Below are 72,089 nucleotides of genomic sequence, written 5' to 3' on the forward strand. Positions count from 1 at the left end.
ACATCTCACCTGGCTGAACACATTTTTATACCCTAAGCATTTATGCTAACGAGGGTATATACACTTGCATACGGGCAAAATGTGCTTTATCAAAGTAATGGTTTTAGACCCCAAGTATGTTTGGGCGAAATCCGTTTCAGAAAATTTGGAGTTGATTTAGCCATGTCCGTCCGTCTGTCTGGCTGGAGCGCACGATAATTCTCGAACGAATCAGCCGATTCGGTCCAAAATTTGGGTTTCGTAATATTTTGCCCAAATTTAGTTCAAGCTCGAAGATGGGTTATATCGGTCGACTATTTCCAGTACCTCCCCCACAAAAGTTCGATGTTTGGAAAATTTGTGTGCACTATAAATCTTGAAGTTAGTAACCGAATTGGTCCATACCTGGCACATCGTGAAATCTGTCAGACTTAGATGTGGTTCCAATATGGACTCAATTGGTCCACTCCTTCGGGTACCTCCCACACAAAATTTCGGAAAGGTTCGGTTTAGGACCTGCTCTCGAATCGCTTTGATTTTTGTTGTAGCAACTTGTATTTACTATCTCCCATACGCCGGTACAAGTTTCATCAGGGGCATGTCTATCTATACTTCCTCAGAAAATAGCCTGAAAGTGCAAAAAAGCCCTATGACATCGTGTGTAGTGATTGGAGCGCAAGATAACTCTCGAACGGACTTGCAGATTCGGTCCAATATTTGACCTTCGTAACATTTTGTCCAAACTAAGATTAAGTTCGAAGATAAGCCATATCGGTCCACCACTCCTTAGATACCTCACCCACAAAAGTTCAAAAATGTTCGAAAAAAAATTGTGCGAACGATAACTCTTGAAGGGAGGGACCAATTTGGTACTTATTTTACACATCCTAATATATCTACCAGGTATAGATCAGGTTCTAATATGGACTATATCTGCCCACTACCTCCCACACAAAATTTCGGATAAGTTCACTTTAAGACCTGCTCTCGAATCACTTTGATTTTTGTTGAAACAAATTTCATTCGCTGCCTCCATTACGACTTTAAAAGTTTCTAAGGAGCAAGTCCATACTTCTTCAGCAAACAGGCCGAAAGGTGAATACCCCTATGGCACCATATGTAGTGGCTGGAGAGCACGATAACTCACGAAGTAATCAACCGATTTGGTCCAAATGTTGTCCAAACTTAGTTTCAGTTCGAAGATGGGCAATACCCACTCACAACTTCCGGTACTCCCCCCAATATTTGAAATATGTCACTAAAATGATATGCACGTTATCTCTTAAACCAATTTGGTCCAAACTTTGGATCTCCTTATATTTTGTCCAAATTTATATTAACTTCTCCTTAGGGTACCTCCCTGACAACATTTGTGTTTAAGTGCAGTACAGGGTCTGTTCGAAGATCCTTTGGAAATGCATACCGATCCTGTTCGTTGTGGTCCTGTTTACAGTGATATTATGTTTTCAGTGGACATGTCCATGTTTCCTTGCATACTGGTCTAAAGGTTATACTTTGACCCACTGAAATTACAGTCAGAGCGATATCTATCGAAAAGATATGACTCCCAAAATAAGATCCACTTCCATAATGGACTATGTCGGTCCATTCCCTCAAGTACCTCCTCCGCAACACTTTTTAAATTTAATCATAATCCACATTTTTTGTCGGAAAGTTAAAATGTCCAAAGAGGGCCACAAAAATCTGAAAAGACCCTAAATTCATTCGATCTGTCCGTAGATGAAAGTTTCAATTCACATAGGCTGAGGTTATATCTCTGTCGGCAAAGCCGACTGATACTTTTTTACTTGTTTAGATTAGATAATTTAGGCATTTGTGGTATCCATGGTCAAAAAATGTTTCCACCTAAAATTTGTGAAAGCAAACTGATTATTTCAATTTGTTTAAGACTATTTTAAGGTGAAGTATATAAAAAGATCGGCCTGGCCGAACTTAATGTTTTTTACTTGTTACTTTTTCTCTTGGGGTTTGGGTATGATCACCTTATATAAAAGATGCTTCTTTAAAACTGACGTTTACATCCAAACGAATAAATTAAGTCACTGTTTGATATAAACAAAACCATATACCACTAGATGTCGCTGTTCATAACATGGGTTTTAAAGCATAAGTTAAGGCGGTTTTGTTAAACGACATTTTTCGTTTTCCACGAATGAAGACTTCCACGTACGTTGCAAAGTCTACCGTGACGCAATGAATATATTTTTTCTAAATCTTTATTTATTACATTAAAAGTTCGTTTAGAGGGAGAAGTACACTGTCATCAATACTTTTTGTAATCCTTTTCAAACTTACTTCCTTCCTAAAAGTTCAAAATATAAAAAAAACTCTTCTCGTAAATGATATAAATTAATCTTACAAGACATGCTACAATCTCCCAAAAAAACAAAACTTTTAATGTTTTTTCCACAGGGAAATAAATGATCCTTGACATGAATCACCATTTCTCCAGCTAACATAAGTCAATTGCTTCAACTTTATAACAAACATCAGTCAAGATTTCCCATTTTCAATAAACAAACAACAACATTAAGGCATTAATCCTTTTATTAAAAAAAACTTTTCTCTTAGGAAATTGTATTTACATGATTCGACATGGGACGCTCAACATCTGATTGTCAGTCATTCTTCAAAGTCAATTCATGCCAACTGACGATCAAATTCCTTGATGACATATTCAAACTTTTTAATGGTATATTCCACATCCTTATCCGTAATCTGATGATACAGCACAATGCGTGCATATGCCCAGTCACGGGCACTGACCTTCAATACAATGCCGCTGGCACCATCCTCTTCAGCTGTGATTACACCATCCGCCAACTCTTGAGCTGTTACTGTACCCAGACGTTTGGCAAACTCATCGGCAGTTACTTTGGGATTAACCATATGAATCAACAGAATATTTGAGTGCACATTGGCTAGGTCAACGGAAATGTTGGGGCTGTGTAGATTGTGTAGAGCTAGACAGACGGCAGCAATGGCAGTAAACGGAAATAAAATAGAAAGAAAAGATACAAAAAGAATAAAAAAACAGGCATCCAAATGAATGAACTACAATGAAAAGGGTATAAAACACACACAAACACACACATTGTAACAACAAATCTTTTGAAACAAAAAGAATTTCTGGGGAAACAAAAGAATGTACAAAAAATCGTCGACATAACGAATTGCAATTCAAGTACAAAAAGACATCATTTACTGCAGTTTATTTGCAAAGAGATGGTGGGGTTGACAATTTGGGAAATTAATATCGTAATGTTTTGAGAAGGCTTAAAAAAGTCATCTTAGAATTTGCAAGAACCAATTTTGACTCAAAATACAGGATTTGCTCGTTGCTCAACTAAAAGACTACACACAGTTTAACAGTTATCGTTAACTCAAAACGGGTTAAAAACCCTTCATTTTGAAAAATAATTTCAAAACTTCCTCCATACCCACCTCGTTTAATAGACCCACCAAAAATATTCCTTTTTGTAAACATTCAAGATATTTGCTTCCTTTCATTTTGTTTCAGCTTTAAACGAATAACGAAGAAACCATAGAGAAGGAACAATAACAAAATGGTGAATAATGTTTAGAGTAAGTGTGTTATGGTACAAAGTGCCACTTTAGGCAGTTTATGAAACAGAGAGAAAGAGACGAGAATCCACACAAACACACATCCAATATAAAAGAAATCCTGTGTGACGATGTTACAAACCATGCAGATAAACGGATGAATGCATAAACCTTTGTAAAGACAGTTGGGACAAACGGACAGATGAAGTTATGGGGTTGCTGAGACAAATGAAGCTGCTCAACAACAGGCTCCAAGGTGTGATAGGATAAAACGTATATTTATGTATACGGTAGCGTGTGTGTGTGTTCGTTTGAGTGTGTGTGTGTGTGTACATGAAGAAGACTTGTCTTTTTATAAATTACCTTCTGCTATACGTTTTGTTCTTTGATGATCCTCATTCAAGCGTGGTACAATTGTCTCAAGAGCCACTAAGCCGGCAGCAGCTAGTACACCACATTGTCGCATGCCACCACCCAAAACTTTACGCAGACGACGAGCTCTGTAAGGAATGATACAAATGTACAAAATGAATATGAACAAATAAATAAAGGTACTTTATGAGGCATTTCAAAAGATATATGAAAAAATAATTGTTATTGTATAAGATGGAAATGTATTCTACAAAGTCTTATGCAAACACATTTCTTGTAAATGACCAAATTGCCTTCATTAAAAACAAAAAAAGGACCCTAGCCTACAGAATACCGGCTTTGCCGACAGAGATATACACTCAGATTGTGTGAATTGAAACCTTTTTATACCCTCAGCATTTATGCTAACGAGGGTATGTATATACACTTTCATACGGGCAAAATGTGCCTCATCGAAATAATGGTTTTAGACCCCCAGTATCTTTGGACGAAATCAGTTTCAGACAATTTGGAGTCAATTCAGCAATGTCCGTCCGTTTGTCTGGCTGACTGGTGCGCACGATAACTCTCGAACGGATGAACCGATTTGGTCCAAAATCGTAATGTTTTGTCCAAAGTTGAAGATCGAAGATGGGATATATCGGTCCACTCCTTCAGGTACCTCCCCACAAAAGTTCGAGAATGTTCGTAAAAATTGTGCGAACGAAAACTCTTAAAGGAAATAACCCATTTGGTCCTCCATACTTTACATATCGTGAAATTTCTACCAGACATAGATGAGGTTCCAATATGGACTATATCTGTCTACTCCTTTCGGTACCTCCCGCACAAAATTTCGCAAAGTTCAGTTTAGAACCTGCTCTCGAATTGCTTTGATTTTTGTTGTAACAACTTGTATTTGCTGCGCCCATTACGGCAATACAAGTTTTATCAGGGGCAAGTCCATACTTCATGAGAAAAAACCCGAAGTTTTAATAAACCCCCATGGCACCAAGTTAGTGGTTGGAGCACACGATAACTCTCGAACGGATCTGCAGTTTGGGTCCAAAATTTGGCCGTGGTAACATTTTGTCCGAACTAAGTTCAAGTTCAAAGATGCGCCACATCGGTTCCCTCCTTTATGTGCCTCCCCCACAAAAGTTCAAAACTTTTCAATAAAATGGTACACACGATAACTCTCAAAGGTAGTAACCAATTTGGTTCATACGTTGCACATCGTTATATTTCGAGACAAAGATCAGGTTCGAAAATCGGCTAGATATGTCATCTCTTTCGGGTACCTTTCACACAAAATTTCGGAACAATGCATTTTAAGGCCTATTATCGAATCGCTTTGATCTTTGATGTAACAACTTTTATTCGGTGCCATTACGACGGTACAAGTTTTTTCAGGAGCATGTCAATACTTCCCAAGAAAATAGGCCGAAAGCTCTAAAAAGGTCGATATTATGTTTTTCGTGGGCAAGTCCATGCTTTCAGACCAACTGAAATAACTGGTGGGCACAATATCTATCAAAAGGAATGACTCCCAGTATAAGATCTACTTCCAAAATGGACTGTGTCGGTCCATTCCTTCAAGTACATCCTCCGCAACTTTTTAGAGCTTCAAACCAAATATATTTTTTGTCCGCAAATTCGAAAAAGGGCCATAAAATCCGCAATCCGTTGATATTGTCAATAGATGGACGTTTCAATTCACACAAACTGAGGGTATATATCTGTCGGCAAAGCCGACAAATACTTTTTTACTTGTTTCCATAACATTGTATGTGTTTAGGGGTTTTCAAAATTTTAAACGTATGAATTTGCCGACCAATATATTGATTTGGATTAAAGCTCAAAAGTGTTATTTTGAGAGCCATTCCTTTCAATAGATATTGCGCCCACCAGTTATTTCAGTTTCTTAACGTATAGTTTTGAGCTTTTGGACCATTATACCAGGAGGCATGGACTTGCCCACGAAATATATAATATTGCTGTAAACAGGATGACAAGAAGTACCTTTGGTAAACAATTCCAAAGAATCCTAGAATAGACCTTAAACTGTACTTGAATAAAAATGTTGAACTTTTGTTAGGGAGGTACCCTAACAAGTGGACAGATATGGCTCATTTTGAACTTAAACTAGGTATTTTATTATTATACATATTACGAAATCCAAATTTAGACCACATCGGTTTCTTCGTTTATGAGACATCTCGTGTACCATATTAGAGAATATTTATTATAAAAATTAGTTGATTAGGTTCCGGAAGGAATGGATTTATAAAAAACCATCTTCGAACTTTGTCTATGGTTTGCAGAAATATTGCGGTATGCAAAGTGTGGAACAACCCAGTATCCAGTTCGGAAGATGTCGTGCGCACTACATACGGTGGCCATAAGGACTTTTAAAACATTCGTGCCACTTTCTCAGGAAGTATGGACGTGGCCCATAAAAACTTGAAGTCAGGGTGAGCGAAAACGTGTAGTTGCAACAAAATCAAAGCGATTCGAGAGCAGGTCCTAAAATGCACTTCTCCGAAATTTTGTGTGGGAGTTACCCGAAGAAGTGGACCGATATATATTACATATTCGAATTAATCTATGCCTGGTAGAAATATGACGATGTGCAAAGTATGGAGCAACTCGGTTATTTTCTGTGGTGAAGGTACCCGAAGGAATGGACTGATTCTTCAAACTTAAACTAAATTTGGACAAAATATTAGGTGGGCCAAATCGCTTGATCCGTTCGAGAGATATCGTGCGCTCCAGAGAGGCAGGCGGACGAAGGGACATGGCTAAATCGACTCGACTTCTCATAGATGAGGCAAAAAATCTTATTATAGCAGACAACAAAATCTTCTGATAGCAGAACAAAGGTACTTCTCAGAAAAGATCACAGGGTCTTTTTATAGAAGACCACAGTTACTAATTTTTCCACAGCATATTCTTACGCAAGACCACAACATATTCTTACAACAACAACATATTCTTGCGGAAGACCACAATGTCGTTTTATAGGAGACAACAAGGTTTTTTAGAATGCAACAAAGTCCTTTTTATACCCTCTGCCTTTAGGCTTGATACGACCAAAAATATGCCTCACCGAAATAACGGTTTTAGACCCCAAGTATGTTTGGACGAAATTCTTTTCAGACAATTGGAGTCGATTTAGCCATGTCCGTCCGTCTAAAACGGATCAACTGATTCAAACCAAATTTTGGGTATAGTCATATTTTGTCCAAACTTAGTTTAAGTTCGAAAATGGGCCATATCAGTCCACTCCTTCGGGTACCTTCCCAACAATAGTTCAAAATTTAGCTGTAAAATGGTGTGAACGATAACTCTCGAAGGGAGCAATTTGCACTTTGCACATCGTATTATTCCTTCTATATATAGATCAGGTTCGAATATGGTATATTGGCCACTCCTTCGGGTACCTCCCACACAAAATTGGGTTAAAGTGAAGTTTAAGAGCTCCTCTCGAACCGTTTTGAAATTAGTTTCAGTAAGTTGTCCTTGCGGCTCCCCTTACTACGGCACAATTTTTTTCTCAAGTCCATACTTCCAGAGAAATTGGGAGTTTCTGATTGGTGTAGACTTTGCACATCATATTATTTCATCCAGTCATGTATCAGGTTGGAGTATGGACTATATCGGTCCACTTCATAGGGTACCTCCAACACAAAATTGGGATAAAGTGAAGTTTAAGAGCTCCTTTCGGATCGTCTTGAATTTTTTCAGTAGCTTGTCCTTGCGATTCCCTTTATGACGGTACAATTTGTTCTTATGCGCAAGTCTATACTTCCTGAGATATTGGCCTTAATGTTCCAAGAAACCCTGACGGCACCAACCAAAATGGCAAATCCGCAAGTAATTCTCGCAGGAAGTTTATGATTGGTGCAGACTTTGCACATCATATTATTTCGTCCAGTCATGTGTCAGGTTAGAAAATGGGTTATATCGGTCCACTCCTTTGGGTACCTCCCACACAAAATTCGAAAAAAGTGAAGTTTAAGATTCTTTTTTTCAGTAGGTTGTTGTAGCGGCCTCATTTTCAATGGTAAAACTTTTTCCGGAGTATGTCAATACTTCCTGAGATAATGGTCCAAGCACCAAAACCCTCCCGGCACATACTAAAGTGGCTATTGTGCAAGATTACTCTAAAACTTTTTCAAAAATTTCTTTCAAACTTAGTTTAACGTAATTTAATATTTCGAGTCCTTTATGAAGAAGTTTGGTTACTAAAAATTTGTGATATATGTCAATGATTTGGTATAGCCCCACATTACGGTATATACAGATTTTAAAGTAAACTCTTGAAAAAAATCGATATATAGTGGTTGAGGGTATATCTCATCAGCACAGCTGACTGATACTTTCTTACTTGTTTATAAGACCAAAAGGTCATCTTAAAGAGGAACTCGACGAATTCTGGTTCTTATTATAGAAGACGAAAGCTTATATTTCTTCCACAGGACTTCTTCCTGAAGATATCAATTTATTCTTATAGAAGTAAACCAGATCTTCTTATAGAAGACCACAAAGTTTTCTTATCAAGGATCACAAGAAGGCAACAATAGAAGAAGCGTTCTCATAGAAGACCACAAAGATTTCTTACAGAAGCCCACAGATGCTTCTTATAGAGAAGGTATTTTTAGAAGCCTTTCTTATGGAACACCATAAGGTTTTCTTATACAAGACCATAAAGTCTTCTTATACAAGAGCATAAGCTCTTCTTAGAGAAGACCATAAGGTTATCTTAGAGAAGACCACAGTGTCTTCTCATAGAAGACCATAAAGCCGATCTTACAAAAAACCGCATGCTCTTCTTATAGGATACCACAAGGCCTTCAAGTACATGATCTTCACATAGAAACACAAAGTCTTCTTATGGAAGACCACAAGGTTTTTTTCTTACAGAAGACTACAAGAAATTCTACTTGTTGCAGAACACAAGGTCTTCTTCTTATAAATGGCCACAATAACTCCTCCTTATAGAAGAAAACAAGGTTTTTTATAGAAGACCACAAGAACTTCTGCTTAGAGAAGAGCACAAGGTATTCTCCTTATTACAGAAGACCACAAGGTATTCCTCTTGTTGAATAACACAAAGTCTTCTTGTCGAAGCCCACGTGGTCTTCTTTTTACTGAAGACAACAAGAACTTCATTTTACAGAAGACCGCAAGGTGTTCTTAAAATGGACCACAAGGTCTTCTTAGAGAAGATAATAAGGTATTCTTAGAGAAGGCCACAAGATCACCTTAGGAAAGACCACAAGGTCGCCTTAAAGAAGATCATAAGATCGCCTTAAGGAAGAACACAAGGTCGCCGTAAGAAGACCACAAGGTATTCATGAAGAAGACCACAATGTCTTCATGGAGAAGACTACAAGTTCTTATTATGAAAGACCACATGGTCTTCTTACACTGTGCAACACCAAAATTATTAACCATATTCCGACACTGCAGCGTGATAAAAAACCAAAAAAGAGAGGACACGTGTCTCGCCGTTTTTTCCGTATCTCATCAACTTTCGCGGTTATATGCCTCTAAATGTTTGAGGCTTTGATGTAAAAAGGTCATTTAGTCAGGACTATATCTTCCAAACCGTTAGGAAATTTGAACTTATCTCAGAGGCAAAGTTATAGCTCTTGTGTTAAAGAACAAAAACTGTGAACACATATAATACATCAAACTTCATCTGCAAGGTCAAAATCGCCATAGTAAAATTTCTTTTAAATTTTTTTTCTCAAGTTTTGTAAATGACCCTTTTTACAACAAAGCCTCAAACCTTTGGAGGCCTATAACCGCGAAAGTTGATGAGATACGAAAAAACGGCGACACACGTGTCTTCTCGTTTTTTGTGTTCTATCACACTGTGGTGTCAGAATGTGGTTAATAAAACATGACTCAAAAAAATGCACACAGTGTTATAGGAAACAATATGTTATTTTATAGAAAAGCACAAGGTCTTCTTATAGAAGCTAAAAATGTTGTCTTAAAGGTCTCCTTATAGAATATTAATATAGAAGTCCCAAAGTCTTCTTATAAGAGTCCACTAAGTTTTTTTTTAGTAGAAGACCACCAGGTCCTTTGACATTTTCTTCTTATAGAAGACCACAAGGTCTTCTTATTGAAGGTCACTAAATTTTCTAATAGAAGATCACTACGTCTTCTTATAAAAGAGAATTAAGTCTTCCTATAGAAGACCACTAGATCTTCTTATAAGACAGCTAAAACTCTTTTTAAGAAGCTAGAAATGTTGCCTAATAGAAGACCATAAGGTCTTCTTATAGAGTACTACTAAGTCTCCTATAAGGTAGCCATAAGGTCTTCTTACAGAAAACCGCAAGGTCTTCTTAGAGAAGACCACAAGGTCTACTTAGAGAAGACCACAAGGTCTACTTATAGAAGACCACAATGTGTTCTTATAGAAGAGCTCAAGGTTTTATTATAGAAGACAACCAAATTTTCTTACAGAAGACTACCGACAAAGATCGATAAAATTATAATGTTTATAATTTCGGTAATTAACGAAATTTGTCGGTAAGTAAACAACCAAAATAAAGTTGTCGCTAAGCAACAGTGTTGTCAAATGTTATTGATACTTTTCATTCATAATTTTGCGTTTTAATGTTACCGATATTTTTCGGTAACTCAAAAAATGAGTTAGAGAATCGCACTACAAGTCTTCTTATAGAAGACCGTCAGGACTACTTCTATAACATTACCAGGTTTTCCTTATAGAAGACCAGCAGTTCTTCTTAGAAGACTACCAAGTCTTCGTATAGAAGAGCACCAGGTTTTCTCATATAAGATCACTAGATCTTCTTATAGAATACTACCAGGTCTTCCTGTAGAAGACCAACAGATCTTCGTATAGAAGAGCACCAGGTCTTCTCATAGAAGATCACCAGATCTTCTTATAGTATATCACAAGGTCTTTTTCAGAAGACCACCAGATCTTTCTATAGATGACAACAGGTCATCTTATAGGAGACCACCAATGCTTCTTATAGAACACCGCCAGGTTTCCGTTAACTAAAATAATTGCCTTCCTAAAAAAATTTCACTTGAATGCCTCATATCTCACAAGCACGAAACAAAAATCTCTTCTCCTATGTATGTAGTTATGTTCTCCGCATGCATGACCAGAGTTCCCTTAGGGGAAACTAAATAAAACGTTTGAAAGGAGTTAACAAATAATCATTAGTCACATGACAAAACGACACCTTTAGGATTACTACATTTAATCGTTACCCTTAAAGTAATTGTTCTACTTTTTGATATGGCTTCTTGGCTGCTACTTACAGTCAGCCAACAACTCCCCGTAGCCAACCCGAAAACTTATAGTCAATATGTACATGCATATTAGGGTTATGACTTTTTTACAACCTTGTATCCCTGTATGATATTTTGATGTGTTGTTACCTAAGTTTACATAAAATCTTAATTATAAAGTAATTCGATAAAAAAAGCTTCCGCACAAAAAGCTTTTAAAGTTTTTATTTTTCAAAACTTTTGACAATTTTTTGAAGTCACTGTAAGCAGATATTTAACTGAAAACAAGGTATAGGGGCACACGACATAACCAAAATGACATAACCGTTTATTTCTCACTAATTTTATCATCGTATTATAACATATATATCATGTTATATTATATATAACTTTATTTCATATATCATAAAAACTAAAAGTGGTTCGTGCGGAACCTTTTTTAATATTTAAATGGAAAAAAAGTTATTTTAGTCATTAATAGGCAAAAGGCCATTCATTCGTGAACAGGAAATCATTTTTTGAGAAAATCATTTTTTAATTTCGTTGAATTTTTTCAAAAAAAAAAAATCAAAGTGGTTTGTGCGGAACCTTTTTTTTATAAAAAAACGGAATAAATGCTATTTTAGGCATTACATTTCCGCTACAGGAAATCATTTTTGAGAAAAAACGTCAAAAAGTCATAACCCTAATATACATGTATATATACAGTATCGGCCAAAACTAAAGCACCCCCTCAGTAAATTTTTTTGAAATGATAATTTGTTTATGAAAACTAAATTATAAATTTATTTTATATTTTTATACCCTATACCACAATGTGGAAAAGGGTATAATAAGTTTGTTTTCCCAAAAATTCATGTAACGCCGCGAAATATTCGTCGTAGACCCCTCATGTGGTATACCAAACTTCATATCTCGACGAGATAAAGCGATTTAGCGATGTGTGTCCGTCCGTCCGTCCATCTGTCCGTCCATTAAAAATTGTAATCAAGCTAGAGGCCGCAATTATGGACCGATTGTCACGAAATTTAGTATGGAGGTCGGGTTTGGACCAGAATAGAACTGATTAGTTTTTGGCGATGATCGTGAAATGTTAAAGGGATGAAATGGACCAAAAACAAAATTTTTGCTCGATTTTGTAGCCGCTCTGTAGGTCGCAATAATAGTCCGATCGGCGCGAAATTTTAAACGTAGTTTTGGTTTGAGATGAAGAAGTAGCGTGCAAGTCAACGGTATGATCGGATAATATTTAGCGGGTTAAATTGATCAAAACTTTTGTGTGAAAATTGGTAAAATTTCTAATGCACATCTTATAACAGCTAGCCCGGAAAGCTAGTGCACAGGGATAGTGGTATAGGGTATCACATGGTCGGCCCCGTCCGACTATAGTCTGTTCTTACTTGTTCTTTTTATTTATTTATATCTTTATAATTGAAAAATACAAAAATAAGGAGATCAGAATTTAATAAACAAAAGTTAAAATTCAAAAAATATTTTAGGTCGCAAATATAAGTGGACAAAACTAAAGCACCCCCCATTTGAGGTACGGCAAAAACTATTGAAATTAATATTTCGTTGCTTATCCTCTATTCTGGATGACACAATCACATCTTTTAGGCATAAAGTATACTAAATTATTAATTATTGCAGGCGAAATAATCGGTTTTCGGAAAATTTAGCTTAAAACCTCAAAATACTGAAAATCGGAAGTTACCGTTATATGTGGGCTACACCCAAACGTGAACCCAGGTCCACGATTTTTGGTGGATATGTTTTGTGAACACTAAGAACCCTAAGTACCAAATTACAGCTAATTTAGTAGAAAAATGTGGCTTAAATATCCGAAATACCGAAGATCGGAAGGTACCGCTATAAGGGGGCTATACCAAAACATTAGCCGATATTGTTCATATTCATCCAAAAATGATGCTACAGCATCCACTAGTCAAATACAATACCCTAACGTTTAAAAATTAGCAAAAGAACGAATTGCAGAAGAACGATAGACGCCGGCTTATTCAGTCGACGACCAGCAAAAAAACCCTTCATATCGACTAAAAATAAAGGAGCCAGACTGGCATTCGCCAAGACCCATTTGAACTGTTTTCCGATGAATCTATGTTTAATTTAAAGTATTCAGATGGTTGGACTAAATGGGCAACCGTTAAATCCTAAATATTGCAAATACGCTGTAAAACATGGAGGCGGAAGGTTTTTTGCTGGTCGTCGACTGAATAAGCCGGCGTCTACCGTTCTTTTGCAATTCGTTCTTTTGCTAATTTTTAAACCTAAGGGATTTAGTATTTGACCAGAGAATGCTGTAGCATCATCTTTGGATGAATATGAACAATATCGGCTAATGTTTTGGTATAGCCCCATATAGCGGTACCTTCCGATCTTCGGTATTTCGGATATTTAAGCCACATTTTCCTACTAAATTAGCTGTAATTTGGTACTTAGCGTTCTTAGTGGTCACAAAACATATCCACCAAAAATCGTGGACCTGGGTTTACGTTTGGGTGTAGCCCCCATATAGCGGTAACTTCCGATTTTCAGTATTTTGAGGATTTAAGCTAAATTTTCCGAAAACCGATTATTTCGCCTGCAATAATTAATAATTTAGTATCCTTTATGCCTAAAAGATGTGATTGTATCATCCAGAATAGAGGATAAGCAACGAAATATTAATTTCAATAGTTTTTGCTGTACCTCAAATGGGGGGGGTGCTTTAGTTTTGTCCGCTTATATTTGCGACCTAAAATGTTTTTTGAATTTTAACTTTTGTTTATTAAATTCTGATCTCCTTATTTTTGTATTTTTCAATTATAAAGATATAAATAAATAAAAAGAAAAATAAAAAATAAATTTATAATATAGTTTCCATAAAAAAATTATCATTTCAAAAAAATTTACTGAGGGGGTGCTTTAGTTTTGGCCGATACTGTATGTGTGTATGCGCAAAACAATACGTACTCATTAATGAATGTTTTATTGCCAAGCAATACCGAACCAACGGGTGCCGACAATCCTTTGCTCAGACAAAAGCACACCGAATCGAAATCTTTGGTTATACGCGACACGGGCGCTTTCAAATATGTAGCTGCATTGAAAACACGAGCACCATCCATGTGGAGAGCAATGCGTTTGCCATTTGTCTTTACGGGATCCTTACATATTGCAGCAAGTTCATCTAACCATTCAAGAGGAAGAGCCTTACCACCGCACATATTATGGGTATTTTCCACAATCACCAATGTTGTAACGGGTTCGTGACAATCATCGTAAAGTCGTAACTTATGTTGCATTTCTTTGAGACAAAAGGTGCCATCGGTTTTGTTTTTTACAGTGGCTAATTGTACACCAGCAATTTGTGCAGCTCCCGCTAAAGAAGTTCCATATTTTTAATGGAGAAGTGATAATTAATGTCTCGAAAGGTTAGTAGCAGGTATTTCATTATTTTCTCTCTTTTGCTTACCTTGTTCGTAAAGGAATGTGTGAGAAATGTCACCAACAATTGCTTCAGTACCGCGTCGATGGCAATGAACCATAACTGGAATAGGTGGTAAGAATGTTGTAATATAAAAAACGATTAGCTGTAATGTGTTAGGAAATAATTTATTGTAAGGTTAGAGTTCATTAGCCAGGCTAGACAAGGGAGGTGGAGGAAATGATATAATTTGTGGAAAATGATATAATTTTTTTGAAGAGGCGTAATTAGTAGCTATTAGAGATGAAATGAGAGAGCAAATCTCAGACACAAGGCATTTTTAAAGGTTTCTTATGTGGTAATTAAAGAGAAGAAAGATTGTCTAAAACTTTGAAAAAAACTTTATGCAAATATGTCATCATTTGGCTCCTGAAAATAAGTATCGGAGTTTTTAAGAAGGGTTAAGAGTAGGATTCACTATTTAATATATTTTAAATATTGTCTCAGCATTATTAAGAATTATAGGTAGACAGCGGAATTTTATGCAACCCCTATTTTTGATCCGATTCATGTCAAAATTTGGGACTGGGCATATTTTTGGCTTCTTATTATGACGGCATATGACATATGAAAAATTATGCAAAATTCAAAAATATTGCATATGCAAAAAATAATATGTGCATATGCAAAATTTATGCATTTTACATATTTTCTTATGTAACAAATATTTAAATAATATTTTGTTTAAAATTCTCTTCAGACAAGTGAATAAAATAGAAAAATGTATAACCACAGGCACAACCTTCAAAATACCGAAAATTGGGAGGTATCGTTCTATGGGGGCTATAGGAAGGCCTGAACCTAAACCGACAAATTTTAGGTGGAAGTCTTTTACCCCCTTTACAGCCTTCAAATTTTAGGTGAAAAATTTTATACACGCAAGGAAGACTTAATACCAAATTTCAGCCATTTCTGAGGAATATTGAGGCCACAACCTTCAAAATACCGAAAATAGGGAGGAACCGTTCTATGGGGGCTATATGAAGACGTGGATCTATGTGGACAAATTTCAGATGGAATGTTTTGTACCTCCAACGAAGACAAAATACCAAATTTCAGTCATTTCGGTGGGATATTGAGGCCACAACCTTAAAAATACCAAAAATCGGGAGGTACCGTTGTATGAGGGCTATATGAAGACGTCGACCTATGTGGACAAATTTCAGGTGGAAAGCTTTTTATCCTCAACGAAGACTAAATGCCAAATTTCAGTCATTTCGATCTTATATTGAGGCCACAACCTTCAAAATGCCGAAAATCGGGAGGTACCGTTCTATGGGGGCTATATGAAGACGTGGACCTATACCGACAGATTTCATGTGGAAAGTTTTATACCTCCGACGAAGACAAGAAAACCAAATGTTAGTCATTTCGGTGATATATTGAGGCCACAACCTTAAAAATACCAAAAATCGGGAGGTACCGTTCTATGGGGGCTATATGAAGACGTGGACCTATACCGACAAATTTCAGATGAAAAGTTTTATACACTCAACTAAGACTAAATGCCAAATTTCAGTCATTTCGGTGGGATATTGAAGCTACAACCTTAAAAATACCGAAAATCGGGAGGTACCGTTCTATGGAGGCTATATGAAGACGTGAACCTATACCGAGAAATTTTAGGAGAAAAGTTGTATACACGCAACGAAAACTGAATGCCAAATTTCAGTCATTTCGGTGGTATATTGAGGCCACAGCCTTCAAAATACCGAAAATCGGGAGGTACCGTTCTATGGGGGCTATATGAAGACGTTGACCTATACCGACAAATTTCAGGTGGAAAGTTTTATACCTCCGACGAAGACAAGAAAACCAAATGTTAGGCATTTCGGTGATATATTGAGGCCACAACCTTAAAAATACCAAAAATCGGGAGGTACCGTTCTATGGGGGCTATATGAAGACGTGGACCTATACCGACAAATTTCCGATGAAAAATTGTATACCCTCAACTAAGACTAAATGCCAAATTTCAGTCATTTCGGTGAGATATTGAGGCTACAACCTTAAAAATACCGAAAATCGGGAGGTACCGTTCTATGGAGGCTATATGAAGACGTGGACCTATACCGACAGATTTCATGTGGAAAGTTTTATACCTCCGACGAAGACAAGAAAACCAAATGTTAGTCATTTCGGTGATATATTGAGGCCACAACCTTAAAAATACCAAAAATCGGGGGGTACCGTTCTATGGGGGATATATGAAGACGTGGACCTATACCGACAAATTTCAGATGAAAAGTTTTATACCCTCAACTAAGACTAAATGCCAAATTTCAGTCATTTCGGTGGGATATTGAGGCTACAACCTTAAAAATACCAAAAATCGGGAGGTACCGTTCTATGGGGGCTATATGAAGACGTAGACCTATACCGACAAATTTCAGGTGGAAAGTTTTATACCCTCAACGAAGACTAAATGCCAAATTTCAGTCATGTCGGTGGTATATTGAGGCCACAACCTTCAAAATACCGAAAGTCGGGAGGTACCGTCCTCTGGGGGCTATATGAAGACGTAGACCTATACCGACAAATTTCAGGTGGAAAGTTTTATACCCTCAAAGAAGACTTAATGCCAAATTTCAGTCATTTCGGTGGTATATTGAGGTAACAACCTTCAAAATACCGAAAATCCGGAGGTACTGTTCTATGGGGGCTATATGAAGACGTGGACCTATACCGACAAATTTCAGGTGGAAAGTTGTATACCTCCAACGAAGACAAAAACATTCAAATTTCAGTCATTTCGGTGGTATATTGAGGCCACAACCTTAAAAATACCGAAAATCGGGAGGTACCGTTCTATGGGGGCTATATGAAGACGTGGACCTATACCGACAAATTTCAGGTGAAAAGTTGTATACCCTCAAGGAAGACTAAATGCCAAATTTCAGTCATTTCCGTGGTATATTGAGGTAACAACCTTCAAAATACCGAAAATCGGGAGGTACCGTTCTATGGGGGCTATATGAAGACGTGGACCTATACCGACAAATTTCAGGTGGAAAGTTGTATACCCTCAACGAAGACTAAATGCTAAATTTCAGTCATTTCGGTGGTATATTGAGGCAACAACCTTCCAAATACCGAAAGTCGGGAGGTACCGTTCTATGAGGGCTATATGAAGATGTGGACCTATACCAACAAATTTCAGGTGGAAAGTTTTATACCTCCAACGAAAACAAGAAAACCAAGTTTCAGTCATTTCGGTGGGATATTGAGGCCACAAGCTTAAAAATACCGAAAATCGGGAGGTACCGTTCTATGGGGACTATATGTAGACGTGGGCATAAACCGAGAAATTTCAGGTGAAAAGTTGTATACCCTCAACGAAGACTAAATGCCAAATTTCAGTCATTTTGGTGGTATATTGAGGCCACAACCTTCAAAATACCGAAAATCGGGAGGTACCGTTCTATGGGGGCTATATGAAAACGTGGACCTATACCGACAAATTTCAAATGGAAAGTTTTATACCTCCAACGAAGATAAGAAAACCAAATTTCAGTCATTTCGGTGGGATATTGAGGGCACAAGTCCTTGCATATGGTTTTGCATATGCTCATTTTATGCAAATATGTCAAAATATGGACGATATGCAAAATAAAAAAATCTGGGCCTAATTCGTTGTTTTTTTTTTTGTGATAAAACGACTTTCTGTCTAATCAGATTTTCGCTACGACCGTCCTAACCATAGCTTCGTTCCAGAACTAAAAAGTTTTTACACATTTAACACATTTTGCAACTTTTTCCCGTACACCAAAATGTTGCAAAATATTAACTTCTCTCTCTTTAGAAACTTTTTACACGACAAATTTGTGCGAGCAAAAATGTGCAACATGTTTGCCGGCTTCTGATTGGCTGACACGCCGACTTCGACATTTGTTTCAGTTTTTATAACGTTTCTGTCATTTTTCCGTTCCCGTACATTTTGGAAAAATATGTGTGTTGGACTCATTTTCGACAGATTGCTCTTTTGACACTTTTATCATTAAATAGGTACTGAAACGAAACTCAAATATGCATTTGCATAGGATTCCACTGTCTAATTATAGGGCTAGGTCATCTCACAGTTTGTGATGATGAAATGATACATTAGCTTTAAACACCATTTATTCCAAAAAATATTTTTCGAAATTATTATGTTTTGAACAAAATCAACGACCAATATTACTTGCCAATAATATACTTATACTTACTTGCCAATAAGTTGGCCATGGTACCACTGGGTACAAACAAGGCAGCTTCCTTTTCAAATAGTTTAGCACATTTCTGTTCCAATTCCAAAACTGTCGGATCTTCACCATAAACATCATCACCCACAACAGCTTCCAGCATTGCCTGACGCATTAGTTTAGTGGGCAAACTCACGGTATCCGAACGAATATCGACAACATAATTGGCAGGCGTCGTTGACTTTGATGGTGACATTTTCAATGGAATTCGAATCGCAGTTGGTTACTAAATTGAAAAATGGCCATAGAAATTAAATGAAAAGAAAATACAAATTAATTAACATAAATAATGCAAATGAAAATCAGTAAGCACCAATACCATTTGTAACTGTGTGGGTTGTTCTCAGCTGTGCGGAGAACTAATTAAAAATATGTACGTATATTTGCATTTACCATATACATAACATATAACTGTCTTTTAAAGTGAATTTATTCAATTAGTTTCTAAAAAAATATTTTTTCCTTTAGGAAGCGGTATTTGCGGTATTTGTTTAAATTTGAAACTTGAGAACTACTAACAATACTTAAATAGGCTAGAAAGATGCACGAGCACAAAATATCGTCTACCTCACTTTATTGGGTGTGTGTAGACATACGAATTTTTTATTTTTATAATTACACTGTACAAAATTTTTAAGGTAATCTTGTGCAAACAATTTGTGCTGTGGATTTTTTTGAAAGTACAGACCCAAACGACAAGATCGCTAGCAAAAGCAATTCTGGGCTATATCTCTGAAACCTATATGAATCTTCATCTGACACCTGAAGCAAATTTGTAGATAAGGGCTAGAATAAAATATTTGAAGAAATAATAAACTCGAAAAACTACATTTATTGTCTCGAATTTTATAAAATATCGAAAATTTCCATAATTTGTATACATTTCGTACCATATCTGCAAAAGCGTTAATTTTTTGTTAATGTTTTCTTTTGGAAAAATATTCGCTGGAATTTAAAAAACAACTCTTCAGAACATGTCATTGTTGCAAAATGCCTTTATCACGTAGTTTTCAGTATATTTTTCAACAACCATTTAATAAATATGTCAATAATGTGGTGAAATCCGAAATGCGATTATAAACTGTTGGCGTGAACTGTGTTTGAAATACGTGTTGTAAGAAATATGATGCAAAATACCAAGTATCGATGAAACAATATGAAGTAAGCATTTTAGAGTTTCAGAATGTTCTGAAGAATTGCTGCGAACTTTATTTGGAATATTTTTACAAACGGTTACTTGGTTTAACTTCCAATACTTTGGCTAATACTGACAAAAAATTCAGCAATTATGCAAAATTTTCTATATTTTATCGATTTTGATGCCCTAGATGGAGTTTTTCTTATGTAGTCTGTTAAGTGATCTGATAGATAAGTTCTACTAGATTAGGGCTACAATATTTCAAAGACAGCAAGGCCAAATTCCTAATAGTTTCTGAGATAAATGTCCGATAAATGCAAAAAAACAGTAGTTTTAGCCCGGTTTAGATGAGGCATAAAATAATTTTTTAGCCATAGTAAGAACGCCATTGTTTTTGGTGAAAATCGGTTTAGATTTTGATATATCTCCCACATATATTTTCGGCCGATTTGGCGTATTTCCTGCATCAAACACGCTATATACGTCCGATTTTGATGAAATTTGGAACGGGTCACTGAATTCGCTCTTAAAATAAATGTACGAAATTATATCGAAATCGGTCCAGATTTATATATATTTTAGGCCGATTTAACATATTTAACATTCGCTGTACCAAACACGCTATATATGTCCGATTTCGATGAAATTTGGTCTGAATTCGGTTTGGAAATAAATATGCCAAACTATATCGACATCGCACAGTGTGAAATATGAGCACTTTAGCGGAACTTTACTAATAACTTTTAAAGTAAAGGGTGTAGATTCCTAAAATTTTGCAAAAATGTTTCTTATATTAGTGGATATTGTGGGGCTCAAATTGGGCCACATAGGCCCGCGGTTTCCCGTAGCGTTCATGTAACGGCGGCCGTCCTTTTTACGTTTTACATTCATTTTTCAATCGATTTTGCTGCAAATTGGTATATTGAGTTTTCAGCGGATAGAAATCTTATGTACAAAGTATTTTCAATATAGGTTCGCTTTTTGGTATAGACCCCATTGAACGTTACCGGTCGATGGGACATATTTTAAATGTTAGAGACACATTTTCCAACGTATTTGGTTGTATTTTGGCGTTTTATGTTCTTCGTATATAGAAAACCTCTGTGCGAAATATTAACATCGTAGGTACGCGTTTTTGACGGGTTCCCTCATATTAGATATTTTAAATGTTGAAGACAAAAATTGCAACAGATTTTGATGCAAGTGTAAATTTTAAGATGTCACATAAAAGCTGTCAACATAGGTCCACTTCTGGGTGAAGCCCCACAACCCTACACATCCATTAAGCAGTAAAATGTCTATAACTGTTTGTTTTCATTTGTATCTATAATGTTTATCGGTCTATTTAGCAGGTCTGTGCCATTAATTTAATGCCTCGCAGATCAAGTTCAGGTTGGAACTGCATTACTATTTTTAACGTATATTGGGATTTGCACCACAGCATTCAAAAATGTTGCACTATATATAAATCACCAACATTTACAGGTCAAAACTATTAAAAATTGCGAGAGGATTCTTAATTTAACAGAAATCATCATTTGTTAATTAATGAGTCCATTTCTTCAAAACACAGTCAACAACGGCGTTCATCGCCGCGTTTACCTTCCATTTTCGAAAATGCAATTAAATGAAGTTTCCGAAGTCATTTTAAAAAACTTGAATTTCTCCGAAGACCGCACGTTACCGCAGCTGTTTTATGGCTTTGCGAACAGAGGAGACCCCAATATTTCAGATCATATATATCTTAAAACGTGAATATACGGGAATCACTTTTGAAATATCCACGGAAAATAAAAAAAATATTTTGAGAACTTCAAAAAAGCACTTCTTTCCGATTAAAATTGCACGAAAACAATAAGAGTTTTTGAATTTTTTTAAAAGTAAAATATTATAATAGTTTTGTAAAATATTAAGAAAAATAAATCATGGCATACTGACCTACCATTTGTCCGCGCCACTCTATTTTTTTAATGAATCCAAATTATATTTTTTTAGAAAAAAAATTATGAAACGAAATTGCAACTTTAATTGCATTTTTAAGTCGTTTCGCGGAGTAAATTGCCAAATTGAGTATGGGTCATTTGCAGTGGAGTACTTAGCTAACGAATTCAATTAAAATTTAATTAATATTATGTACCCTGTAGGAAATGTCAATAGCGAATCTATACTGACTTACTACTGACATTGTCAACAGCACTACTGACAAACTGTAGACAACTAATGTAATTTCCTATAGACATTTTGTATGAACGTGTCATTCGAAAGTCAGTACTGACAATGGAACTAGTATGTCAATAGTAAGTCAGTAGTTCCTGAGGAACCATGTGTTGACATTGGAGGTAGTGAGTCAGTATAGACATTGGAGGTAGTAAGTCAGTATAGACATTGGAGGTAGTAAGTCAGTATAGACATTGGAGGTAGTGAGTCAGTATAGACATTGGAGGTAGTATTTTTATCTTTTTAAATGGCTAAGCCAAAGATTCCACATAAGTAAAAATTAGTAAATAAATATTAAAAAAAAAAACGTTTTCGTTTTATTTTCTTGGCCAAGTCGCACCAATGACTTGTCTGCTTAAAATAGTTCTTCTTCTGTTGCACTTAACGTTTTATCAGGCGATTCGCTGAATGTTGATATAACATCTAGGAATTGGAAAGAATAAACATGTATAAATAAACATAAATAAATAATATGTCCTTAAATTTGCTTGCCTATTACAGCTGTATAACATTGGCAAAATCTCACAATCGATTTTTGCCAAATAATTCTTCAACATTGTAATTCATTATTATCTTTAGTTGCATTCAGCATTTCCAGCGAGACGGGACAATATATATATCAGGCTCCACAATCTTCCCTAAAGGTTCCACATAATGTCTAATTGTCGAAAATTCACCACAAATGTTGTTAGTCGCCTCAGAATTCGTACTTTGCTATAGAATTGTGTATTTTTCACATGTCTTTTATATTTTCTTTTGCTCATACTTGTTATTAAAATTATATGCTTCAAGTTTTCACGATATTTTATTGATTTTTACAAAAACACTTTTTTCACCAACCGCAAAAATTATTTTACGCCAAACAATTAAGAAAATTAAAAAAAGATGCTTCGTTGGGCTATCATCTGTCAATATACACAATGCTTCTTCTTATTAAGGTAAAGGTATCAATAGTTGACAACCTGGTGACAAAGTCAATGGTGACTTTGTCACCATATTAGTAGACAAAGTGGCGACATGTCAACACATGACCCCACACTTCCTACAGGGTACTTTCAAAATTCCTTAAAGTTCCAATAAACTTCCCATATTTCGCACTGTGCATCGGTTTAGATTTGGATATAGCTGTCATATATATGTTCGGCCGATTTCAGGTATTTGCTGCACCAAACACGTGGGACGTGTGACTGAATTCGGTCAAAAATAAATGTGGCAAATTATGTTGAAATCGGTTCAGATTTGGACATAACACCCATATATATTTTCGGCCCATTTTACGTATTTACTGCACCAATCACGCTATATATGTCCGATTTCGACGAAATATGGTACGTGTGACTGAATTGCGTCTAGAAATAAATGTGGAAAATTATATCGAAATCGGTTCAGATTTGGATATAGCTACCATATACAGTTTTTTCCTTTATTTATTCCGTTTGGGAACATAGGGTATCTACAAGTTCATTCCATTTTACTTTATCGTGACAAATATTTTTAATTTCACGTATTTACTGCACCAAACACGCTATATATGTCCGATTTCGATTAAATTTGGAATGTGTGGCGGAATTTGGTCCAGTAACAAATGTACCATATTATATCAAAATTATTTGTCATTAAAGTAAAAACTCCAAACTATTAAAATTGTCATAAAAAATGAAAAAATACATTACCGACTTTTGCGATATCTCCGTTGTTTGACTACCTACGCCAACCTACTTGGCAATGTAAAGAAAATCTTATCTCCTTCTATAGACTGGCTTTCCTTTTGAAAAACGCCTACTAGAAGCGGTGTTATTCGAATATGAATAAAACGTTAAATGTTCTCAATATAAATTTTTTGCTCATTCCGACCCCATCTAAGGAACCCCCATTAACCCTAATATTTCTTGGCGATCCGATCAAAATTGCGACCTGTAGCGTGACTTAAAAAAAAAATGGATAAATGGGATGAATTACCGACTATTGCAATATCTCCGTTATTTGGCCACCTACGCCAAACTACTTTGCATTATTGTAAAGATGGAATTTTTCTACTTTCATAGTCAGGCTTTGCTTTTGGAAAGTCCCAACCAAAGCTATAATATTCGTCATAATTAAAATCGCAAAAATGAAAATTTGGGATTTATTTGATACTATTGTGATATCTTCGTAGTTTGATCACATACGACAAATTACTTTACATCGTTAGAAAGGTGATATTTTCTACTTTCATTGTCAGTTTTTGCCTTTGGTATACCCCTTATAGACGCTGAGATATGTATTTGTTTTGGAATAAAACGTTGATTTTTTCTCCAAATAAGTTTCTTGCCCATTCTGACCCCAAAATCAATAGGCTTCTATCTCTCCGAGAACACATACAATTTGGTGACGATCCGATCAAAATTGTGTAGCATGATTACAAGGTTTAGATGGACAGACGGACGGGGAGGGAAGGACGCTAGATCTCAGCTCAGCTTGTCGAGACATTCATTTTGGTATATATAAGTATGGGTCTACGACCATTATTTCGAAGCGTTGCAAATTTTTTGGCCGAAACCAACTTACTCGAGTGCAAAAGAATATACCTCAAGTTTTGTGGGCGCTAGATTGACGGACATGGTAGATCGACTCAGAATTTTATCTGTAGTGCGATTCTCTAACACATTTTTGGAATTACCGACAAAAATAGGTAAAATTAAAATGCTCATAATTTCGGTAATTAACGATATTATTCGGTAGTAAGAAAGTAGTCGCAAAGTTCTACCGATAGCAACAGTGTTGACAAATTTTATTTGAACATTTCATTCATAATTTTGCGTTTTAATCTTGCCGATTTTTGTCGGTAACTCAAAAATAAGTTAGAGAATCGCACTACTGACCAAGAAAGAATATAATAATAATTGTTCCACAAACATCCCAGAGGGGACAAGGGAGACTTCTCTCATATCAATGAGTGCACCCCGATTCATATTAGCTCAATGATATGGGGCCTACTGTTTATCGCCGAGTCCGAACGGCGCACAGTGTTGCCGCTTCCATACAAAAGTGGACAAAAATAGAAGGAGTTGACCTAGGATGATGAATTTTTGCACAAGTACTTATAAGGGCATAGGAATGAAAAATTTAAACTTTGGTCCATATCGGTTCAGATTTGGATATAGCCCACATATGTATATATCTTTCCCCGATTTTGCTATAACTCGGTCAATTTTGATCGAACAGCCTTCAAATTTAGTATGTAATATTTTCCCTGAGTAGCTCTACCAATTTTCACAAACATAGGTTCAGATTTGGATGTAGCCCCCATATATATCTTTCCCCCATTTTGCTATAACTTGGTCAATTTTAATCGAAAAGCCTTCAAATTTTATATGTGATATTTTCTTAGGCCCCTGAGTAGTTTCACCGATTGTCATAAATATCGGTTCAGTTTTGGATATAGCTCCCATATATATCTTTCCCCGATTTTGTTATAAATCGCTCAATTTTTTAATGAATAGCCTTCAAATTTAACATTGGATCTTTCCTGAGACCACTGTTCAGTTTTACCGATTTTGATCTGATTTCGCAAAAACCGGTACAGATATGGATATAGCCTCCATATATCTTTCACCGATTTTGCTATCAATCGGAAAATAGCATGCAAATTTGCCTTGGGATGTTTTCTTAAGACCTTTTTCAGTTTCACCGATTGATTTTGACAAAAATCGGTTTAGATTTGGATAAAGCTATCATATAAATTTTCGCCCGATTTTATGTATTCGATGCACTAAACACGCAATGTATGTATGTGAGATATTGATTAAATTAGGAAAGTATGACGTAATTATCCGTAATTGTGTGACATCGGGCGAAATTATATATCGAAGCCATATTCAAACCTGAACCGATATGGACCAAAGTTGATATTTTTCATTCCTGTGCCCTCATAAGTACTTGTGCAAAAATTCATCAATCTAGGTCAACGGTAAAACTGAACAGGGGCCTGAGGAACATCCCATGTTAAATTTGAAGGCTATTCATCAAGAATTGAGCGATTTATAGCAAAATCGGGGGAAGATATATATGGGGGCTATATCCAAATCTGAACCGATTTTTACGAAAATCGGTGAAACTATTTAAGGCCTAAGAAAATATCACGCATAAAATTTGAAGGCTATTCGATTAAAATTGACCGAGTTATAGCGAAATTGGGGAGAGATATATATGGGAGCTATATCCAAATCTGAACCGATTCTTGTGAAAATCGGTGTAGCCTTAAGAAAATAAAACGTACTAAATTTGAAGACTGTCCGATCAAAATAGAACAAGTTGTAGCAAAATCGGGAAGCGATATATATGGGGGTATATAAAATCTGAACCGATATATCTCAGAAGGTTGCAGGGATGGGCAGAATGTTTTTACACATTTCGCTTCGGAAGAGACGTCCAATTAAAGGAAATCAAGAGCCAAGGTGGCAATAGGTGGCAATCAAAAGATATGCTCTACCAAATATTAAGAATTTATATTATTCTTATCAAATTTAAATTTTTAATTCTTGATAACGGTACTTTGCCCATGTGCAGTTGATGTCAACTTTTTGTACTAAAATTTTATATTTATAGCCCACCCATCAAAGCCTCATCCAAAACTTTAAATATTATCATCAAACTTTTCAGAAAATGTTATTTTAAATGTCGTGTAATTTTCATATGATTATCGCTTTAGATTACCTGGGAACTATTTTTCATATTTAAAGAGCTATAACATCATTATTTGCGCACATATCGACAAAATTCTTTCAGATTCGGCAGCACTGTGCGGCGTATCTTCGACACCACTTGTAGAGAAGTTTTACAAGGCTGAACTACTCAGGAAATGTCGCTAACATTACTGAGGGGTATTTTGCCACCGTTGATGGTTGATGTTGCCTGACCTGGGAATCGAACCCACGACCTTTAGCGTGCAAGGCGGGTGTGCATACCGTTGCACCACGGTGGCACCAAGAATATATATACTTTACTTTTATTAAATGATCATTTCATTGCGTTACAAATGGAAAAACACACTTAATATTCCCTCCATACCATGGCACAATTACCCAGGTATCGCACCAGCTGTTTGAATATGAAAAGTCAAATCCCTTTATAAAAAAAATTATTTCTGTTGTAATTTCTCCAAAAACATAAAGACAATTTTGACATAACATATTCAAAATTTTACGATACCACTACCTTGGTAATTGTGCCATGCTCCATACTGTGCTAAAGGGTACAAAAAGACGTAATTTTTATGATTATGGTGGGTACTAATAAAACTTACTAAATTGCATTTGCGTATTTAAAGCTTAAGGCCCTATGTACCAAAACATTAAAATTGCCGCATATATCGGCACCTCCAAATAATAGTATGCTAAGTCTAAAAAGTGAGTTTTGCAGGAGAAGCTCTCAAAGTTTGGAAATTTTTTTGAACTTCAGTACTATGCTAAGTCAATATTTGTTTATAACTTCTGTTTGGATTGACCGATCATTACCAAAATTAGACAGAATTTAAGTTAAAAGACGTTCGACACCTCCAAATAATAGTTTGCTAATTCTGAAAAGCGAGTTTTGCAGGACAAGCTCTAAAAGTTTGGAAATTTCTTTGACCTTCAGTACCATGCTAAGTAAATATTTGTTTATAACTTCTGTTCGGATTGTCCGATCATTACCAAAATTTGACAGAATTTAAGTTAAAGGACGTTAAATATAAAAATGTAAAGAACTTGAAAACATGCTAAGTCGACTTAGCATACTATTGTTTGGAGGCGTCGATATGTAATCAACCAATTTCATAAAAAATGTTTTTGGAACGCCCTAATGAACATTTATGAAAATTGAGTATTATTTAATTTAATATTAATGATCATTACATTGTATTATGATCACTACGTGTTGCCCATTTGCTAATATCATTATTAAGTTTTCGAATTTGTTGTGTTGTCGCAACAACAAAACCACACGCCACTAAGAAGTGTATGTATGTTATTAATATGAATGCGTACAAAAGTATATGCTTACACGTGACGAAAAACGCCTATCGGTCATTTGCCTTAGGCGAGTGTCCGATATTTTAATGTGCCATGAGTATTGACTCTGTTTTATCTCTCTCAATTTGTATACGAGTGTGAATTAAATTGGATAAATTAAATTTATATATAAATTAGAGGAAACAACAATAGTATGTTTTGAAATTTGCAAACATTAACCGGTGACGTAATATAAAATAAAATGTGTATTTTTTTAATTTTTTTTTGTGAATCAAATAAATGTGAAATTCGTTAATAGAAACCCACTCTAATATACCGATAATTTAAGGTGTAAACAAAATCAATGTTCCCAAATCAAGAGAACTTATCTTTCAGTAAAACAACATTTTGACAAATGTGTTTTTAATTATATTTTAAGTAATTCACATGCTGTAAAGCTAATTCGAAAGAAACATTTAATTAAATTTTGTTGTAAATAGATTACACATTTTCATAATGTCAACACATGTATTTATTATTTTTATTATACCCTCCACCATAGTATGGAGGGTATATTAAGTTTGTTTTTCCGTTTGTAACGCATTGAAATAATCATTTGCAACCCTATAAAGTATATACATATATTCATGATCAGGATAAAATTCTGAGTCGATTTAGCCGCGTTCGTCTGTTGTAATCACTCTAGCATCCACAAAAATTGAGCCAGAGCGAAACATTTTGGCATCCGAGTATCTTTTTTCCATAAGCAGGATGGGTTATTTCGGTCCATGTTTTGGTATAACTCCCATATAATAATACACCCGATATTCGGTATTTCGAGGATTTTAACTACAATTTTCATCCGAACTAGCTGCAATTTGACATTTGAGGTTCCCTGCAGTCACAAAACTTCTTACCAAAAATTGTTAACATACATAGGTCCATGTTTAGGTATAGCCCCCATATAACGATACATCCCGATTTTGGGTATTTTGAGAATTTTAGCTTAAATGCTTGAACGATCTAGCTGTAATTTTATATTTGAGGTTCCCCGCAGTCAAGAATTTTCTTCACCAAAAATTGAAAACATAGGTCCAAGCTTGGTATAGCCCCCATAAAAGTTTACCTCCCGATATCCGGTATTATGAGAGTTTTTGCTATATTTATTTAACTTAACCACCCGTAATTTGACCTTTCAGGTTTACCAAACTTCTCTACCAAAATGGTTAACATAGTTCCAAGCTTGGTGTAGACCCCATATAACGATTCCTCCAGATTTTCGGTATTTTGGGAATTTTGGCTACATGTTATTATCAAAATAGCGGTAATCTGACATTTTAGATACCCAATGGTCGCAACACCAAAAAATTGCCAACGTAGGTCTATGTTTTAGCTCCCATAGGATTTTGGTGTATAGGAAAGGAAAGTGAATATTCGCTTTTAGTTCAGAATATTTTATGGTGTAGGGTATAAAAAGTTAGGCCCACACGAACTTAAAGATTCCCCAGGGAGAATTGTCGGTATAGGACTGCGATTTATATGTATTACGAGAGATTTTTTGTTAAGTTTTCTATCATTTATATTGCTCTCTCTCAGTAGGTACAAACATTCAAATCGGAAAATTGTAGGTTTTGGAGTTATTATGCAGGGCTTGCTACATTTTCGGAATCTCAATGTATAACAACTTTTGATATACACTCTGAAACTACAGTTTAATATTTCGGATTCTCTTTGGTAGAAAACATCGAGGTCTCATTGATATTACACAGCAAGTTGATATTACACGTCAAGTTCGGTCCACCACGAACTGTATTTAAGTGAAAAGGAACAATTAGGTTCCTTTCGTTTATGAAAGTACTAAGCTCTTCCTCCTATTCCTTGTAAGAGAAGAATATCTTAACTGATATTATTCCCTTTAAAAGAGCTCATATGAGTCACCATCGTTGTTCTTTCCAAACATTGTATCCTCTGGCAACATACCATATTACATTATAGCAATCTCGGTTTGAAAATTTGACAAAATACCGTCAAAATACATAAAATTGTCTGACTTATTGCAAGGGATTTTTTACCTATAAATATGTTTTGTAAATACAAAATTTTAGTCATTCCGGTTGAATAATGTTGCTAAAACTTTCAAAATAACGAAAATCGGGGGTAAAGTTTTATGGAAGCTATATGAAGACATAGGCCTATACAGACATATTTCTAGTGGAAACTTTTATATCCCCAACGAAGACAAAATACATAATTTCAGCCATTTCTATGGGATATTGGAGCCAAAATATCCAAAATACCAAAAATCGTGAGGTACCGTTATATGGGGGCTCTATAAAGACGTGGAGCTATACTTATAATTCTCTTCTCGAATATTTTATATCCCCACAACCTTCAAAATACCGAAAAGTGGTAAGTACCGTTATATGGGGTATCTATAAACATGTCGACCTATACCCACAAATTTCAGGTAGAAAGTTTCATATCCCCAACGAAGACCAAATATCCTACATGCCTGTAGGATATTGTGGCCACAACCTTCAAAATACGGAAAATCAGCAGGTACCGTTCTATACGGGCTATATGAAGACGTGGACTTATACAAATTTCAAGTGAAAAGATTTATACTTCCAACGAAGACTAAATGACAAATTTCAGCCATTTCGGTAGAATATTGAGGCCACAACCTTCAATATACCGAAAATCGGGAGGTTCCGTTCTATGGAGGCTATATGAAAATTTCAGGTGAAAAGTTTTGCACCCCCAACAAAGACTAAATACCAATTTCAGCCATTTCGGTGTCAAAATGAGCCTAAATCCTTCAAAATACCGAAAATCGGGAGGTATCGTTATATAGGAGCTGTACCAAAATGTGGACTGATATAGCCTATTTTCAATACAAAACATCCTATGAGAAATATAGACTTCTATACCAAATTACAAATTTCTGTCTTAAAAATTGCTGTCCGTATTTTGAATTCAGCTGACAAACGGACGGACATGGTTATTTGAGACTTTCATGCTGATCAAGAATATATATGTGGATTTCTGAGTGAAATCGGACACATTTTCAAAATGAGGTTCTCTATTTAATAAAAAATTGGAAAAAAAATCTGCACAGTGGGCTTGGATGCAATTTTCAGACTTAATATTTTAAATCAATTTTTAAAAATGATTTTATTCTTCGATTTTCTTGAAATTTTTTGTATTAAACTACGATTAATTACAAAATTTTAATAGTGGGATTCGAATGATTACTATTTTTTCTTATTTTTTTTTTACAATTTGTCAATACATTTTTTCCTTTACACCAGTTTCACATTTGATATTTTACCAACAAAATATAAAAACAAAATTTATTAACATTTGTTTTGTTGTTTTAATTAAGAATTTATCTTTCCGGCTGGTACAATAAATGCTGATCCATCTTAAACATCTAAAAAACTGCGTTATTTTCGATTTTTAAAATGGATCAGCATTTATTGTTCCAGCCGGACAATAAAATAAGTAAATTGATGACCAAATAACTACAGCTCGGGAATTATACGAAAGAGCATACACGCAGAGAAAAAAATATGATTGATCCAACAATATTCGAAGAGCAAAATATGTATTGTAAAGATATTGTTAAATTCCAAATGTAGTATTGTGATTCCAACAATTGGGTTTTGTTAAATCCAAAAATAGTTTTTGTCAACTGGACAATAGTTCTCTCTTTTCTTCGACAATTTTTTCTCTTCTCTTACTATTCGATGACGTGTTGAAAAAAACAATTATGGTGAGTTTTGTTTGTATGACATGATGCCTTTATCTTTGTTTTTGTGTGTATGTATACCAACAATGAGACTCTTGTTTTTATTTGTTTCTGTTTTGTTTCATTCTTCTATCTTCATTGTGCTTTGAGGTTTGGTGTTATACCCGAGTTTGTTATGGTGTTTAATTATTCCTTATGTTGTGGTGGGTGCTTGTGGCTTTTTGTTTGTCTTTGTTGTCAGCCAATGCAGCAAACCATGTATTGTGTTCATCAATGATTGCAATATTATACGCGACATTTATATCCAAGTTATGTGAAAAGTGTATATGAGAAGTATATACACTCAAATCAAAAATTTCTGGGCTGGTTTTCTGGGTTGGCAATACTTTTTGTAAACAAATTATATTATGATAGTTCCTACAATCGGTATTGTTAACGATTTTTACAATATTGCGGAAATTCGAAAGTTGTTTTTGTTTTCTATGTTTGGAACAAAAGATGGTATTTTTGGATTTGGATTACAATGTTTGAAGAAAACAAATACATTTTTGGAACCAAAACAGATATTTTTGTTCCAACAAAAGCGAAAAATATTTTTTCTCTGCGTGTACGAGCCACATAAACTACTAAATATTAAAGGAACATTTCCTTCAGAAGGTGATTATATAAATACAAAAGAGAATTTGAATTTTAGATATGCAATGGCTAAACCTATCGCGGGTACACAAAAACTTAATTCAGTAATACCCACTAATACTGGTACACTAATTACTAAACAATTCATAAAATTGCAAAATTAAGAAGTTTTCAGTCCAACAATAAAAAACGCCAACAACAATAATAGGCATCAGCACGGCCTTGTTGACTAATGCGTAATGCAAAAACAACTTTCTTGTTGTTTTTACCCCCGCTTATTGAAGCAACATTCCTATGTTCGTATTCTTTGCGAAGCAAAGACGACATAAAAACAGTGGTGGATATAAAATTCTTTAGTTCGACTCAATTTGTAGGGTAAACAGCTTTAGGGCCATACAGCAAATTTCTCATTTTGTTTAATTTGCTAGATGGCTTTATTGACCTGTTTATCGATACAGAGTCGGCGAAAAAGGGAACTGATGAAGTTGTTTGGTGACAACTGAAACTATAGTATTCCCTACCCTTCGCCCGCAACTAATCAATTTCATATCCACTTTAAAATATTTTGTTGTTATTCAAACAATTGAATTACAACAAAATATGGACTCAAGCTGAAATAAACACAAAGATGTAAAATTCTGCAGTCCAACAATAAAAAACGCCAACAACAGTTTTCAAAATGTTCAAGATAAATTTTCAAATAAAATATCAAAACAAATATATGGGGATTTCTGAGTGAAATCGGACACTTTTTCAAGATGAGGTTTTTGATTTCCTTTATTTTTTCCTGTGGTGATGCTGCTTATTAGCAAAACATTTTAGTATATTTTCAGATTTTTTTTTTGACTAACGGTTCCAGAGATATCTCGCCTTGAAAAAGTCAAATTCTGTAAAAACTGCATGCAAAGAAATACTCATAACTTCTTTAATATTGGTCCAATTTGAAAACATCTTTTCGTATGATTTGTTGTTTTATCAGCTATTAAATAAAAAATAGCAAAAAAAATTTGCACAGTGGACTTGGATGCTATTTTCGCGATTTAATATTTAAAATCAATTTTTAAAGATGTTCGAACCTTCGATTTTCTCTAAATTTTTTTTGAATTAAACTACGTCCAATTACAAAAAATTTAAGTCTTATGTGGTAATGGGGTTCGGACGACCACTAATTTTTCTTAATTTTTTAAAATTTGTGAATTCAATTTTTCCTTATACCTTTGTGCAAAATTTATTACTTTATTAAAAAACTTAAAAGTTTCATTTATAAATATTTGTATTGATTTTATATTTATGAATTTATCTCAAACATCTTAAAAACTGCGTCATTTTTCGATTTTAAAAATGCTTCAGCGAAAATTTCATTAAAGCCCACTGTGCTTGTTTTTCTATATTTTTATGATAAACATATAATATATAATGATAAATATGTACTCTTAGCTTCAAAAATACAGGAAATAGAAATTTTGGACAAAGGTATTAAGGACAAATTTTATTGAGACATTTAAAAAAAAATCAGAAAAAATGGCATAACATAAAATAAAATAATAAAGAAGACAGAGCCAATTTCGAACTAGGTTGCCCTTTTCTTATTTATTCTATTATTTGTGTTATGTCAGAAATGAAGCAGGTAAGCAAGGCAACCAGGCGAGGCAGCTTATGTGCCCAGGCCTTTAGCTCCTCCACCACATAGACTTATTAGTTTAGGGTTTCTGAGTGAAATCGGACAAAATGAGGTTTTTGATTTCCTTTATTTCTGATGTGGCGATGCTGCTTATCAGCAAAACATTTTAATATAAAAAAGTCGAATTCCGTAAAAAATATATGCAACGAAATACTGATAACTTCTTTAATATTGGTCCAATTTAAAAAAATATTTTTTTGTATTTTTTGTTGTTTTGCTATTTACTAAAAAAATATAAAAAATTTGCATAATGGGCTTGGATGAAATTTTCGCGATTTTATATTTAGAATTAATTTTTAACAATGATTGTACTCTTAGATTTTCTTGGTATTAAACTACCATTATTTAAAAAAATTGTCCTAATTTTTTTACTAACGGTTCCACAGATATCGCGCCTTGAAAAAGTCAAATTCTGTAAAAACTACATGCAGAGAAATACTCATAACTTCTTCAGTATTGCTCCAATTTGAAAAAATCTTTTTTGGTATGTTTTGTTGTTTTATCAGTTATTAAATAAAAACAAAATGTGCGCAGTGGGCTTGGACGCTATTTTCGCGATTTAATATTTAAAATCAATTTTTAGAGATGTTCGACCCCTTCGATTTTCTTTAAATTTTTTTGTATTAAACTACGTTCAAATACAAAAATTTTAAGTCCTATGTGGTAATGGTGTTCGGACGATTACTATAAAGAAGAAAGAGCCAATTTCGAACTAGGTTGCCCTTTTCTTCTTTATTCTATTATTTGTGTTATGTCAGAAATGAAGCAGGAAAGGAAGGCAACCAGGCGAGGCAGCTTATGTACCCAATTCTTTAGTGTTTCTCCAAAGGAAACAACACTAATTATTCCAATTTACTTCAGTGCGTGATGGAGGGTATACAATGTTCGGCCCGAAAGAACTTAATGACGTTTTACTCCTTCTTCTATGTTTTTTTTTTCATTTTTTTGTATACCTTCGCCGACTTAAAATTTTCTAAAAAATATTTTTTTTTTGGCATACAATAATAAATATATTGTTACTTTTTATACTTATATTCCATACCAACACGTTTTTTAAAATATTTAGTTTTTTGCCTTTGTACTTCTCAAATACAGTGTTGAATTTTATTCCGAATATGACACTCACTGTATATATTTCTTTATATACAAATAAAAAATATGTTTTGTTCAAAAATAGGTAAATATGTATGTATGTATGAAACTTAGTTTGTAGATTTTGAGAGCATATACATGATAATCATCTAGAATAAATTGTCGATTAGCACAGTTATAGATACATACATTTAAATGTATGTTGGCGCTTATTTGTGACTTAAGTTTCTTTGCATTTAATTCTATTACTGGTAGTCACAAAAAAAAAAACAAGATTTTTATTTTTATTGAAGAGTGGTCAAGTTTCTATCTAGTAATGACACTTAATACAAAAACAGTTTTTTTATTATTCCAGTATCGCCACATAATAAATTTCGCAAAATTGCACTTAATACAGCCACTTATCACTTCTACTTAATACAGAACATAATAACCAATCCAAGCGTAATTGATTTATTTCATTTGTCTTCAATTTCATTACCGTAGAATTTTATTAGCGCGCTTCTTCGCTATTCTAATGATCTGTTCGACACTATTGTCCGGCATTAACTGAATGTGTGCGGAGTCTCATTCGCTCTTTGCTTTCATTCAATAATTCATGGATGCCCGCCGTGAGCGTTAAATCTATTAAGTGTTGCCAGCCAGCCAGACAACACTGATGACAATCGCCTCGCAATACTAGGGGGCAAAAGACATACATTTATGGGTTTTTGTACAATTGGATGGATGTTAACAAGAATTCACAAGTAAAATAAAATGCGAGGGTGGAAATGATTCCTCAGGGATTTTGGTGGTAATTTATGGGACCATACGTGTTAAGCGTTTATGGAGTTTTACTACGGAAATTAATCAGTCGAAAAGTAATGTGTGAAAAAATAATAACACAAAGTAGCAAAATGGCTTTATGTACTTTATTTTTTCTGTTTACATGTGTAAAAATATTAAAAACATTGCACACATTGTGCGTTCCCGCACTCAAAAACATGTAAAACTTTTTAAATTTATAAAGAAAGAAATGATAAATTAAAAATGTCGAAAATAGTAGATTCGTACAGTTTCGGGGACTGTCCAAATATTTTATTATAGGTATTAAAATCAGTGATGCATAAAACATTTGAAAAATTCAAATTGTGTGGTATTATTACATAAGCAAGAAACGTAATAAAAGCTTCATTCTGTATTTGACAGAATCACAAATGAACTCCCCTTTACTCCCATATAAGAATGAATACCACAGAAATCTTGGATCAACTTTAAATGAAAGGAGATTACACGTGGGAAGTTTTTGCGGATTCTGAAGCCTCAATGTCCATAGATGGGAAAAATAAAAAAAACCGCCGCAGCGCTTTTTAAATAAATCGCGATAAAAGTTCACGTCTTTAGGGTTTTTTAGGTTTTCATGATTTGCTTGAAAACCGCATATCCTATCGAAATGGGATTAGACAAAATATTGTAGCTGTGAAAATTCCCTACAAGATTGACCTTTATGATGTTTTTGTAGGTTTTACCATTTTTGAGATATAGAAGTTCAAATTGGTATAATTCACTGACTGCATCACCTCCTTATAAAACCAATGTCATGTACGGCGTGCCTTAACTAACTATAAATAAAAACCGCTTACACCTAGGAACTTTTTGTGGATTCTGAAACATCAATGTTCATAGATGAGAAAAGACCAAAAACAAGAAAAAATCGCTGTTGTAATTTTTAAATAAATTGCGGTCAGAGTTTAAATTTTTAGGGTAATTTTTGGTTTTTGCGATTTTGTTTGGAAACTGCAAGTCCTATCGAAATGGAACCAAGGAAAATGTTGTAGCCGGGAAAATTCTCTAGAGATTTGGCCGATATGACTCGTTCCTAGGTTTTACCATTTTTGAGATATAGAATTGTAGGTCACATTTTTAGCCTTTTTGTTAGGTTTTCGCGATTTGCTGGAAAACGGTAAGTCTTATCGAAATGTGAGTAGAGAAAATCTTATAGCTGCGAAAATTCTCTACAAGATTGGCTTTCGTATTTTTCATGTTTGAAATATATAAGTTTAAGTTGAGAAATTACAGTCATGGCATTGTTTTTTAAGGAGGCGATACAGTCAGTGAATTGTCCCAATTTGAACTTCTATATCTCAAAAATGGATAGGGCTTGCGGTTTCCAAGCAAAATCGTGAAAACCTAAAAAACCCTAAAGATGTGTACTTTGACCGCGGATTATTTAAAAGGTGCTCCGGCGATTTTTTTGTTTGTTTTTTGATTTTTCTCATCTATGAACATTGTAGCTTGAGAATCGCAAAAACTTCCCAGGTGTAAGCTCCTTTCATTTAAAAATGGTTCAAGAGCACCGTGTACACTTCACAAAAAGAAATATTACAACTCAACACGGGAGCCACGATGGTGCAGTGGTAGGTACGTCCACCGTGCACTCAGAAAGCCTGCGGTTGAATCTCTGACAAATGGTGGCAAATACCCTCATTATATTGCTGACTCTCATTTCCTGAGTATTTCAGACTTGTCGATAAAAATTAGGTCCCATATAATTGAACCAATGTAAATCGGCTTGTACTAATTAATATGAGAAAAGTCTCCCTTGTTTCTACGGGGATGTCCAACAACATATGCCTGGCATAATTATTTTGACAAAATCTACATTGTCTTAAAAGGCCTATAACTATTGTCAGGATTCATAAAACGGGATAAAAACAGTTAAGGGTTTTCTTTGACATCTCAGCTAAATAAAAATTAATTTATCACAGAAATTCCAGCATAATTTCTGATTAGGCAGGCAAATGTTGAAATTGGGACGCAAAAGCAAAACGGCATAAGTATTTTGACACTTCATAATTGTGTTACTCTTGGTACTTAATCGTACCTTTTGGTACCAAAAATGAAAAAATGAAAAAAATGTACTTGACAGTCATAGATTTTAAATTAAAATATGAAATGTTGGTGTCAAAAGTTGAACTTTTTTGATAATAAATTCTTTCAGAAGATCATGTGTGCTCGATCCAAACTGTTTTTGAAATATCTATGGTGAATATATATAGGGAAAATATTGATAACCCAGATCGGACTTTGAAAAATTCCGTATTTTAGTACCATAAACTAAAATAACGTCATCGGGATAAGTCATAGGTTCCAGATATTGTATGTGAAAATGTGGGGTAGTCTACGGCTACTGTCCAGTGAACATATATCTGACATACGAGTACTAACATCCATGGTTTTGGCATGGTCCTAAATACTCTAATGATGGCAGCTACTCCTGCTCTGATAAAATTGACTGTATTGACCCTTGAAACCGAAGTAACTAGCCATATACTAACTAAATTTGTTATGATCATCCATGATACACACATGTATGTCAGATCCTAGGGTTATTTTAATCAATTTTATCAGAGCAGGAGTATCTGCCATCACTAGAGTATTTAGGACCATGCCAAAACCATGGATGTTAGGACTAGTATGTCAGATATATATTCACTGGACAATAGCCGTGACTATCCCCACATTTCACATACAATATCAGGAACCTATGACTTATCCCGATGACGTTATTTTAGTTTATGGTACTAAAATACGGAATTTTTCAAAGTCCGATCTGGGCTATCAATATTTTCCCTATATATATTCACCATAGATATTTCAAAAACAGTTTGGATGGAGCACACATATTCTTCTGAAAGAATTTATTATCAAAAAAAGTTCAATAAAATATACTTTGTGACCGCAGATAACGAAAATGTGAATAAAAACGGTAGAATATGGTTCTAAATCATATATAAAAAGCGAAAGCTTCTGAAGATGTTAAATATTATAGCTACAAATTTCTTGTGTTCAGAGACTCATAATTAAATTTGATTTGGAACATTTCTTCTTTTGACACAACCCCCAAAAAGTGCGGCATTTTAGGAGATTTGGACTCAGTATGGAATACATTTTAAATAAGAGTCTAAAAGTTTAACAAATAATTTCTACCTATAACATCTAATTTTGTAATGCCATTTTCTTAACAAAGTGTTTTACTCAGTTACCTAGCTTGTTCCGGGACTTACAATGAAATTTTGTGTAGAATATTTCTTCTTTTAACGCCTTTCGTCTAGAACTAAATTTCATGTTACTTTCATGCATCAACTCAAAAAAAGAACAAAACAAATTTATTCGGAAAATATTTGGGTGTTTTGTTGGCAAACTTGATGTATATATTTTCTTGATATATATTGCAAATACATATTTCATTTATTCGGCGACTTATATTGAAAATTGATGGAGATTACTTTGTCTTTGACGTCTTCTATCTAGAATAAAGTTTTGTGGGACAAAACTTAATAAACTCAGATAAAGTACATCATTAACCCTAAAACGTGATTTTACTTTTGGCAGATTCCAGGCGTTTAGGTAGAATTTTATGACAAATAATTTTGTAGAATATTTTGATCCGATACGATAATATTTTAAAGGAGTTTTTATTGCCAAAGACACTTTATACCTAAAATGCAAGGATTCCAAGGAATCTGATGTCGAATATTTCAAAACCTGTAGAAATGGGCGGAAGTTGCCACGCCTATTTAGGTTACTTCCCGACGTAAACTTTCAAAACGCCGATACACGTGTCTTCTTTTTTCGGTCCTCTTTCATAATCTGGTCGAATTATTTTGTAATTATTTTTTGTGTTGTACAGTGTAATTATAAATAAAAGCCGTGAGTGTTGATTACCAACAAATATTGTGCAATAATGTGTATTAGGGTCTTGGAATCTTATGAAATTTCCAAAATATTCTTATAAAGAAGTTGATAGAAGCAATTTATAAAGTCAACATTTTATACTGAATTATGTTCAAAATTTTCAAGACTACAATAAAATTACAGTCATATTTGATAGGTTTAGGAGTCCGAAACAGAGGAAATATGGTAAAGAACACTCAAATGTGTACCTTTCCAATCCAAAAATTGATATTTTATATCAGAAAAGTGAATGCAAAACGATGGTATCCACACAGATTCGTTGGCTGTAGACATCTACAGGTCCAAAAAATAAAGAAATTGTCACCACCGAACGCTCCATGTCACCATCAAGTCCTTGGAATTTGAAGACATGTGAAGATGTGAAGAAACAACTTAGCGATAAGGGAAAGCAGAAAGGAAATTGTTTAATTATAATTGCTTATAAGTACCGAAAAAATATTTCTGATCCGTTGTTTCACAAAAAAGAGCGCCTATGTTTCTGTGCTTTTCATGTCATGCGATGTCTTCTAAATCAAAGCTCTTGATGTCGACATGAAGCGTTGGGCGGTGGGATTTTCTTTATTATTTGGACCTGTAGATGTCCACAGCCAACGAAACTGAATGAAACCCATTTACGCAAAATCTTCCGATATCGAAAACATGGACAAAATGAGCAAATGCCGTTGGAAAATATGGGTCTCTCCACTGTGCAATGTAACGCTAAATCAAATCGACGGGTAAAGACTTTGTTGGCTTATTATACCCTATACCACAATGTGGAAAAGGGTATTATAAGTTTGTTTTGGGAAAAATTCATGTAACACCGCGAAATATTCGTCGGAGACCCCCAATGTGGTATACCAATCTTCATATCTCGACGAGATAAAGCGATTTTGAGATGTGTGTCTGTCCGCCCGTCCGTCCGTCCGTCTGTCCATTATAAATTGTAAACACGCTCCAGGCCGCAATTATGGACCGATCGTCACGAAATTTTGTATGGAGGCCGGGTTCAAATCAGAATAGATCCCTATTCTTATTGGTGATGATCGTGAAATATTTAGCGGGTGAAATGGACCAAAAACATAATATTTATCCAATTTTCTAGCGGCTCTGTAAGTCTCAATAATAGTCCGATCAACGCGTAATTTTAAATAAGGTAAGAGTATATCACAAAGGAGAAGCTTGCAATTTGAGATGGCGATCGGATAATATTTAGAGGGTTAAATGGACCAAAACTTTTGTGTGAAAATTGTGAAAATTTTTAATATACAGCTTATATCTTAATTCCTGGAAGTGACATTCCGGACAAGTGAGATATACTTGAAAGTGGAACGCTTGACCTTTCAATTGATGCCAATTATGTTGGTGTGCATGATCAGATAACAGAGTTAGAGCCTAATATATTCCGTTATTTGTTTATAGTGTAATAATAAACTCGCTAGAAGTCGCAATTATACATCAATAGTCACGAAATTTGCACCGGGTAAGAGTATAGGTCGAAAAAGATGCCTACAATTCTGAATGATGATCTGATATTCATTAGCGGGTGAAATCGATCATTACTTTTGTATGAAAAATATAAAAATTTTATTTTTGGTCGATATTTTAATTCCTTGAGGACATATGTATATATTTCGCAAAGTAGCCTACATATGGAAAAAATACTGACCTTTCCTCTGATGTAAATTACAATAAAGTGTTTGCTAGATAACGGGCCTACTGCCTAATATATAATGGGTTCTGTGTAGAGAACCACATTTTTATCCCATGCTACATATTGTCTCTCCAAAAGTTCGTCCTAGACCCCTTATTTGGTATGCCAAAATTCATATCTCGACGAGATAAATCGATTTAGCGATGTGTGTCCGTCCATTAAAAATTGCAAACAAACTTAAGGCCGCAATTATGGACCGATTGTAAGGAATAGAAATGATTAGTTTTTGGTGATGATCGTGAAATGTTCAGGGGATGAAAAGGACCAAAGACAAAACTTTAACCAATTTTGTAGCGGCTCTGTAGGTCAAAATAATAACCCGCAAAACGGAAGTAGTAGTACTACATAAGTGGGTTTCAATACATTTTAGTTTGTGTGAACTAAATTTTCCTTTCCTGCTACAAAAATGTCTTTGTCATGCTAGATAACTTTTTGGTTGTGGTCATAAATATTATACATTACATGTCTGATATTTCATAATTACATTTTCACAATCATTAAAAAGAAGTTCCGTGGAGAGCGATTGTCCAGGGATAGTGGTATAGGGTATCCCATGGTCGGTTCCGTCCGATTATAGACTTTTCTTACTTGTTCCAGGCTACATCTGTTTACGTGAAAGAAGTCATGATTTTCATATGGCCATGGTTATTCATATGGCTATTTGTAAAAAGCCATAAATGTTTAATACAAATCGGATGTTGTCAAAAGGTGATACTGTGTTGAACTAGCTGTTCAATTACTATTTCATCGTGGGTTTCAAATGTCAACTTCTTTTCGTATACGTCAAATAAATCGTCATTAGTAAACCCTGCAAAAGGCTATAATATAAATATGGCCTAACCCGGAAAAAAATCTCTAATGTAGTTCAATATTATTTTGCGTATTTAAAGTGTGCGCCTTAAAGTATACTTCATAAACTAAATAAACACATTATCATCCAGAGCTGGAAGTTACAACAAGAATTAAAGAAGTTGTACCAAATACGATACGTCTCACAATAATTTTGAATTTGATTATTCTGGACAAAACCCCAATTAATTACAGATCTTTAACCATGCGTTTACACAAGAGAAGAAAATGGAGTATACCAACTCTCATTTGTTACTGTGACGAAGGCAGTCGCATATTGGCAAAACAAATTTTGATTGCCTGTTTTATTATATCTTTTTGCCGTGTTAACCTTCTTTATGAGAATTTGTTTGAAGTATACGCAAAGGAATTGCCATTTGAAATCCAGTGGGTTTATTAAACCCGGTTATATGTATACCATAAGATAGCCAAAGAAAACAGGACAAAATATTTGAAAATTTGATCGTGGTGTGGAAACTAGCTCACTGTTTTTGAAATGTTTTTTTTTTTCGTTCATCAAATATAATAATTTTGATGTCGACATGACGTATTTGATTAAGAAAATTTGACAGTACGTTTAAAACGAAAGCTATTTTTTACAAAACAGCGTTACTCCCTAGACTAGGGAATGATATGTGTCTTTAAATTTTCGTTTACACAAAAAATTATAACACATAGAAATAAAATAATACAAATAAATACATTTACCTTATATTAAAAAAATGGAGGAGCTGAGTGGATCTTGCTATAGTAATAGCATAATCACGTTTCAATCATCGGGTATAGGTTCCTCTGCTATGTGACTAACTAGGTGATGCATACACCATTAATAACCATTGAATTGTGGTCCCAACTAGCGAAAAAAATCAAAATGGCAAAAAAATCAATCTTTAACACAACGTTGTATGAAGGAGCACATAAGTTTGTTTATCACTCATAACCTGAAATATGATATCTTAGTAATTCGATTGATAAATGTTGTAATATAATTGTTCCACAAACATCACATAAGGGACAAGGGAGACTTCTCTCATATCAATGAGTGCACCCCGATTCATATTAGCTCAATGATATCGGACCTACAGTTTATCGCCGAGTCCGAACGGCGCACATTGGGGCAAGATTCCAAAAAACGGAGATTAATTCAGGGAAGCATTTAAGTGAACTAATGTTAATATTTTTCGAATGTTTACACTTCAATCAATATAACGGAACACATTTTTGGTGCAAATTGAGGGATTGGAGAGGTATATTCGAAGCCCTCATAAATGGGTACCATAAAAACTATGAAGTGTTTTTACGGTTTTGCCTTCATTTCTTATTTGATGAATCCAAAATCTTCTAATATGATAAATTATTGGTTAAGCTAATATTTGGCAAAAAATTATTAAGTTTGGTCAATATTTTAGTGTAGCTCCCATACAACGGTATCTCCCGATTTTATGTATTTCGAGGGTCTTGACCACATTTTTTAGTACATTTATCTGTAAATTAGGATTTATAGTTCTGAATGCCTAAGATTTCATAGTGTGAAAATTTGTCAATATAGGTCAATGTTTTGGTATAGGCCCCATATAGAGGTGCAGTCAAATTTGGGAGTTTTCGAATATTATATGCATATAATGCAACTAAACTGGTTCAAATTGTGAATTGTACATTTTGAAGGGATTGAAAATATTTCTATCAAACATCATCTCTATATATTCTCGTTTTGGAATAAGCTCCATATACAATATTCCGCTACTTTTTATACTCTACACCACTATGTGGGGAGGGTATTATAAGTTGGTTTTGGCCAAAAAGTTTGTAACGCATCGAAATAATGGTCGTAGACCCATACTTGTATATACCAAAATGAATGTCTCGACGAGCTGAGTCGATCTGGCTATGTGTGTCCGTCCGTCAGTCCGTCCGTCCGTCCGTCTGTCCGTCTGTCCGTCTGTCCGTCTGTCCATCTAAACCTTGTAATCACGCTACAGGTCGCAATTTTGATCGGATCGTCACGAAATTTTGGATATTGATGGGGGTCCCGGAGGGGAAGAAGCCTATTGATTTTGGTGATGGTCGGATAATATTTAGGGGTCGGAAAGGGCAAAAAACTTAGGTGGATAAAAAGACAACGTTTTTTTCCAAAGAAAATATCTCAGGTTCTATATGGGGTATACCAAAAGCAAAACCTGACAATGAAAGCAGAAAATATCACCTACCTAATGATGTAAATTAGGTGCTCGTAGGTGATCGAACAACGAAGATATCACAATAGTAGCAAATAAAACCCAAATTTTCATTTTTGCGATTTTAATTATATTGACGAATATCACAGCTTTGGTTGAAAATTTTCCAAAAGCAAAGCCTGACTATTAAAGTAAAAGATCCCGTCTTTACAATGATGCAAACTAGGTCGGCGTAGGTAACCCAATAACGGAGATATCGCAATAGTCGGTAATACATCCAATTTTTCTATTTTTTTGGAAATCACGCTACAGGTCGCAATTTTGATCGGATCGTCACGAAAATTTGAGGGTTAATGGGAGTCTCACAGATGAAGAAGCCTATTGATTTTGGTGATGGTCGGATAATATTTAGGGGTCGGAATGGGCAAACACTTATTTGGAGAAAAGTCAACATTTTATTTCAAAGCCAATATCTTCGTTTCTTTAAGAGGTATATCAAAAGCAAAACCTGGCAAGGAAAGTAGAAAATATCACCTTTCCAGCGATGTAAATTAGGTGGTCGTAGGTGGTCAAAAAGCAGAGATATGGCAATAATCGATAATGCATCCCATTTTCCGATTTTTTTGTAATCACGCTACAGGTCGCAATTTTGATCGGATCGTCACGAAATTTTGGGGGTTAATGGGGGTCCCAAAGAGAAAGAAGCCTATTGATTTTGATGATGGTCGAATAATATTCAGGGGTCGGAATGGGCAACCACTTATTTGGAGAAAGGATAACGTTTTATTTCAAAGCCGGTAATACATCCATCGGTAATACATCCAATTTTTCTATTTTTTTGGAAATCACGCTACAGGTCGCAATTTTGATCGGATCGTCACGAAAATTTGAGGGTTAATGGGAGTCTCACAGATGAAGAAGCCTATTGATTTTGGTGATGGTCGGATAATATTTAGGGGTCGGAATGGGCAAACACTTATTTGGAGAAAAGTCAACATTTTATTTCAAAGCCAATATCTTCGTTTCTTTAAGAGGTATATCAAAAGCAAAACCTGGCAAGGAAAGTAGAAAATATCACCTTTCCAGCGATGTAAATTAGGTTGTCGTAGGTGGTCAAATAGCAGAGATATGGCAATAATCGATAATGCATCCCATTTTCCGATTTTTTTGTAATCACGCTACAGGTCGCAATTTTGATCGGATCGTCACGAAAGTTTGGTTGCTTATGGAGGCATATTATTGTTGGTGGTAGTCGGATTATATTCCCTAAAATAAATGTTTACCAGTGAAAAGCTTATGCACAGGGGTAGTGGTGTAGGGTATCACATGGTCGGCCCCGTCCCGAATATAGCCTTTGCTCACTTGTTTAACTCTAAATACTTTTCAAAAATAAGGAAAATGGCTGCATTTTAAATTAATTTGTAATATGCTTCTAAACTTCTTTTGCCATAAATATGTTTTTCTAAGACATAGATTCCTAACTGAAGTTGACGATTCCATTCTTTTGATGCGTAAAAAAATATTACTCTTTATATACCAAAATTTAATTTAATTTTTTATGGTGCTCTTTAAGTTATTAAAAATTCTTTAGCTTTATGACAGTGTAACTGTAGAAGTAAACAATATATGATCTTGACATTTTGGTTAAAGACTTACAATTTTGTACCATATTACCATGTAACGACAGTTATACCAAAAACCGAATTTAATTTATTTTAATTAATCTCCATTTTTTGCTATTTCACCCCTTGTGCATCGCCATCATTTTATATAAATCATTATATATAGTAACTATAACATAATGGTAGACCTGCACAAGTTGTGTTATTTAGGGTGACCACAGACATTAAACCAAAACACGACATACTGTACAACAGTAACAGGGAAAATGAAGACAAAAACCCCAAAAAGGCAAACATTTGACCCACAGCTATTTCCACCATTTTTGACATAACTCAAAATGAGCAAGCAGGGAGCAAGTTTTGTTTGCGCAATATCAAAGAAAACAATTAAGAGAAAAATACAAAAAAAATTCTCACGACCTTCTCGACACTCTTTTTTGTTATACTCCAATACATTTCAAAATATGCAAAATCTGAACACATTTTGAGGAATTTTTTAAACACATTTCTACAAGACTTTTTCAGTACAATTTTTTCCTAAAATATTAAGAATTACCTCTGCTTGAAATATCTATTTTGAAAATGCCAAGTTTATGTAGCAAAAACTACGTTATGGCGATTTAAAAGCAGCAAAATTTAATACTCTTCACCTGCTTCTTAAATTTTAATAATATGTTCAACTTTAACACTGAGCTACACGAAAAGTAAACAAGATACGACTTTGCTATTTTGGATAGTGAGGTAGAATTTTGTACTCGTTAACCCTGTCAAGACAGATTATCAAAAATTTGTGTTTCAATTTTTCAATTAAGACCCGTTTTTTTCAATCTTGCCCCAACGTGCGGCGTGTCTAAGACACCACTTTTGTAGAGAAGTTTTACATGGCTGAAATACTAAGGAAATATCGCCAACATTACTGAGGGATATTTTGCAACCGTTGAAAAGTGGTTTGATGTTGCCTGGACTGGGAAACGAACCCACGACCTTATGTGTGCAAAGCGGGTGTGCATACCATTGCACCACGGTGGCACCCTGATAAATGTTGTTAAATCGTCAAAACACCAGATATCAGGGGCACGGTGCCCCCGGGGTGTAATGCCAAGTATACCGGACTTGTATGCCAGGACTCAATTCCTACGCCTGCAAAATCAGATTTTCAGCTGTAGCGTAACGATATTTTCTGAGTATTTCAACCATGTAAAACGTCTCTACAAATGGTGTCATTATTGATATGAGAGAAGACTCCTCTGTTACGGTTAACACCTTGGGGCAATGTACCCGAAAAAGATCAAAATTTGTCTGCAAAATAGAGTGACCCATAACTCTCAAAGGGAACAATCGATTTGGACCAAACATTTTATTATTTGCACATTGTATTATTACTTCCAGATATAGATCGGGTTACAATATGGACAATATCGGTAAGTCCCGAAGTAGATTCGGAAAAATGAATTTTAAAAGCTCCGCTCGAATCGTTTTGATTTTTTTCAGCAGATTGACCTTGCGACCCCCTTAAGGACGTTAAATTTTATCCTGAGATAATGGCATAAAAGCTCCAAGAAACCCTGGCACCAACTAAAATGGCAAAGCCACAAGGTAACTCTCACAGAGAGTTTCTGATTTGTCCCAACTTTGCACATCGTATTATTTCATCCTGTCACATACTAGGTTGAAATATGGACTATATCGGCCCCGTCCGTCGGGTACCTCCCACACAAAATTTGAGAAAAGTCCAGTTGGAGGAGTCATCTCAGATCTAATTGAATTTTTTGCAGAATGTTGTTTTTACGGTCCCTGTTACAACGGTACAATTTTTTTTTCGAGAGTAAGTCCATAATTCCTCAGATAATTTCGCAAAAGCTCCAATAAACTCTGCCGGCACACTAGATAACTATCAAACTTTTTTTTTAAAAAATTTAATTAATTTTCTTTCGAAATGTTTCCAAACTCAGTTTAACGTAATTTAAAATTTTGAGTTCTCAATTATTCAAAAGTTTGCTTACTAAAAATGTCTGGTATAGCCCCAGATTACCGTACCTACCGATTCCACGTATTTTGAAACTTGTGATACAAAATCAATATATCACAGCTGTTTAACAACAGGGTAGTAACTCAAAATGTTGAAATTTTCAGTTTTTATTATAAAACGATACATAATGCTCAACTCCATCCACTGTTAAAATCTTACATTATTTGGTCTACTGTTTCGTCAAAAAATACCGTTATGCCACTCATCATGTCTTCAGAGTTACTAGTAATGTATCAACAGTTTTTGTCTCTATTATATCCTACACCACTATGTGGGAGGGTATTATAATTTGGTTTTGGCCAAAAAGTTTGTAATGCATCAAAATAATGGTCGTAGACCCATACTTATATGTACCAAAATGAATGTCTCGACGAGCTGAGTCGACCTGGCTATGTGCGTCCGTCCGTCTGTCCATCTAAGCCTTGTAATCACGCTACAAGTCGCAATTTTGATCGGATCATTCGCGGAGGGGAAGAAGCCTATTGATTTTGGTGATGGTCGGATAATATTCAAGGGTCGGAATGGACAAAAAACTTATTTGGAGGAAAAAGTCAACGTTTTATTTCAAAGCTAATATCTCCGCATCTGTAAGGGGTATATCAAAAGCAAACCCTGCTAATGAAAGTAGAAAACATCATCTTTTCAACGATGTTTAGTAGGTTGTCGTAGGTGGTCAAACAACGAAGATATCGCAATAGTTGCTAATACAACCCAACTTTTCATTTTTGCGATTTTAATTATAATAATGAATATCATATAGAATATCCCACTTTTAAAATGATACAAAGAAGGTTAGCGTAGGTGGCCAAATAACGGAGATATCGCAATAGTCGGTAATACATCAAATTTTTCCATTTTTTGTAATCACGCTACAGGTCGCAATTTTGATCGAATTGTTACGAAATTTTGTGAGTTAATGGGGGTCCAACAGAGGAAGCCCATTGATTTTGGTGATGGTCGGATAATATTCAGTAGTCGAAATGGGCCAAATTCTTATTTTTAGAAAAAGTCAACATTTTATTTCAAAGCGAATATCTCCGCTTATATATAGGGTATATCAAAAGCAAGACCTGCTATAGGAAGTAGAAAACATCACCTTTGCAACGATGTATAGTAGGTGGTCAAACAACGAAGATATCGCAATAGTTGCTAATACAAACCAAATTTTAATCTTTCCGATTTTAATCGGGCATGTTCTGGCATTCACCTCTGCACCTCACGTCTATCGAACACACCTCACACTGTGATTTTGATGGCGAAAGCGTGTATTCTGGTTTTTTCTTATATAATGAAATGTATCTACAAATGAAACTGCACATGATGATAGATTAACATGTTAACTTTATGTATAATTTGTTTAATGCGTCAAAATTATGGAAAAACTCAATAAAAACGAATATTTTTAATAAGACTCAAATTTGATTTGCATTTTATTTATACAAATGTTCTCACTTGCCACAAACAGCTTACTTGAAGTGAAACTAAAAAAGTAGGTTGGTAACCCAGTTAGTTGTTATAAAATAAACAAAAAAATAAATGCTTAATGCAAATAAAAGGAATATTGCATTGTGGTTAATAAAACAATAATAAATAAGGTAATTATTTTGAACATTTACTAAATTGCAACAAATAACATATGCATAAAACAATTCAATTGCTCTTTCATATAAAACATTTAATTTCGGTAATTTGGTAACTCTGTTTACTAATGCAAAGTGTCATTTTTGACATTTTGTTCGTGTGCAAAAACAAAATAAACAAACCAAAAAACTGGAAGAACATGTAAGTAGACTTTGTATGTTTTATTATAAAATAATAAATAAATCAACCATTTTTACAGGCCTCCCCGTAAAACAAATGCCCAGGACGAAATATTTCTGGACTTCATGGAGAAGCATCCAGATGACAAGACAAGTTATGGAACGAACTTGCAAACACTTTAAACTCCTGTGGGCCCCACGTTAGAAGTGTTTCGGAATGGAGAAAGGTATTCATTGTTATTTTAAATTAAATGCTCATATCAGTATCCGTTTATTTCTTCTTTTGCAGACTTGGACGAATTGGAGGCGTAATGTAAAAACTAAACTAGCACACAACAAGCAAGAGTGCCGATCAACTGGCGGTGGCCAATACAATAAATATGTATTAAGTCTTTCGGAGGAGCGCGTAGCTGTGCTTTGCAAACTGTACTCAACTGTGGAAGGCATAGCTGGGTCAAAAACATTCGCTGGTGTTAATGATGAGAATGTCGACCCGAATACAGAACCCAATGATGTTGCTGGAACTTCCCGGTCTGCTACTAAATCACAAACAAAAGTACTATTTGAACAATGCATGTCATCACCAACATCATTACGAGCCTCTCCTGATTTGGAAGCACCCACTCCCAAGAAGAGGAGAAACGCCTTGGATGTCGATTCCTTAATGCGGGAGGAGTCTCAAAATTTCAAAAACATTGCTAAAGAGATACCAAGTCTTCGGGAGGCAATGATCGCTGATAGAGAATGTTTCAAAAGTATAGGAAATGAATTAAAAACCATTCGGGAGACAATGGTAGCAGACCAGCAATCATTATTAAACATAGACCAGCGCATCCAGTCGATGGAAAGCAAATTGGAAGAGTTAATTTCGCTAAAGAAATTCACGAAATGAAAAGGCATAACTTACAGGTTGAAAGAAATTTGGTGGTACGAAATGAACTTAAACTAAAAGCGATCGAATTAGAAAAATTAAAAGTGGAATCTTTTAGTGCAACAAACTGAATAGTTTTTAAAACAATCTTATGATCTCAAAAAAAAAAAAATAGTCATTCATTAAATTAAAGTACAAAATGCTTTTTTAAGCTTTTTTTTGCTTTCTTAAAAATGTCAACTGTGTTATTTTGTTTTTATTATATTTTATTACATAAATAAATATAAAAATGCGTTGTGTAAATGTTTTGTTAAAGTTATTTGGATTTCTAAGTTGATAATGAACGGGCTATAAGGTCTCTCACTCTAGATCCATCATTGCTGGCATCATCTTCAACAGCTTCAGTGTCATCTTCATCCGATGATGAAGAAAAAACTTGCTCATTCATTGGTAAATTAAAATGTTTGCAAATGTTGTGTAAAGCGCAGCATACATTTACTATTCTCGATACCTTAACTGGCGTATAGGGTAGAGTCATTTGTAGACATCTAAAACGGCTTTTCCAATTGCCTATAGTTTTTTCAACAATATTGGGGGCTGCACAATGATGTCTGTTGAACCGATGTTGAACAGTATTGAACTCTGCATTCCTATAAGGAGTTATGATATAGTGATTTTTTGACGACCTAATTGCTTCCTGGTTCATTTCAATATCTATCCAGAATGGACATAATTTGTCTTCTAATGCGTTTATCACTTTCCACAATACCCATGGTTTGAAGTATCTCGTTTGGCAAGACACCTTGAAATGATCCAACAGCTAGAAATCTCAACGCTGCTGCCAATTGTATAGTCACTGGAATTGAACTACTACTAAGTGCGGAATCTATAGTCCTTAGTACTCGAAGAGTCACGCAATATTCTTCTTTTAATACGTTCCTCATTTATTTGTTTTCTTTTTAAAGTCTGAATGGCTAACCAAAATACAATTGGCATGATAATTTAAAAAAAAATATACGAAAATGCCAGCAAAATTGTTGTCAACAATGTATTTTTGTTTATCTTTTTTATTGCAAGATGTCTGCCTGTGCAGACAAATCATATGTTTTTCTTTCACTTTGCAGATATCAACTCACGTGAGAAGCAGAAGCGGAGTAAGCTTGTGAAGTTAAGTGTATGTGTAAAGTGCAATGAACACACGGTGTATTGCAGAACATACCCGAATAATAATGACGAATATCACAGATTTGCTTGGGGACCCTTCAAGAGCAAAGTCTGACTATGAAAGTACAATGATGTAAAGCAGGTTGGCGCAGGTGGTCAAATAACGGAGATATCGCAATAGTCTGTAATACATCCCATTTTTTATTTATTTTTTTTTGTAATCACGCTACAACTCGCAATTTTGATCGGATCGTCACGAAATTTTGGGGGTTTATGGGGATCTCGCAGAAAGAATGCTATTGATGGTTGGCGTACATCCCACTTTTCCATAGAGAAAGCCTATTGATTTTGGTGATGGTCGGATATTATTCAGGGGTCGGAATGTGAAAAAACCAGTAAGGAAAGGATCAAATTCGGGCGGGGCCGACTATATAATACGCTACACCACTGGGAATATGTAAAATATATATGGGGTCTAAAACCAAATCAGAACAGATTTCGTTATAACTTTTCACATTTGTTTGTAGACCAAATTTCGTCACATAGTCCAAATTTCATCAAAATTGGACATATATGGCGTGTTTCGTGCATCAAATACCTCAAATCGGTCGAAAATATATATGGGGGCTATATCCAAATATGAACCTATTTCGATATGATTTGGCACAGTTATTTCTAGACTAACCACCGTCACACATTCCAAATTTTATTGAAATCGCACATTTATAGCGCGTTTCGTCCATCAAATCCTAAAATCGGCCGAGAATATATATGGGAGCTATATCCAAATCTGACCCGATTTCTATATAATTTGGCACACTTATTTCTTGGCTTATTTCCGTCGCACATTCCAAATTTCATTGAAATCGGACATATACAGCGTGTTTCGTGCACCAAATGCATTAAATCGGGCGAACATATGTATGGGGGCTATATCCAAATCTGAACCGATTTTTACCAAAATAAATAGGATTCGTCCTTTGGCCAAAAAAACTATCTTCACCAGTTTTCATGCGAATCGGACAATAAATGCGACCTGTACTTTGTTTACAAAAATACATGGACAGACGGACAGACAGACAGACGGACATGCGTAAATCGACTCAGAAAGTGATTCTATGTATATCCCTAAAAGGAACTATGAGTATATCTCGTTTCCTTTTGCATGTTACAAACTAATGCACAAAGACATAATACCCCTTACCGCAAGATGGTGTAGGGTATAAAAACTTATTTGGAGAAAAGGCCAACTTTTTATTTCAAAGTCAATATCTCTGTTTCTTTAAGAGGTATATCAAAAGCAAAACCTGGCAAGGAAAGTAGAAAATATCACCTTTACATCGATGTGAAGTGGGTTGTCATAGGTGGTCAAACAACAGAGATATCGCAATAGTCGGTAATGCATCCCTTTTTCCATTTTTTGTGCAATCACACTACAGGTCGGAATTTTGATCGGATCCTCACGAAATTTTGGGGGTTGATGGGGGTCTCACAAAGGAAGAATTCTATTGATGGTTGGCGTACATCCCACTTTTCCATTCTATTTATTTTAATTGTACTGACGATGCACTTAAATGCGTTTCAACAAAATTGACCTGTATTAATGAAGACATTCAGAGCAAATGCGCTAAGCTATCCCAATTTTAATATTTTGAATTTTACCAAACAAAAGCTTATGCACAGGGGTATTGCTGTAGGGTATCACATAGTCGGCCCCGATCCGATAATAGCCTTGGCTCACTTGTCTAAAAATGTTTCCAAACTCAGTTTAACGTAATTTAAAATTTTGAGTTCTCAATTATTCAAAAGTTTGCTTACTAAAAATGCCTGGTATAGCCCCACATTACCAGATTCCACGTACTTTGAATCAAACTTGTGATACAAAATCAATATATCGCACCTGTTTAACAAAAGGGTAGTAACTCAAAATGTTGAAATGTTAACTTTTTATTATAAAACGATACACAATGCTCCACCCACTGTTAAAATCTCCCATTATTTGGTCTACTATTTCGTCAAGAAATACCGTTATGCCACTCTTCCTGTCTTCAGAGTTACTAGTAATGTATCAACAGATTTTGTCTGTACTGAAAAATAAGAAATTTTGAGTTACTACCCTTTTGTTGAATAGATGCGATATGTTATATACGGCATAATTATTGCGTTTGCTTCTTTTTTGGTCAGATGCTGAGGGTGTATCTCCATCAGCACAGCTGACTGACACTTTCTTACTTGTTTACATAGCAAATGAAACAAACTTTTTTTTATTTAACAGTCAAATTTGATTTTTTATTTAATTCTTGTTCTTTTTTCGTTGATGGTGTTTTTATATATATATTTGTTTGTTTGTTTTAACCTTCCAACAGTGCTAATTATTTAAATTGTCTATTTATAGTAATAATAATATTTGTTTATAATATATTGTATAATATATGATTGTATCAGATATTATAGAGTCCTTCATATATATTTGTATGTATGTATATATGAATATATGTATGTATGTTTTAATATATATTTGCTATATATAGTAAAAATGAATTTTACAATTACAATTAAATAACATTGACATTTTATAAATGTAAACATTTAATTAGTATTATTAGTTTTTCTTGTTAAATTCCAACTACAACAAATCAATGTCTTTAAATAATTACAAAAAATATGCATATAAGTTATGTTACATAAAATAATATATAAAGGATAAAAATTATTATAAAACAAAAGAAAAATTAGGAAATTGTCTACATTTTTCCAAATTTGTTGTTTTCACTTTATTAATGTTAAAAATGTATGTATTTATATTTTATAGTTTATATAATAATATATTATTTACATCAAACATTCACATAAGAAGGTACTTTTGTTATAAAGGATATTATTCGGTTTGGGTTTTCTTCTTCTTCTTCGTTACCAACTTTACATAGGTATTTTTTGTAGTAAATATGGATGTGTGATTGTGTTTGTTTGTGTGTGTTTTAAAATATTAAAAAATATAGGATTTTTATTTAATTGCGGTAAAATTAAAAGTTGTCATTTCTTATGTTGTTCGTGTTAAAGGAATCGACCAAAGACATGTACATGAGACATTTGTTTATGCCAAAATTAAATAGTTTTATGTAGATGTAATGACAAAACATGAAATTTCAAATATTAATTGATATTTCTTTGGTACACAACTAAACTATTTATTTTAATCTTTTACAAAATATTAAATATTTAAAAGGGATTAAAGAGAAAATTTAAAAATATATTTAGCTAGAAATAAAATCTAAAATAATGAGAAACTGAAACCAACTGTGCTTTTCAATGCAATTTTAAATGAAAGTGAAGTGCAAATTGACGGCACTGGTATCGGTGTTAAAAATTTAGATACTTATACATACACTTCCATATACGAGCATACCTATCCACCTACAGACGAAATAAATATAATAGGGACCCAATGTTCGTTCAACGTCATACAAAAAGGTTGGCGAAATTCATTTCTGCTGTTTGAAAATCTAGTTCGCTCACCAAACTTTATCTAATCGAATTTGTTATTATTATTTGCTTCATGGTTCACGGGGTTTATAATAAATTAAGGGGGGTTATTCTGAATGAAAACTCACCGTGAGTTTTTTCTCTCTCCGTTTCAACTTAAGGGAGAAGGTGAAAAAATTCACGGCGAGTTTTCACTCAGAATAACCCCCTAAATCTTATTCAAAAGTGATTACTGTTCTCCGTGGACAATGCGTAAGATTCATTGCTTTGAAAATATGTATTTTCTATATTGTAATCAAGTCCATAGAGGCATTTTTATCAGTATAAAAAGCATTTCAAAATCTTGCAATAGTCATGTAATTAAAACCAACAAAACAGATGTATGTAAGCAAGTGAAAAGATGAAATGTGAGAATTGGTTCTACTCATGATATAATACCAATTCACGAAGAAATTAAAGAAGTGGCCTAGCGGAGAGCAAAGGTGTTAATCTTCTTCTTTATTTGCAAATCCGTATTCGGATATTAGCGATCATACAATGTTAATTATTACAGAGTTATTTAATTACATATTATAAAGTTAAAACATATTATTCAATTATAGCTAGTTCTCTATTTCTTGCGGCGCTTAAAAGGCTTATTTCATCTTGGTGTCCTGTCCATTCCTGAATGTTTTTCATTCATGTTATTTCTCGTCTTCCTCTTGGTCTGCGACCTTCAATTTTGGTTCTTATAATAACTTGGAGGAGATTATATTTTCTATTTCGCATAATGTGTCCCAAATAAGCAGTTTTTCTCGTCTTTATAGTTCTGATAATAATAAAGGTGTTAATGCTGACCCTAAAATACCAGTGTTAAAGACTATACAACATAGATCAGCATCAGGCAAAGTAACTACAGAACAGTGATGAGAGTAACAACAGAACAACCACCATTCAGTCTTCGGTCAGCAGTCAATGAAGAAGGTTGCGCTGTCGTTTGTTTCAATGATTGTTATTTTTAGCAATGTAATAACGCACACGATGTTTGTGAAGAGAGTGAAATTTACGCTCTCCGTGTTGTATGCGTGAGACCGTCCACAATTAATATGTCGTGGTGCCGATAAATGACATAGATCAGGGAGAGGCAATGTGAGTTTCGTGAGCGTAAATTTACTCTCGCTCACAACTTATGAAGACTCTAACTGGTGGTGAGCGAGATTAAATTTACGTTCTCCCTGACATAGATGTTCAAACTAAATGCGAGAGAATCATGGTAGAATAATGCAATGGTGCTCGCCTCCTTACGGTAGCGTAAAAATAAACAACACGTATTCTCTCTTTATTTCTGATTTGCCATTGCTTAGCAATGGGGAGAGTGTCTTACCACTACTAATATACCAACTATTCTGAGATAAGTAACTTGTCCTTGTCTCAGAGAAGGAAGGGTAACTAATCCGGCTAAGCATTAATGTAGTTGAAAATTTCAAATAGAACGGGTATCAACTACTCATATGGGGCTACGGGTATATTGGTCTCTTTCCTGTCAATGTCCTTCGCCGGTGAAAAGTCCACTCATATCGCTTCAAAAAGCCACAATGTGAATACAGACGCTTCTTGAGAGACTTCTGGATATAGATGAGTGGGTTTAGCTGGATAGTTAAGCAGATGTAGCGTACAGTGCGGACCCAATACACATACAGGGCATGTGTTGGGTATTGTGATATATGAATACGATACGAATTGAAGCGGGTGCATTATCCATATCTTAAATCCACTCGGGTTAGGCTTAGCAGCAAGCGTTCTTCAGATCCGACAGCCTTCAGACTATACCATTGATCTGATTATGCGAAACTGCCTGATCGTTCATCTAGAGGTTCCGGTTTGTAACTTTGGACCTTTATCTCTCAACATCATGACGACCTCGTCAAACGTGCCTGGGTGGGGGAAGCCTGTCCACAAGATGTACTGTATCGACAACAGTTTGTTGTGCTTATGCACTGGTAAAATATTCGGAGAGATATGGAGAGTAATGCTGTTGTGGTACTGGGCATTTTCTGAAAACGATGCTGATGTTGAGCAACTGAAAAACAGCTTCTCTTCGTGAGTAGGCGTAGTGCCTTTAGAATGATTCGCCTCTGTTGGCATCGTTGTATGGTTCCAGTTTCGACAGATTATCTGGTCACAAAAATGGCTGGAAGCACCAATGCTTCAACGAAGTTTCAGACAGAGATGTGTACTGAGAGAATATCTACTCCAGAGAGAGAGAGAGAGTTATAAAGAAACGATGTTAGAAAAGTTATCAACGGTCCGAGCTTGGCGAACGTAGATGCCCAGGAGATACGTTGGGAAAATCTTAGACTTCTCCCTACTCTCTCGATCCTGTGGCAAGCATAACCACAGCCCTTAAACTGCGTTTAAGCGAAATTTTCTATACTTCTGTGGGACAGTTGCCATAAAAAGTGGTTTAATAAATCATATCTTTAAAATTGGTTAATGTTTGGTAGAACAAGTAAAAAAGTATCAGTCGGGTCCTTTCTTTTCAGAATTTTGTGTCCCTTTTTGGACATTTGAACATGCCGACAAAAATGTGGATTATGATTAAAGTTTAAACGTGTTGCGGTGGAGGTACTTAACGGAATGGACCGACATAGTCCATTATGGAAGTGGATCTTATTTTGGGAGCCATATCTTTTCGACAGATATCGCGTCCACTAGTCATTTCAGTGGTAGACAGGTAAGCATGGACTTATTCACGGAAAACATAATATCGCTCTAAACAGGACTACAACGAACAGCATCGGTATGCATTTCCAAAGGATCTTCGAACAGACTCTAAACCAGAGATGGCCAGCAACAACAAATGTCCTATGCCCGCGGTCATAGGCAAAGTGATCGTACTCACACGTATAGAGTAAACATCTTCGTGTGGCTTCCTTAGGTTGGCGTGTTGTTTACATTTTGCAAATCAGTCGATGGTCGTTTGGATTTTTTATACTCACACAAGCGCAATGTATAATCTGCAAATGCGTGGTTTTGGCCATCAATTCTCTAAACTGTACTTAGACATAAATGTTGAACTTTTGTGGGGGAGGTACCCGATATGGGCCATGTTACAAGTTAAACTAAATTTGAACAAAATATTAGGAAATCCAAAGTTTGGACCAAATTGATTGCCCCTTTCAAGTGATATCGTGCATAGTGACATTTTGTAAATATTAGGGGGAAGTACGGGAAGTTGTGGACCGGCCTTGCCTATATTCGAACTTGAACTAAGTTTGGACAAAATATGTCGAAGGCCAAAGTTTGGACCAAATCGGTTGATCAGTTATGGTGTTATAGATGGGCTTTACACCTTTCGTCCTGTTTTCTCAAGAAGTATGGACTTGTCCCTGAAAAAAATACACCCGGTGCAATAGGGGATTTTTGCAACTTTCAGGCTATTTTCTCAGGAAGTATGGACTTTCCCCTGATGAAACATGTACCGTTGTATATGGGACAGTGAATACAAGTTGCAAAAATCAATGCAAAAATCAAAGGGATTCGAGAGCAGGTCCTAAACTGAACTTTTCCGAAAATTTGTGTGAGAGGTACCGATTGTGTCCATATTAAAACCTCATCTAAGTCAAGTATAAATTTCACCATGTGCAAAGTAAGGACCAAATCAGTTACTCCCTTCAAGATTTATCGTGCGCACAAATTTTGCGAACATTTTCGAATTTTTGTGGGGGAGATAGCAGAAGGAGTGGACCGATATAACCCATACAAAATGTGATGTGGTTTTGCCTTTAACGTATCACCTTCTGTATATTAGGCAGCCATGCTAACCACTGAAACTGTGTTTAATAGCTGTGTTTGATGCAGTGGACCACAGGTGATGATAACGACTGCTCACAAATTGTGAAGGATTTGAACATGCGAACTTCTGTACTAGCCAAAAACACTACACACTGTGCCCCGGGTACGACAATTAAGGCTTGTTTAAACACGGACATGTAAATTAACATCTATCCGTAATTTTGCTAACAAAAGGGCGCTGAATTCACAACTCTATGGGTTTTTAGTCGTACGCACATGCCCGTGCCACTGTATTCATTATTTTGTAATGAGTAAAGTAAGTAGTTTTGCCTTGTAACATTTATAAGAAATAATCCATTATTTTTCAGCCTACTGGTAATGTAGAAAGCAGCTTGTTTACATAACATTGTAATGGGTTATTCGGCGCATAGGGTGTCCAAATTTTTGCTGGCTATAATATCCGGTTAAATTTCGTCTTTCATTATACCTTTATAAATATTGCAAATAATACAGTCGAACTTTTCTATAACGTAGCACTTGAGAATCGACGAATTGCTGCATTATAGAGAAACTTGGTTATAAAGATTTTAGTTTGTGTGAGAATTTTCACGTGTGCCTTAAAAACAACTTCGCTATTAAGGAATATTCGCTACCGGGAAATTCTTTATAGAGAAGTTCAACCGTATGTTTATTTTTCCAAAAAAAGTCATTACATATCTTAAAGCACAGTGTTCCTTAAAAATAAAAAATATAATTTAAAGAAAAAGAAATAAAAATATATAATTTTAGGAATATATTAAAATATTATTATCATTTTTTTACAATTAAAAAGTATAAATATAAGTTTCATACATGTGGTAAGAAATATTTTTAAAATTAAAGAATGTAGTCTTTTTTAGTAGTTCGATTTTTCTTTTTGGTTTACAAAACTATATCATTACTAAATTGTTGTTTATTTTCAACTTTTTTTTCTAAAGCTCTAAACACTGAGTGTTTCTTCAACAACTATTAAACTAAAAAAACACAATATTCCAAAAAAATGTATATAATATAGCTGCCAAGTTTTTGTTTCTTTTATAAGATCAAAACTTTTTTACTTTATCTTGTTTTCACATTTTCACAAAAAAGGTACTAAAGTCACGCGTTCTTATACATATGTATATGTGAAGGGGAAATGTTTCGTTTTTGTTAAAATATTTAGAAAAAACAATTGTTTTAAAAAACTAATTTATTTCCTTGCCTTCATCTTAAAACATGTATGTATGTATTACTTATAAAGCTTTTACGTGTTGTTGTGGTTGTTATTATTGGTATTTTTTGTGTGTAAACTAATTCGTATTGTTTTTTTGTTTTTATTTAAAAACTAATTGCAACAAGGGTCTTTGAGAGCTTATATTCTTATGTATTTTGTTTTATTTCCTACCAATGTGTTTATTCAGTTTTCGTTTTTTTTTTTTCTAATAGAGAGCTTGCCTCTTTAAGGAACTTTTTCGAAAAATTCCTTCTTAATGGGGCTCTAATTCATTCATTATGGAAATTTGTTTTAGGGGGGAGGTTATATTTTAACAAAATTCTTGCCTACTTTAATGCTATTGTTTAACAAAACAAAAACAAACATAACTATCATTTTTTCTAATTATCAAATATTTTCTTGAGGGAACTTTGTTGTTGTTATTGTGTTTTTTTTTTCTCATGATTTTACTTAACGTTTTTCATTTACTATTATATTTTTCTTGGCGTTAACTATGTTAGATTGCCTTAATGTCTAAATATTTTGGTTTTTTGTGTAAATTGTCTAGAGCGTTTCGTCTTCAACGCTATGATGATACATTATCCTCGGAACCTTCATTCTCCTCTGGAGGATTTTTCTTCACACAATCGCGAACACCTTGCAGAATAATGCCCACACGTCGATCTAATGCAGCCAAATGGGGTTCCCATAGTACAGGACTGACCGGATCCACTAGCATTGATTCACGCATCACCTCAGACAAAGGTCTGGGACCATTGTGGAATCTGTAAAGAGTAAAGAAAAAAAGAGAAAAACGTTTTAATTAAGATAAGTATTTGTCACAAACAATAAAAGAAAACAAGTAAAATGAATCAGTGGAATTTGTCGCCAGCAAAATACCCTCAGCTTATTTATGGCTGTTAAAAAATTACCGGAGTGGTGGTCCTATTAATAGATATATCTAACTTTAAAATAAAGAGCTTCATCGTTTGTGAAAGCTTTCAAAAGTGCCACATGCGGTTCTCCTTTTAAAAACGATCAAAGATCGACCTATAGCCTTCATTTAAAAGTAAATTTTTAAACATCTATGGGGAGTTGTTAGAAATATTGGGCCATATATGTAATTCAACTCAATACAGTTTACACAAATCCTCAATTCTTTAATATTGTAAGGCAACAGTTTGTCGAGATTTTTGGAATTTTGAGCCATTTGCTAGGCCATAGAAACAATGATGAACACGAAGAGAGCATTTTTATGGTTAATCGTACGAAAAGGCGGGTGCTCATTTTGTTAATCTATGAATAGAATTCACAAGCTTAAACACAGGCTTAACTGCAAAAGAGAGCACTAATATTGAACACTTGTGCGGCAGGGGTATGAACGAGTGGTTTCAAATGTTCGAGCGACATCGTTTTGTGTGCCATAATGATTTTCGACACATTCTGGACGCATATGTGGGGAAGTACGGAATTGTCAGGGAAAAAATTATATCGTTGTAGTTAGGACCACAAGGCTACTTTGGGAAAAAATTTTGAATCGATCCTTGAACAGTCCTCATACTGTATGTACTTCATTAAGTAATTTGAACTTTTGTGGGGGAAGGTAATAAAAAGAATTCTATAAGAAAATATGTATGTAAGTCTAGAAAATGCCAAGCTCTTAAAGGCGACGCGTCTTTAGATCTAGACGCATGGGCAAAAAATGCACATATATCCCTCTGGAACAGTGAAGAGAAGGGAAAAAACACAAAAATCTTATGGCGAGACCCAGACGAGGACAAAACCAGGGATTTACTATTACTGAGTAAAAAAGACATTAGTAGATTGACGGGCATGCTTACAGGACACCTGGGACTAGTACAAGCGCATCTGTACGACGAAACGTTGGAACATTACATCTGCCACTGCCAGGCCTTCACAAACCTCAGAACCCTGCTACTAGGGAACGACACCTCGACCAAATTAGGACAATCGAGTTCAAAAAGTTAAGAGACTATGTTAACAAGATAGAAATCCTAAACTGAAGTCAAAAATGAATGAGGAATTCGTAAATATTTTCTCTAAATCCTAATTGTTCATACAACCATATTCAGAACCCCAAATTAGAGCGCACAACAGGCCTCCTTTTATGGCTTAAGTGTATGTTCTTACGGACATGTGGTGATCTTGCGTCACCCCTGTAAAAATATTGTATAAGAAAAATATTACTATATATCAACTTTAACCACTCCTCTCGATAGTTATTGCGCTCACAGCACATGTTGATGATCATTCACACCTGTCGAGCCTTTCGGTCAGGAAATGTTTAAATTTTTGTGGGGGTGGTACCCAATGGAGTTGGCCGACATAGTATATCTGCGAACTTTACCTATTTTTGGAAGATCTCAGATTGTAGTATCTTTGGCTACAAATCCGAAGTTCGCATGTTCATAAAAATGTGGAGTGTGGTGAAATTGAAAATAAATTCACAAACGCTTTTTATATCATCAGCCTTTAGGTTCACGAGGTTAAATACGATGATAAAGGTGCCTTTTCGAAACTATGGTTTCAGACCCCAATTATGTTAGGACGAAACCCTTTTTATCGGATCAAACGATTTGGTACAATCTAGACACTTCGTAATATTTTGTCCAAACATACATAGATCAAGTTTGAAGATGGCTCATATTGGTTCGCTCCTTCAGGTATATCTTCTACAAAAGTTCAACTCTCAAATGGTGCAACCGTTTCGAATATGATCTATATCGGCCAACTTCTTCCGGTACCTCCGGCACAACATTTTTATTTTTTTCCGCAAAGGATTCTCTCGCTGTCTCTGGTGCGATGGTACACGTTTTTGTGGCGCCAGGCTTAACTTCTTGATATGAAGGTCAAAAAACTAAAAAAAAACTCTGTCCGCACCCAGTACAATAGTTGATGTGTGCGATAACGAATTGATTATCCGATTTGGCCGTAGCATTGCATATCATAAAATTTCTTCCAAACGTGTAACAAATTCCGAAAGGTCTATCCAGAAACACTTTTGGGAACCTCCCTCACAAAACATCAAAATTTTTTAATTCAGTGCAGTTTAAGGTACGTTTAAGGGCTGTTTGAGGAGAAGTTTTTACTGATGACACTCCTTGTAGTCCTGTTTGCAGCGATATAAAGCTTTTCATGCTTCCCGACTTAATTAAGAAACCAAGATTTTCGGTATTGCATTTTTACTGCAATTTAACCGAACAATTCATCGAATAACCTGTAATTGTCAGTGGTTCCCAGAGGTCAAGATTGTCAACATAGTTCAATATTTTGGTATAGTTCCATATAACGGTACTTCCCAATTTTCGGCATTTTGAGGATTTTACCCAACTTTTTTGACGGAAGTGCCTGCAATCTGACTTTTGAGGTGCCAAGAAGTAACAAAACATCTCCACAAAAATTAAGAACATAGCTCCATGTTTTAGTATGTTATAACATCCCGATTTTTGGTGTTTTGAGGACTTTAGCTACATTTTTGAACCGAACTACCACTACCTGCAATTTAACATTTGAGGTTAACAAAACATTTTAAACATAGGCCCATGTTTCGTTATGGCCCCCATATACGTGTACCTCCCGATTTAGGTGTTTTGAGGATTTTAGCAACATATTTCACCCAACTACCTGTAATTTGACGTTTGAGGTTCCCAGAGGTCACAAAACATTTCCACCAGAAATTGTCAACATACTAGGTCCATATTTCGGTATAGTTCCCGATTTTCGGTATAGGATTTAAGTACAATTTTGAACCAAACTACCTGCAATTGTACGTTTGAGGTTCGCAGTGCTCACATTTGAGGGTCCCAGTCAACATAAGTCCGTGTTTTGATATAACCCCCATATGACTGTTCCTGCGGATTTTCGTTATTTTTATGTGTTTAGCTACAATTTTTACTGAACTAGCCTTAATTTGCCCTTTGAACTTCCCAGTTTTAAGAAAACTTTTCTACCAAAAATTGTCAATATAGGTCCATGTTTTGGTATAGCCCCCATATAACGATACCTCCCAATTATAGGTATATTGAGGATTTTAACTTAATTTTAGCCGAACTACCTGTTATTTGACATTTGAGGTTCCCCGTGCCCACAAATCTTCTCCACCAAAATTTTTCAATATAGGTTCATGCATTAATATAAAGATACCTTCCGATTTTCGTTATTTTTAGTATTTTAGCGAAATTTTTTTAACACATTTGCCATATGAGGTTCCTGCGGTCACAACCCCTCTCCACAACACACATTTGTCAATATAGGTTGATGTTTTGGTGTAGCCGGTACGGTACCTGTCGATTTTAGATGCTTTGAGAATTTTAACATCTTTTTGACCGAACTACCTGTTATTCGACAACTTCTCTACCAAAAATTGTCAATTGTCAGGAGATTTGCTGCATGGGTTGATCGAACTATATATAATTTGACATTTGAGATTTCCAGTGGTCACAAAATTTCTCCACCAAAAAAGGCAACATACACACAGATAAGAGATATTGTAGGGACAATCATATTCTAAGAACAAAATAGAGTATTGTAAAATCTGCCAATATCTATTATTGTTTTAACCATATATATTGTGTCAGGCACTATAATGACACAAAATATATATTTGTAACAACTATATTGTTGTAACAACAATATATATTCTTTTAGATTTTTACAATAGACTATTTTGTTCTTAGAATATGATTGCTCCTACAATATCTCTTCTCTGCGTATAGGTCCGTATAGGAGTCCGACTAAAGAATTTTGTTGATACATTTTCTGACCTAATTAAGGCATTTGAGTTTCCGTGGTCACAAAATATGTCCACTTAGATTGTGAAAAGAAAACCAACTAATATTTTGTGGTGGAGGGTATAAACAGTTCGGTCCGGCCGAACTTAAGGGGTTATCCGTAGTTGTGCTGGCCAAAAAACTCAATGTTCATAATTTTTTTTCTGAGAAAACTACCAATATTTTTAGGTAAATTTTTATTCCTATGAAAGATCACATCTTAAACCACCTTTGGCATTTTTGTTGTTGAAAAATATTGCGCAGTTTTGTGGTAAATGGCATATGGAGGGTATAATTAAATTCGTCATTCCGTTTGTAACACATCGAAATATTCGTCGGAGACCCTATAAAGTATATGGGAAATGTTGCCAATTATTTCATATTCCATTTCCAAAAAATTGAATTTTTTCTTTTCGTGCTACATTAACGATTTTTGGTACATAGGTTAAGAAAAAATTCCCCAGTACAAATCCGCTCGCGAGCAAATTTTTGGTTGTTGCGGACAAATGTTATCGCGGTTTTATTTCTGCTTTTAAGAAAAAAATATTATAAAAAAGCGCTAATTATTTTATTTAGCATAATTGTCACTAAAAAGTTATCACGAAGTGACGTCATTTAGTAGATTACATAATATTTGTAAAATGTTACTCAGCATTCGCGGAATTTACAAAAAATTGGAAAAATTTTAAATGTAATCCGAATTTTTTGAAAATATAGGTCCATTTACCCGTCAAAAATTACAAAAAAGTAACAGTTTTAAAGAAAGACTTCACGGGGAATCAAATCAACAAATTTTGGTTTGGAATAATAGTTTTCACATGCATTCTAGAGTTGAAAATATTGAAAAAATTCTATAGGAGTACTTCTTTTATTTTTCCTGAAACTCCAAAGAAAATGGGCGGATTTTGCTTTATCTACATTCGCATAGAAGGTTTCCCATTGAGGAAAGTTGTCGGGTTGTTGAAATAAATCATTAGACTTCTTAAACGGAAATAGAGTTCAAATAAACCGCTGTAACTTATATGCATTATTAAAATATGTGTAAATCGCGTAATTATCAAAATCGTTTTGTCCGCATGTGATTTTCATATAAAGCAAAACCATATCTTTTAAGTTGTATATATTTTTCGATATATAATTTGGACGCTAAAATGTAGCATCGGCTGCATCTTAGCATTAAAAAACCTATAAAACATCGCTAATTTGCGCAAAGTTCATACAATTTCGTTCCGCATCCAGTTTTAGTGTCACCATGAAAATCTGCATCGATATATACCTATTTCAAGGCAATCAGTCAAGAACCGTGGATGTGGCATCACACACTATTTTTGGGATAAAATGAATGTAGTTCCCTTATCAGTGAAGTTTTTAAATCTCTGTTTCCGCAAAAAGGAAGATGCTGCACTAATTTTTTCATAGCAGTGCAAGCGGCCGACAGAATTCGCGATAAAATGCTCGATATTTTTAAAAACAATATTAGGTGATTTTCCTACCTCGGAATTTCTCCTACCTCGCGTTCTAGTAGATGGATTTTAACGAGTAATGATTTAATTCCGCAACGTAAATAATTAAATTAATGATTAGATCCGCAACGTAAAAATCCAAAATTTGCAATCATGCACGAGTAAATCGGATGCCAATTGTACAAATTAGACCCGATATATATGATTTTTAGAAATTTGTTGGCATAAAATTTTCGTATTTGGATACAGATTTCTCTGAAGCTGTGTAGGCTACATTCACGACACATATATCAAATAAATCAGAATCGTGAGTCCTTCATTCCTATATATGATTTTTTGAAAACCCTGTTTGCGGAACGAAATTATAAGAAAATTTCAAAAAACACTTAAAATCTGGCTTCAAAATGTCAGCATCATTTAATGGTAGACGCAGATCAAATTTTGAAAAGTTATACATTGGTGGGATGATCCTTATTTAGTTGGCTTCTACTTTCACTTTGACAGGAAAATCGGGATAAATGTGGTTTAATCACAAATCGAGAGAAAACAAAAAAAATCACGTTGGCTTCAACCCATTTTTACCCATTTTTTAACATAAATATAGGCACAGCTTCCACGCAAATCAACTTTAAAGACCAATATTTTTGCCAAGTCTAAAAACATTTCATTTTATCCAAAAGAATTTAAATTGTACAATATACAACCACTATTCGCGAGTTATAAAGGGGTAAACCTTGGCTTCAACGATGTTAAATTTTCAATAATATTGCCCATATATATTATTGATCAGCATAAAATTCTATGTCGATTTAACCATGTCCGTCCGTCCGTTTGTCTGTTGAAATCAAGATACAGCTCGCAATTTTAAAGATAGAGAGTCAATATTTGGTACAGAAGTTTTTATTACTTGCAGGATGGTTGGTATTGAAAATGGGATAAATCGGTCTAAGTTTTGACCGTTTTAGCTTCATTATCCCACCAAAATGGCTGAAATTTGGTATATAGTTATCGTTTGGTGTATAAATCTTCCCACCTGAAATTTGTTGGTGTAAGTCCACGCATTCATATAGCCCCCATAGAACGGTACCTCCCGATATTCGGTATTTTGGAGGTTTTAGCTTCATTATCCCACCAAAATGGCTGAAATTTGGTATATAGTTATCGTTGGGTGTATAGAACTTTCCACCTAAAATTTGTTGGTATATTGGGTATTTTGAAGGTTTTAGCTTCTGTATCCCACCAAAATAGTTGAAATTTAGTAATTCGTCTTTGTTGAGGATTTAAAAAGTCGTTCCACCTGAAATTTGTTGGTATAGGTCCACACCTTCATATAGCCCCCATAGAACGGTACCTACTGAATTTCGGTATTTTGTTCCATTTTACTTCAATACAGCTCGTGGTGGAGGGTGTAACAAGTTCGGCCCGGCCGAACTTAACACTGTTCTTATTTGTTTGTAAAAGCGTTTTGCGGTGCCAACGCTTGCTCGAAAACGAATGGGCCGATCTTCATATATTTTGGTGCGCTTTTTAAGAACCTAATAATCTTGTCTTTAAGCGAGACAGAATTTTCAAAAATTTATTTTAACAAAAATAGTGAGCTGTGTTTAGTGAGAGATTTTAACGAAAAAAATAAACCGATTTTTGCCCAAATAATCGGCAAAAAAATTAAAAAGAAATCTGTCTCGCTTAAAGACAAGGTTTTTATGTATTTAATAAGCTCACCAAAATATACGAAGATCGGTCTATCCGTTTTCGAGCTATCGTTGGCACCGACTTCAAAAATGGCATTTCGAGAAAAACGCGTTTTAAGTTTTTATTTCAGTTTACATGAATAAAAAATGTATTTTTGGTAAAATTACAAGGAGTCATCTATTCCAGATCCATACAGGAGCTCTTTCGCCCACGTGCAGCTTTTAAAATGTAAATTTGGTGTTGTCTTCGCAACATTCTTCCTTCACGAGTGCACTTGGCCGCACGTCTCTCTGCCAGTGCAATTCGTGCTTGGTCGATTTTTTTAGCATATTCGTGTGCGCTTTGTCCACAGCTCATTCCGATCGAGCTCAAATAAAATAACAAAGATTTTGTACCTTCGTTTAAAAGGCCAATCGCAATGGAAGCTGCTAAATTTACAACGAGTGCTCCACTTGAAAGCGTTTTGCGGCAAATTTTCCAAATAAGTTGATTGAAGCTTTCGTTGATACTTTACTTAGATCGTTGTATATAGGTCTAATAGCATCCAAAACATTTGATGGAAGTGGTCTGTAATCGTGTATGAATGCCTCTTTTCTTGCCAAAGGTAGCCACTGTGAGGTACATTAAAATGATGCAAAAAGAAGTGGTATAATAAACCAATAAAGTACGCCTAAACACACAAACCACTACGGGTTCTCCACTTTAAAAGGTCATATCTCAGCCAATTTTGCTTCGATCGACTTTTTTTGCGGCACACTCTACACTACCTGTACTTCAAAATAAGCCAATAATTTTTTCGATTTTTTTTTTTGAAATTGACAAGTAGGGATAGCCCCCATTAACGCTTTTTTACTTGTTGTCTCTGATCCATTTTTTTCGAATAGTAAGAAATCGAAGAGCACACGAAGATACAACTAACCATTTTGTCTGTCAAACACAAACTGACAATCCAAAATAGATGATATTACCAACATATATAACATATATGTGTACCAACATAAGATAAATAATATTGATATTAGCACTCTTTATGACATCAACCCCATTAATACCCAAAAATGTACTTCTTTTACAAATACGTTTTACTTTCTAAAATTACAAATTTGTCCAAAGAATATTAAGCTCTTTCGCTATAGTTATATGAGTTCTTTTATGTTTTCTACTATATCAACTACAAATTCGATCCATACTTACTCTAATAACTTCTTAACAGTTGATTTGCGTAGCATACAACATTGCAGCACTGGTGCCAAAATTGTTAAATCATCATGGAATGCTTTACCAAAACCTCGACCATGATCCAAATGTAAGGTGAAAGTGTCATTGCCATATATTCTGAAAATAATTACAAAATAAAAACAATAATTACAGAAAATTTCCAAAATATTATCAGTGTAAATGAAAACCACACTTTTGTTTAATTTTTGTCAATATTTAATTAAAAAATGATATATAATTAAACATTTCGCAACAAAATATTTCACTTCCCAAAAATGACAACATATCAAATTTAATTATAAACCTGAAGCATCGAACAGTGTTTGTTTTGGAAAATTCCAACAAATATTTGTTATATACGCAAATTTCGGGGAAATTAATGGCAGTGGGTGCCATTTACGATTTTCAAATGAAAAACTCTTAACACTAAATTAATAGATGGGACTCAATGGTAACTATAAATTTAAAAAATAAGATATTTGATTCGATAATTTGATTAAATAATAGGTATAAAGATTTATAAAAAGTTAGATTTTTGGAATTTATGTTTGAATTTTAAGGTTGATATTGACATTAGTCGGCTTTTATTAACTCAGGGTTAAATCATTATTTTCACAATTACCATCGAACTTTTCTATAACGTAGCACTTGGATACTGACGAATTTCTACGTTGTAGAGCAAATTCGTTATAGGGAGATTATTTTGTGTGGGAATTTCCAGTTATGCTTAAAAAACAACTTCGTTATAGAAAAATATTCGTTATAGCTAAGTTCGTCTGTATTCTCATCATTTGAAATATCTCCATTTATTTTAATTTAGTTTATCTTCCACTTAAATCTAAAAATTTCAACATTCGTTGACACAAATAAATAGTTAAACGTTTAAATGATTCCATTTAGTTTGCATTTTGTTTTTCTAAAGAGTATTCATTTAAAGCCTAAACTATTGAATTTAGAATAAAATAGAAAATCCTATATCTATCCATGGCATAGGCCAAAAAGTTAAGCCGATCGGATTTAAATAGTGAGAGTAAACATAGGCAGGCATGTTGACTAACTGATTATTTAATGGCATTCAGTAAAAGTTCATTTGAAATTGATGGAATTGTAAACGCCAGCATTAGGTGTGCAATGTTTTGGGGGTTTTGGTTTATTTTTAGTGGTACAACATTAGAATTCAAAATGATTTAAAATGACTCTGTCAGTTTGTGATGTGGCATTTATGTTACATATTTAATTGAAGGACGAACACGTGAGTTTGTGTTAAAGACCATTTTGAATAATTAAAGGCAGCACTAATATGTTTGTGCCATCCGATGTCAAGTTATTAGAGTGAAATTAAATATTGTTTGTAACTGCCACACCGAAGTTGATGGTTTCGATATACAAGACTCCCCAAGCCGATGTAAAGTTTTACACCTAATCATGTTTATTCTTTAAATATTCATTTCAATTCTCAATTTTTAGTCAAATGACTAATTTAAAATAGTTTTCAAGTGTGCCAACAATTTTTGAATTCATATCATATGGCACGAATATCTTTCATTTATTGGTACATATTTACATTTCATGGGCAAAACTACAGACACCACATTTACACATGCAATGTCAGTGAGTGAAGTGGTGCACAGAGAAAGCCACAACAATGTTTGCGTAAAAGTTTGTCCCAATAACGACGGAGACAGCCCAAAGTGTCCTTTGACACCTAAATGCATGGTGTATCTAATTGCCACTTAAAGGCACTTTAAATGCATGCATTGCCATATAAACGTGCATGTATGTGTGGATACATGCAAACAATTACCGGCAGCAGATGTGTAGGTAGCTTGATATCGTTATGTATAAATTGAATTGTGGATGTGGCTGGGCTGAGTAGAGTAGAGTAGAGAAAGCATGCAAAATATCTATATATGTATTTGAAAAATCTGTGCAGAGACCATATTAACCCTTAAACTGGTATGCCCAAAAGGAAGAAGAAATATGTACTGAGCTTTCTTAAACATAACATATCGGGTTTTAGATGTGATAAATAAGAATGGGTGACGTAGGGGATGGAAGATACCAAGCAACGGTCTTGACCGGCTTTAACATGGCAAAGCCCAGGATTTATCTTGGTCCCTCTTTT

At 34.7% G+C, this 72,089-nt stretch overlaps 2 protein-coding genes across 5 annotated transcripts in view; both read right to left on the reverse strand.

Annotated features, from left to right (window-relative positions):
• Positions 1-2,529: 2,529 nt before the first annotated feature.
• LOC141389203 (uncharacterized) lies at positions 2,530-36,096 on the reverse strand. Its single transcript, XM_073960366.1, has 6 exons — positions 35,896-36,096; positions 18,895-19,156; positions 14,678-14,752; positions 14,176-14,584; positions 3,928-4,064; positions 2,530-2,963 (listed from the first exon to the last, which is right to left on the reverse strand). The coding sequence occupies exons 2-6, from the start codon at positions 19,124-19,126 to the stop codon at positions 2,641-2,643; spliced, it is 1,176 nt and encodes a 391-aa protein (XP_073816467.1). The 5' UTR covers positions 19,127-19,156; positions 35,896-36,096; the 3' UTR covers positions 2,530-2,640.
• A 24,381-nt stretch (positions 36,097-60,477) lies between these two features.
• Positions 60,478-72,089, reverse strand: part of LOC141389204 (uncharacterized) — a 642,359-nt gene continuing 630,747 nt past the window's right edge. For all 4 annotated transcript variants that reach the window (XM_073960367.1, XM_073960370.1, XM_073960368.1 and 1 more), the window contains 2 exons: positions 69,941-70,081; positions 60,478-61,586 (listed from right to left, as the gene is read on the reverse strand). In XM_073960367.1, coding sequence (XP_073816468.1) covers positions 61,388-61,586; positions 69,941-70,081 — 340 coding nt within the window. In that variant the 3' untranslated portion in view covers positions 60,478-61,387. The remainder of the gene's footprint in view (positions 61,587-69,940; positions 70,082-72,089) is intronic.

The sequence above is a fragment of the Musca autumnalis genome, unplaced genomic scaffold, assembly GCF_047663935.1.
Source record: "Musca autumnalis isolate F117 unplaced genomic scaffold, ASM4766393v1 scaffold_1, whole genome shotgun sequence".
Lineage (NCBI taxonomy): Eukaryota > Metazoa > Arthropoda > Insecta > Diptera > Muscidae > Musca > Musca autumnalis.

What these genes read in the sequence shown, in the direction of transcription:
- LOC141389203 (XM_073960366.1), bottom strand. Translation starts at nt 19,126, where the DNA reads ATGTCACCATCAAAGTCAACGACGCCTGCCAATTATGTTGTCGATATT. An exon ending in CATGGCCAACTTATTGGCAA is followed by an intron (nt 14,753 to 18,894) that starts GTAAGTATAAGT and finishes CACCTATTCCAG; the next exon opens with TTATGGTTCATTGCCATCGA. An exon ending in AATAAAACATTCATTAATGA is followed by an intron (nt 4,065 to 14,175) that starts GTACGTATTGTT and finishes CATTCCTTACAG; the next exon opens with AGCTCGTCGTCTGCGTAAAG.